The 55,466-nt window shown below is 41.8% G+C and overlaps 3 protein-coding genes across 8 annotated transcripts; 1 reads left to right on the top strand and 2 right to left on the bottom strand.

Moving 5' to 3' along the window:
* The first annotated feature begins 16,602 nt into the window (after nucleotides 1-16,602).
* On the top strand, nucleotides 16,603-24,712 carry LOC112263244 (AN1-type zinc finger protein 5). 2 transcript variants are annotated; one of them, XM_024439303.2, is made up of 6 exons: nucleotides 16,603-16,763; nucleotides 21,255-21,419; nucleotides 21,869-21,971; nucleotides 22,077-22,162; nucleotides 22,438-22,557; nucleotides 22,981-24,712. In XM_024439303.2, exons 2-6 carry the CDS (start codon nucleotides 21,257-21,259, stop codon nucleotides 23,127-23,129), a joined length of 621 nt encoding a protein of 206 aa, XP_024295071.1. In that variant the 5' UTR covers nucleotides 16,603-16,763; nucleotides 21,255-21,256; the 3' UTR covers nucleotides 23,130-24,712. The 2 variants fall into 2 exon arrangements, with proteins under 2 accessions (XP_024295071.1, XP_024295070.1); XM_024439302.2 differs by having other exon boundaries at nucleotides 16,603-16,865.
* A 2,705-nt stretch (nucleotides 24,713-27,417) lies between these two features.
* On the bottom strand, nucleotides 27,418-32,823 carry si:ch211-214j8.12 (uncharacterized protein LOC100000539 homolog). 4 transcript variants are annotated; one of them, XM_024439299.2, is made up of 6 exons: nucleotides 31,364-32,710; nucleotides 31,018-31,135; nucleotides 30,468-30,798; nucleotides 30,154-30,320; nucleotides 28,257-29,407; nucleotides 27,419-27,959 (listed from the first exon to the last, which is right to left on the bottom strand). In XM_024439299.2, the coding sequence occupies exons 3-6, from the start codon at nucleotides 30,700-30,702 to the stop codon at nucleotides 27,578-27,580; spliced, it is 1,935 nt and encodes a 644-aa protein (XP_024295067.1). In that variant the 5' UTR covers nucleotides 30,703-30,798; nucleotides 31,018-31,135; nucleotides 31,364-32,710; the 3' UTR covers nucleotides 27,419-27,577. The 4 variants fall into 4 exon arrangements, with proteins under 4 accessions (XP_042186554.1, XP_024295067.1, XP_024295068.1 ...); XM_024439300.2 differs by having other exon boundaries at nucleotides 31,018-31,129; XM_042330620.1 differs by lacking the exons at nucleotides 31,018-31,135; nucleotides 31,364-32,710 and adding an exon at nucleotides 32,717-32,823 and having other exon boundaries at nucleotides 27,418-27,959.
* A 3,697-nt stretch (nucleotides 32,824-36,520) lies between these two features.
* Nucleotides 36,521-53,980, bottom strand: LOC112263242 (guanine deaminase). Of its 2 annotated transcripts, XM_024439298.2 has the most exons (16): nucleotides 53,854-53,980; nucleotides 53,540-53,668; nucleotides 53,286-53,417; nucleotides 46,398-46,486; nucleotides 46,124-46,295; nucleotides 45,347-45,434; nucleotides 43,710-43,815; nucleotides 41,978-42,005; nucleotides 41,693-41,800; nucleotides 41,392-41,499; nucleotides 40,678-40,775; nucleotides 40,281-40,348; nucleotides 39,601-39,747; nucleotides 39,037-39,158; nucleotides 38,576-38,603; nucleotides 36,521-38,315 (listed from the first exon to the last, which is right to left on the bottom strand). In XM_024439298.2, the coding sequence occupies exons 3-16, from the start codon at nucleotides 53,349-53,351 to the stop codon at nucleotides 38,245-38,247; spliced, it is 1,299 nt and encodes a 432-aa protein (XP_024295066.1). In that variant the 5' UTR covers nucleotides 53,352-53,417; nucleotides 53,540-53,668; nucleotides 53,854-53,980; the 3' UTR covers nucleotides 36,521-38,244. The 2 variants fall into 2 exon arrangements, with proteins under 2 accessions (XP_024295066.1, XP_024295065.1); XM_024439297.2 differs by lacking the exons at nucleotides 53,286-53,417; nucleotides 53,540-53,668; nucleotides 53,854-53,980 and adding an exon at nucleotides 50,253-50,500.
* Between the last annotated feature and the right edge of the window lie 1,486 nt (nucleotides 53,981-55,466).

Below are 55,466 nucleotides of genomic sequence, written 5' to 3'. Positions count from 1 at the left end.
CCAGGCTAAACGCAGAAATCCCAAATCATAGAAAAAAGAACATAGACTGCCCACCCCAACTCACGCCCTGACCATACTAAAACTAAGACAAAACAAAGGAACTAAGGTCAGAACATGACACATAAGCAAACAAGAAAACACTCACCCAGAGGCGGCGCTCCTAGTAGCCGGGGATCAAATTTACCAAATCAGCATGTTAAATGTACAACCTTTACTCCACACAGAGACGCATACATAGCTCTCCCTCGCCCTCCATTTGGCAAATCTGACGATAATTATATCCTCCTGAATCCTGCTTACAAGCAAAAATGAAAGCAGGAAGCACTAGTGACCTGATCAATAAAAAAAGTGGTCAGATAAAGCAGATGCTAAGCTATAAGACTGTTTTGCTAGTACATACTGGAATATGTTCCGGGATTCCTCCGATGGCATTGAGAAGTACACCACATCAGTCATTAGCTTCATCAATAAGTGAATTGATGACATCGTCCCCACAGTGACCGTATGTACATACCCCAACCAAAAGCCATGGATTACAGGCAACATCCGCACTGAGCTAGAGCTTTCAAGGAGCGGGACTCTCACCCGGAAGCTTATAAGAAATCCCGCTATTCCCTCCGACGAACCATCAAACAGGCAAAGCGTCAATACAGGACTGAGATCAAATCGTACTACACCGGGTCTGATGCTCGTCGGATGTGGTATGGCTTGCAAACCATTACAGACTACAGAGGGAAGCACAGCCGAGAGCTGCCCAGTGACATGAGCCTACCAGATGAGCTAAATCACTTCTATGCTCGCTTCAAGGCAAATAGCACTGAAACATGCATTAGAGCACCAGCTGTTCCGGAAGACTGTGTGATCACGCTCTCCGCAGCCGAAGTGAGTAAGACCTTTAAACAGGTCAACATTCACAAGGCCGCAGGGCCAGACGGATTACCAGGATTTGTACTGTGAGCATGAGCTGACCAACTGGCAAGGGTCTTCACTGACATTTTCAACATCTCCCTGTTCGAATCTGCAATACCAACATGTTTTAAGCAGACCATCATAGTGCCTGTGCCCAAGAACACTAAGGTCACCTGCATAAATGACTACCGACCCGTAGCACTCACGTCTGTAGCCATGAAGTGCTTTGAAAGGCTGGTCATGGCTCACATCAACACCATTATCCCAGAAACCCTAGACCCACTCCAATTTGCATAGAGCCCCAGCAGATCCACAGATGATGCAATCTCTATTGCACTCCACACTGCCCGTTCCCACCTGGACAAAATGAACACCTATGTGAGAATGCTATTCATTGACTACAGCTCAGTGTTCAACACCATAGTTACCTCAGCTAACCAGTGCCCCCGTACATTGACTCTGTACCGGTACCCGCCTGTATATAGTCTCGCTATTGTTATTTTACTGCTGCTTTTTAATTACTTGTTTCTTTTATTTCTTATTCTTATCCGTCATTTTTTAAACTGCATTGTTGGTTAGGGGCTCGTAAGTAAGCATTTCACTGTAAGGTACAAGATACAATTTGATTTGATATGATACTACTAGAGAATTTGGGGCAGCAGGGAGGTCTAGTGGTTAGAGCGTTGGACTAGTAACCGGAAGGTTGCAAGTTCAAATCCCCGAGCTGACAAGGTACAAATCTATCATTCTTCCCCTGAACAGGCAGTTAACCCACTGTTCCTAGGCCATCATTGAAAATAAGAATTTGTTCTTAACTGACTTGCCTAGTAAGATAAAAGAACATGGGGTACATGGGTGCCTTTCCATCATTCCTTTAAATTCCTCATGTCTAACTCATTGTTAGAAAACAGTTTGGTCCAAATTGGTCGTTAGGTACTATATTTATTTAATATTATATGAATCCCATACATTAAAATGGCAAATTTTGATGCAATCAATTAGCTTAATTTATCAGATCAAATTATATTTCACCAAAATAGTGTTACATGAATATTAATCTTATGTTTCTAACAACATAAACGATTTCAAAACAATCTGAGATGTTGGGAGTTAAAATCCTCTTTCTTGTGCTTTTTGAGGTGGACGAACCTGTAGTTATGATTGACTGGAGAGAGCGAGAGAGAGAATGGGTGCAAATTATTCAAAGCTTTCTTTTCTAGGTAGACATGTGCATAATAGAAGTTTGCAGTCTGGAAGAGCAGGGGGGAACTTAGTGGGAGCAGAGACTACTATGTTTCACTAGAGAACTAAGAAACATCACGACAGGTCCCCTAAGACAGAGAGCTGTGTTTACAGAGAGCTAGAGAAGGGGGAAGGGAAGGCCTGCAGAAGAGAGAGAGGCTTTGTGTGAGCATGTGATTGTAAGTCCAACTGGTCAGTGTGTGTGTGTGTGTGTGTGTGTGTGTGTGTGTGTGTGGAAGAGAGGTAACAAGATAGTAAGAGGGTGAGATTAGGGGTGGAGATTGAGCACTCTGATTGACAGCTCACACACCGATGGAGGCGGAGCAACACTCAGCAGACACAGATGCACGTGGCCAGCCCCGTCTGCATGAGGGAGCAGCAACAAAGACCAGCCAGTCTGGAGAACAGAGGACATCTGCTGCCTTCACAGATGCACACGTGTACACACACACACACACACACACACACACACACACACATACATACACACACATACATACACACTCATATTGTGCACAATACCAGGCACCAAAAAATTACACTATAATACTAACACTTAATTTCATTACTTCTATGATATTGCACTGAAATATACCTCATGATACAAACATTAAGTACACATCAATTGTAAATAAATTCTTCACCAACACTATCAACAGTGTTACTACACTGACTGTAGACAGACATGCTGTGTGTGTCTTCCTCTAGACGTGTCTCTCTCTCTCTCTCTCTCTCTCCCCCCCTTTGTGTGTGGAAATAGAATAGAACCCAAACGTGTTTTTGAACACCATACACATCAAAAACAGCAGGTCTAGCACACCGTATATATAAATAGAGGACGTTGACACGCTCACTCATAACTGACCACTGCCCTGTGTCTCTCCCTTTCTCTCCATCTGTGTGTGTGTGTGTGCCTATCTTAGCTCAGGGGCTGAACAGGCAGGCAGTTCCAGATATCCATACAGAAACACACACTGTATGTTGCTGTTGTCATGACAACGCTGTCACCTACTGTATACCCCACAGATTCTCACATATAGGGGATGCTACACATGACAGTGTTCGAGGATGGGGTAGGATATATTATATACCTTACCCATGAACCTTCTCAAACAAAGTCCCTTGTAAATCACTTCTGAGGCTGAGAATGTTCCTGCTTCTGCCCTCTCACACGTATGTCCCCGGCACACACATAAACAGGGCTTAACCCTTGTGTAGTCTTAACATTCTGTATATTGTCCTAAGGGTAAAAAATGACCCGCCTTCACTAAACTCCTGAAATAAAGCTGCTTAATTGAATTTTAAACCCCAGATCTATTTTGCATGAAAGAAACTTTGTGTCATTCATCACAAACTTTGTGAATATCTGTGTTTTCCCTCTTCACAATGTAGAAAGACTGCATTTAATCAGTGGATACCACTCGTTTTTATTACAACACACCTATCATAATTGTTTATTTACTAAAATAAAGCTTTATTATTATTATTATTGCTAAAGGTACTGCATAGGTGTAAACATAATTATTTTAGCAAGAGATAGCACTTGTATAGCCTAAGAAAGTAGCAGAAATGTGCAGAAAGTAGTTTTGAATGCATTTTATTGAAGGGAAACAATAACAGTCTTGAACTTTTTTGGCAACATAGTGATATATTCTTATATGTTGTACAATGAGAAAATAAACTACAAAATACTAGTCTTCTCCCATTTTTTAACCATTGCCCCCACCCACAAGGTGTATAAACAACAACAATAAATAAGAATAAAATAAGATAATAGATACAAAACAAAAATGTGAAGAACATAATTCAATCAACTCTTATTAGCATATGTAGGACAGTATGCAAGTGTGTGTGCATGGACTTTGCAGATGAAATTACTCAGATGTGCAGCACATATTATTTGTTTTACAGTACTTCTTTGGGGGGCTGAATTGGAATCTCCTCCTCTTGCCTACCCCAGCTGCAGCCTCAGGTGGATCAGGACAAGATTCAGCCCCATGAACGGCTTTCACAAGCGCTGCAGAGGCTGCTGTGCAGGGGAGTCGCTCTCTTCTTTGAATGTGTGGGGTTACAAGTGCCTTTCGCAGCTGCTCCAGGAACACCTTCCTCTTGTTCCGCTTATCAGGCATCCAGGTGGGGTTGATCTTGTTCCATATCATGAAGCCATTGTATGAGGAAACATCAATGATGTGATGGAAGACGAAGGCAGCCCCAACACTTCAAAGGCAGCCCCAACACTTCACACACATCCCCCCCCGCCCCCCCCGGACCTACACATAGAAGACCCACGCCGAGAGGACCTACATCCAGACCACAACACCACCAGCCACATCCACATCCACACCCCCACCCCCAACCCAACCAAGCAACATCCCCCCCCAAGTCAACCATGCCCACACCCCATTTAGGCCCCCTCAGATCAGACCTATGCCCCTCCTGCCCACCCCATGCCCCCACTCCCGCAAAGAGGGCCTCGACGTGAAAACCACACATATGTCCAGGCCATGAGCAGGCAAACAGGCCCAACCCCCACTCTTACACTAGCCCAAGACAATGGCATGTACCAGATGCTCAGAAGGCTCTGCTCACACTTACTTGTCTCAGGCCAAACCACACGACTAACAACATTGGACACTTTATGGAATACAAGACCTTCGTTCTCATCCTGGAATATCCAAAGCCTGAGGTCATCTGCCTTTGGCCTATAGAGCAGGGACCTGGACTTCATCAAAGAAAACAGACATTGTCATCCTACAAGAAACATGGTATAGAGTAGATGGTCCCACTGGTTGCCCTCTAGGTTACAGAGAGCTGGTAGTCTCATTCACCAAACTACCAGGTGTGAAACAGGCAAGTGACTCAGGGGTATGCTAATATGGTATAGAGCAGACTTAACTCCCTCTATTAACTTCTTGATGCTACCCATCCCTTTAGCGGGATAATTGTCATCAACAACCGCTGAATTGCATAGCGCCACATTCAAATAATATTACTAAAAATATTTATATTCATGCCACGTTTTTTATAATCAATCCTCAGGTTGTTTTTAAAATATATAATCGATAATATATCAACCGCATATTTCTCAGGACCAGTTGCTAATATATGCATATTATTATTAGTATTGGATAGAAAACACTCTAAAGTTTCCAAAACTGTCAAAATATTGTCTGTGAGTATAACAGAACTGATATTGCAGGCGAAACCCTGAGGAAAATCAAACCAGGAAGTGGCTTTTATTTTGAAAACTCCATGTTCCATAGCCTGCCTTTGCTCCATTTAAAGGGATATCAACCAGATTCCTTTTCCTTTCGCTTCCTCAAGGTGTCAACAGTCTTTAGACATAGTTTCAGGCTTTTATTTTGAAAAATGAGTAAGAACGATAACATCGCGTCATTGTATGGCCGGGTGCCAGCAGCGTTTTGTATGCGTAAAAGAGTTTGGGCTGTCATTGCCTTTCCCTCTCCTACTGATAAAGACAGTTGTGGTTGATATATTATAGATTATATATTTTAAAAACAACCTGAAGATTGATTATAAAAAACGTTTGACATGTTTCTGTGGACATTACGGATACTATTTGGAATTTGTCTACGTTGTCGTGACTGCTCTTTCCTGTGGATTTCTGAACATAATGCGCCAAACAAACAGAGGTATTTTGGATATAAAAATAATCTTTATGGAACAAAAGGAACATTTATTGTGTAACTGGGAGTCTCGTGAGTGCAAACATCCGAAGATCATCAAAGGTAAGCGATTTAATCTATTGTTTTTCTGACTTTCGTGACCAATCTACTTGGCTGCTAGGTGTTTGTAATATTTTGTCTACTAAGAGAGATGTTCTTACATAAACGCTTGTTATAATTTCGCCGAAAAGCTGTATTGAAATCTGACATGCCAGGTGGATTAACAACAAGCCAAGCTTTGTTTTGCTATATTGCACTTGTGATTTCATTAAAATTAAATATTTTTATTAATTTAATTTGAATTTGGCTCTCTACAATTCAGCGGGTGTTGATGAAAATGATCCCACTAACGGGATGGGTGCGTCAAGAAGTTAATAAACCTATCTCACACGCACATAATTTCCCCCTGCTGATATCCTTCTTGAAACTTTCTCTCTCTCTCTCTCTCTCTCTCTCTGTTCCTTTATCACTTTCTTCTTCTTTCTTTACACTTGCCTTCTTGCCTTCTTTTCCGGGCTTCAGACAGCCACACCCTGGCTGTATCTAACCCTCGACCTGCTGTTTCCCTTGATTATTATGCTTATTCTCACAATCCATGTGTGTGCTCTTACTGTTATTATACTTAAATCTCACAATCTATGTGTGTGCTCTTACTGTTATTATACTTAATCTCACTTACTGCCGTTAGTCCTAGACTAACGTAACTTACTTAGTTTATTTTGGTAATGGCCTCAACTACCCTGAGTCATTTCGAACCCAAACTTACTTACTTCGAAATTTCTTACTGAGATCTGTGACCCAGTGCCGCCAACTCTAACATAGATACTTTTGTCTTAAACTTTCTCTACATTAGATTGTGTGGACGGTATACCTGATACAAATCTTAATTGCTGTTAGTTTTACAGTTAAAATCCTCCCTCACATTTATCTTTACCAATGCTTTATAGGAATTTAATTCAGTCCATTCTAAGTCAGTTATTAGTAAGTTTAGAATTTAACTCCAAACGAATTAATAAAGATTACTGACCTTATCTTGCAGCTGAGAATTCAATATAGGTTGGATCTCGTCACCGCCTCTGTCGTGTACCAGTTCGCCACCGGCCTGAAATGGACTCTCAATTTCAGAGGTCAGGTCTTTATCTTACGGATCTCTGATCCGCCCGTGCACGGTTTTCAGCAGTTCCTTGGGACGACAGAAGCAGGTATTGAGATCCGGCTCGAAGGACCAAGTTGTCACGAGAATTTTTATCCCAATGTTTGAACTCAACTATCACTATAGTTTTGACCAATTCCCAGAAGTTTGTAAGACCCTGGTTAATGAAGAATTAGACAAAGCCCCCAGTCTGCAATTGATCAATCCTTTATTCAGAGAGTACTATGAAGTAAAAAATGAGAACACAGTCATTTTATAACTCCAATACCCCCCACACACACACACATGCACACACACACATACATACACACATACACATACACACCACACACACATACACACACACACACACACACACACACATCAGTAGAAACTCCACCTCCTTTTAGGTGGGCTGTATTTTTCCACAATACTGACACATAATTTATCATTATCTTCTACAAGCCTTTCCTAACAGTTACTCCCCCTACCTAAGTTGGGGAGTCCTCTTTCCTGTTATTTTGTTTCAGAGTTATCACAAGTCGACAGTTCAGTTGGCCTTGAATGTCTCAACTCTACCCAGCTTCATATTGCGAAATAGTAACACAATGGTCTAGTCACACACATTATGGAATTATTACTCTAACACATTTCATACAATTATGTGATTATATGATTTCAGGGTGGAATCCTTTAGTCATTACTTTAAACATATAAAATCCTTTATCAGCACTATAGTCAGTGAAAATCAGTCACATTTTATTTGTCACATGCTTTGTAAACAACAGGTGTAAACTAACAGTGAAATGCTTACAGGTCCTTTTCCAACAATGCAGTTACAGATAAAAAAATATATATAGACATATACTGAACAAGAATATAAACGCAACGTGTAAAGTGTTGGTCCAATGTTTCATGAGCTGAAATAAAAGATACATATGCACAAAAAGCTTATTTCTCTCAAATGTTGTGCACAAATGTCTTTACATTCCTGCTAGTGAGCATTTCTCCTTTGCCAAGATAATTCATCCACCTGACAGGTGTGGCATATTAAGAAGCTGATTAAAAAGCATGATCATTACATAGGTGCACCTTGTGCTGTGGACAATAAAAGGCCACTCTAAAATGTGCATTTTTTTCACACAACACAATGCCCCAGATGAGGGAGTTGAAGGAGCATTCAATTGGCAAGCTGACTGCAGGAATGACCATCAGCGCTGTTGCCAGACAACTGAATGTTCATTTCTATACCATAAGTGGCCTCCAACATAATTTTAGAGGCAGTACATCCAACCAGCCTCACAACCTCAGACCTCACATAACCACGCCAGCCCATGACCTCCACATCCATCTTCTTCATCTGAGGGATCACCTGAGACCAGCCAGGGAAGCTCATCTGCATGCTCATCATCCTCACCAGGGTCTTGACCTGACTGCAGTTTGGCATCATAACCGACTTCAGTGGGCAAATGGCCACTGTCATGCTGGAGAAGTGTGCTCTTCACAGATTAATCCCGGTTTCAACTGTACCGGGCAGATGGTGTCATGTGGGCGAGCAGTTTTCTGATGTTGTTGTTGTGAACACTGCCCCATGGTAGCGCTGGGGTTATGGTATAGGCAGACATAAGCTACAGACAATGAACACAATTGCATTTTATTTATGGCAATCTGAATGCACAGTGATACCGTGGCGAGATCCTGAGGCCCACTGTCGTGCCATTCATCCGCTGCCATCAATTCATGTTTCAGCATGATAATACATGGCCCCATGTCGCAAGGATCTGTAGACAATTCCTGGAAGCTGAAAATGTCCCAGTTCTTCCATGGCCTGCATATATCACCAGACATGTCCCCCATTGAGCATGTTTGGGATGCTCTGGACCGACGTGTACGACAGCGTGTTCCAGTTCCTGCAACTTCGCACAGCCATTGAAGAGGAGTGGGACAACATTCCACATGCCACAATCAACAGCCTGATCAACTCTATGTGAAGGACATGTGTCGCGCTGCATGAGGCAAATGGTGGTCACAACAGATACTGACTGGTTTTCTGATCCACGCCCCTACAGATACATATCTGTATTTCCAGTCATGTGAAATCCATAGATTAGGGCCTAATTAATTTATTTCAATTGACTGATTTCCTTACATGAACTGTAACTCAGTAAAATGTTTGAAATTGTTGCATGCTGTATTTATATTTGTGTTCAGTGTATGTGCATATAGGTAGGGCTTAGATAAATGAGTAGGTAAAAGGATAGATAAGACAGTAGCAGCAGCGTACAGTGCCTTCAGAATGTATTCACACCCTTGACTTTTTCCAGATTTTTCTTGTGTTACAATGTGGGATTAAATTGTATTTTTTTTGTCAATGACCTACACAAAATACTTTCATGTCAAAGTGGAAGTCAAATTTTAACATTTGTAAAAAATATATATATATAAAAAAAAAAATATTACAAATAAAACACTAATATATCTTGATTACATACACTACTGGTGAAAAGTTTTAGAACACCTACTCATTCAAGGTTTTTCTTTATTTTTACTATTTTCTGCATTGTAGAATAATAGTGAAGACACCAAAACTATTAAATAACACATATGGAATCATGTAGAAACCAAAAAAGTGTTAAACAAATCAAAATATATTTTATATAAGAGATTCTTCAAATGGCCACCTGTTCCCTTGATGACAGCTTTGAACACTCTTGAAATTCTCTCAACCAGCTTCATGAGGTAGTCCCCTGGAATGCATTTCAATTAACAGGTGTGCCTTTTTAAAAGTTAATTTATGGAATTTCTTTCCTATTTAATGCATTTGAGCCAATCAGTGTGTTGTGACAAGGTAGGGGTGGTATACAGAAGATAGCCCTATTTGGTAAACGACCAAGTCCATATTACAGTTCTAGTCAAGATTCTAGCAGCCGTGCTTAGCACTAACTCAAGTTTATTTAGTGCTTTATCTCGGTAGCAGGAAAGTAGAGCATTGCAGTAGTCTAATATAGAAGTGACAAAAGCATGGATACATTTTTCAGCATCATTTTTGGACAGAAAGTTTCTGATTTTTGCAATGTTACATAGATGAAAAAAAAACTGTCCTTGAAACAGTCTTGATAAGTTCATCAAAAGAGAGATCAGGGTCCAGAGTAACGCCGAGGTCCTTCACAGTTTTATTTGAGACAACTGTACAACCGTCAAGATTAATTGTCAGATTCAACAGAAGATCTTTGTTTCTTGGGACCTAGAACTAGCATCTCTATTTTGTCAGAGTTTAAAAGTAAAACATTTGCTGCCATCCAGTTCCTTATGTCTGAAACACAGGCTTCTAGCGAGGGCAATTTTCGGTCTTCACCATGTTTCATTGAAATGTACAGCTGTGTATCGTCCACATAGCAGTGAAAGTTAACATTATGTTTCCGTATGACAATACCAAGAGGTAAAATATATAGTAAAAACAATAGTTGTCCTAAAATGGAACCTTGAGGAACACCGAAATTTACAGTTGATTTGTCAGAGGACAAACCATCAACAGAGACAAACTGATATCTTTCCGACAGATAAGATCTAAACCAGGCCAGAACTTGTCCGAGTAGACCAATTTGGGTTTCCAATCTCTCCAAAAGAATGTGGTAATCAATGGTATCAAAAGCAGCACTATGGTCTAGGAGCATGAGGACAGATGCAGAGCCTTGGTCTGACGTCATTAAAAGGTAATTTACCACCTTCATAAGTGCAGTCTCAGTGCTATGATGGGGCCTAAAACCAGACTGAAGCGTTTTGTATCCATTGTTTGTCTTCAGGAAGGCAGTGAATTGCTGGGCAACGGCTTTTAAAATGTTTTTTTGAGAGGAATGGGAGATTCGATTTAAGCAGATAGTTTTTTATATTTTCTGGGTCAAGGTTTGGCTTCTTCCTCAGAGGCTTTATTACTGCCACTTTTAGTGAGTTTGGTACACATCTGGTGGATAGGGAGGCATTTATTATGTTCAACATAGGAGGGCCAAGCACAGGAAGCAGCTCTTTCAGTAGTATAGTTGGAATAGGTTCCAGTATGCAGCTTGAAGGTTTAGAGGCCATGACTATTTTCATCAATGTGTCAAGATATATAGTATTAAAAACTTGAGTGTCTCCCTTGATCCTAGGTCCTGGCAGTGTTGTGCAGACTCAGGACAACTGAGCTTTGGAAAAATATGCAGATTTAAAGAGGAGTCCGTAATTTGCTTTCTAATGATCATGATGTTTTCGTCAAAGAAGTTCATGAATTTATCACTGCTGAAGTGAAAGCCATCCTCTCTTGGGGAATGCTGCTTTTTAGTTAACTTTGCGACACTATCAAAAATACATTTTGGATTGTTCTCATTCTCTTCAATTAAGTTGGAAAAATAGGATGATCAAGCAGCAGTGAGGGCTCTTCGATACTGTGCTGTACTGTCTTTCCAAGCTAGTCGGAAGACTTCCAGTTTGGTGTAGCTCCATTTCCGTTCCAATTTTCTGGAAGCTTGCTTCAGGGCTTGGGTATTTTCTGTATACCAGGGAGCTAGTTTCTTATGACAAATGTTTTTTGTTTTTAGGGGTGCGACTGCATCTAGGGTATTACGCAAGGTTACATTTAGTTCCTCAGTTAGGTGGTTAACCAATTTTTGTACTCTGATGTCCTTGGGTATGTGGAGTGAGTCTGGAAGGGCATCTAGGAATATAGAATTTATAGCACGGCTTTTGATGCTCCTTGGTTGGGATCTGAGCAGATTTGTTGCGATTGCAAACGTAACTGGGTGTATTTATACACCATCTAAAATAGTGGTGCAACGAATCAAAAAACTCACAGTTTGGATCGGATCACGGTTTTGAGTCACGGATTGGATCATTTTTCGGGTCAGCAAAAAAAAAAGAGAGACAAAAATAACTTTGCTTTCCATTTATTACTTAAAGAACACTTAAAGCAGGGAACTTTTCAATTTTTAAATAAAATCTTAAAATAAAATATTCAATACTCAATTGTTAAATTAAAGTGCAATATGAACAATAGTGAATGAAAAAATTGCCTGTGTCAACATCATCAAAAAAAGTTAAGAAAGCAAAGCAGACCTGTGCTTTTCACTTCAAATTATTTTTCAAAAATATGAGGATGTCTACATTGTGTGGGGAGAGGGTAGACCTTTTTGCAATCTCTATGTCCCCTGCCGTGGAGAGCACCCTCTCGCTAGGAACTGAAGTGCCAGGCACAGCCAGGTAGCGTCTTGCCATCGTGGCAATGTGAGGGTATTTCCACTCATTGCTTTTCCACCATGTTAGTGGATCACCATCCACTGGAACGCCGCTTGCTGCATTGTAGGATGCCACCTCCTAGTTGATGGTGTTGGCAAACGTCTTGCCTGTGTCCTTGCTTGCAAATGTATCCCCGAAAAGCTCCTTCATGACCAAATTATTTTGTGGAGGAGATGCCTCTGAGTCTGCTCCTGTCGGCTGTGTCTTGACCCTGCAGAAAAAATGACTTGATCTATTAAGCAAATTATTTAGTTTCATATTTCATAGAATTATAATTGTGGCAACAACATTTAATAAAAGCCAAATAAAAAAATGGATGATTCTAATAGCAATAGCATAGACTAAGATTATACTGCAATATATTTATTATTTAAGTCATTCACTCTTATTTTTGGACCTCTTCAGTGGCCACAATCTCAGTGGTGAGATCACTGTATGTCCTCTGGTGTGGGGCAGGGTCTAGCTGAGACAGGGACTTGAACCTTGGATCCAGTGCAGTAGATCTATGAAGGTAGTCCTGTACATTAGGAGGGTATCCGGGGTTCAGGTTCTCTCTAATGGCAGCCTTGACATCTCTAGCGATGGTGCTGTCTTCCTCACTTGGGGCCATGGATTGTAGAATCTTTGTTTTCAGAGGTAGGATCATAGACACAGACGATGCAGTTTCAGTGCTCAATGCGCGAGGGGATTTCCTAGCGTGGCTCAAGCACTTTCATCATATTTTTAAACCCTTTGTTTTCCACAACAGAGTATGGCCTCATGTCTGCAGCGATAAACATCCCAATAGATTTGGTGATGGCTTCAGCCCGGTCTGATTCTGCAGCAAAGGGCTGCTTAAATGCCGCGTTGAGAAGTTGTTTCTTGGCTGAGTTTGCTCCCGTCACTGACACACCAAGGTGATGACGCTTTAAATGTGTGCTCTATGTTTTTTTTTCCATGATCATATGGCTTTCTTGTGTTCACAATGCCTACACACCATCATATTTGACAGGGAAGCCAAAATGCTCCCATACATGAGACTTAGATGAAGCAGGAGGCTTTTCCAGTTCTTCAGCTCCTCCGCCAGCCGTGGCTGTCACTACTCTTTTGTCTTCTTTGCTTTTTGCAACGCGAGCATCTAGGACTGATTCCTTGGGATTCAACATGCCCTTTCACATGAACAGTGCACACAACTGTTTTTTTTAAATAATCAAAATCAACCTTCAGGCTTCAGAGTAAAACACAACACGCAATCTGTCTTTGTCTTTATCTTTCCACTGCAACTCTGCATCGAGATTTAGGAAATTATTACTTTAAAAAGTAACAGCGGCAGTAAAACTGTATTTCACACTATGATGGTTAAAATGTACAATTAATCGGCGGTTCACATGCGTGCCGAATCATAGGAGGGGATCTGTACGGATCACGGCTCAACTACGGTCCGTTACACCACTAAACTATAGTGTAATTAATAACGTCAACATGCTAAAAGGGATATTCAAAGTCTGCTTTTTTTGGTTTGTACCCATCTACCAATAGGTGCCCTTCTTTGTGAGGCATTGGAAAACCTCCCTGGTCTTTGTGGTTGAATCTGTGTTTGAAATTCACAGCACGCTTGGAGTTTGCCAAAAGGCACCTAAAGAGAAAAGGCACCATGAGAAAAGGCACCATGAGACACCATGAGATTCTCTGTTCTGTTGAAACCAAGATTGAAGAGTTTGGCCTGAATGCCAAGCGTCACGTCTGGAGGAAACCTGGCAAAATCCCTGCGGTGAAGCATGGTGGTGGCAGCATCATGCTGTGAGGATGTTTTTCAGCAACGGGGACTGGGAGACTAGTCAGGATCTAGGGAAAGAAGAACAGAGCAAAATGTTCATCCTTCATGAAAACCTAATACAGAGCGCTCAGGACCTCAGACTTTGGCAAACATACACCTTCCAAAAGGACTACGACCCTAAGCAGACAGCCAAGACAACATAGGAGTGGCTTCAGGACAAGTCTCTGAATGTCCTTGAGTGGCCCAGCCAGAGCCCATACTTGAACCCAATCGAACATCTCTGGAGGGACCTGAAAATAGCAATGCAGCGACGTTCCCCATCCAACCTGACAGAGCTTGAGAGGATCTGCAGAGAAGAATGGGAGAAACTCCCCAAATACAGGTGTGCCAAGCTTGTAGCGTCATACTCAAGAAGACTCGAGGCTGTAATCGCTGCCAAAAGAGCTTCAACAAATCAGTGAGTAAAGGGTCTGAATACTTATGTAAATGTGATATTTCCCGTTTTTGATGTTTCATTATTGGGAATTGTGTGTAGATTGATGAGATAAAACAACAATTTAATCTATTTTAGAATAAGGCTGTAATTTAACAAAATTTGGAAAAAGTCAAGGAGTCTGAATACTTTCTTAATGTACCGTATATATAGACGTAGTTAGCGCCAAAAAAGGGGTTAAATATGGGTTAAAAAAAATACAATCATTTCCTGATCTTTCTTATATCGCTCAGATATAGGACAGATGCGTTTCTACGGGCTAATTGCAATTCAATGTTTCATCAAATAATGTTTAATATTTTGGGGGGATACCAAAAGGGGTCCTAAAATTCAAAATAAAATAGCTAAATGATGCTTGGTATGACCATCTTAAAACATTTCCATATGTTTGATTAGTAGAACCCCCCATCAGACCGTTTCCGCATTGAGCACTGGTACTTCCTGTTTGAGTTTTTGCTTGTAAGCAGGAAGCAGGAGGATAGAATTATGGTCAAGGGGAGTCCCAACATGAGAAAGGCAACCAGCCAGATAACAGTTCGGTACAGATCTGAACTAGAATAAACAGGTTGTCTATCCCACCCTACAATATGACCTCCCACTTCCTCCTTGTGATTCACGTCTTGGGGGAACACGCTCACCTTTCCACCAATAAATGCCACAATCTAGGGGTCCCAGCAAAGAGCACCTAACACACACACACAAAATATACCCCACCCCAATGTTTATCTTCAGCCCAGGATGTCCTGTATGGTGAAAGGAGTGACGTTATGGTTGAGGGGGGCGTGTAGGGACTTTTATGTATACCCACACGGCAAACACACTGAATGTTCAGTGTTTATTCCCCATGTTCAAATACACACCCACTGAAACCACAAACATGTTTTCAACATAGGGTGCAAAGTGGCACATTTAATGTGTGAAGATATTTGAGGGTGTTGTGCTGTTTTTGGTGTATAATGGTCTACAATTTCTTTTTAGAGTTTCCAGACAATGGGATCTCGACCTCCTTCGCAACATTATCTCACTCCACAAAGATGTTTCTGTTACAACAACACCTGCCGGTCAAGTTTCTCATGAAAGAGCAGAGCAGTCAGTACCTATTGACAAACAGTAGCTGTGTGTCTGATAGGTATGTCACCCAGTGCCGCCTCTAGCCCACGTGGGGCCCTAAGCGAGACTTGGTTTGGGTGCCCCACTCTGCGAATAGGCCCCCTCTGCATACAGGGGGCCTCCCTCTGCATAAAAGCAAAGCACTGCTGACATGGGCAAATTGAGTGACTGTCAATAACCACGCTTCCAACCCACATTTTTATGTGAGTAAAGTACATGTCAGATAAAAAAATGTCACCACAGGCCTGAAGGAAATAGCAAAGTTGTCGGTAAACCTTCCAATCAACAAAACAAAACCATAGAGAAGTTGAGACTGTTACTAGCCGGCTACCACCCGGTACTCTACCTTAGAGAATGCATCTTAGAGACTGCTGCCATATGTGCATAGTCATTGAACACTGGTCACTTGAATAATGTTTACATCATATTTTTGGTTTTGAAATCGTTTCTGTAGTTAGACACATAGCTCACTCTAATATAGCTATGCTGTACACATCATTCTCAGTATCTTGAGTAAATTCACCAAGTGTATACGTATAGACTACATTTGGATCACTGACTGCTATCTGGAACATTTTTGTGAGAAAAAAGACATCAGTCGAGTTGAAAATGCAATGGAAAACCATTTAACTTGAATATTTTGGATTCCTTACATGTTTTTATTTTATTTGATTATGTATTGATCTCGTATTGCAACACCCACACACCTGTCTGTGGACACAAATCTGATATTCACACAGAATAAACACACATATGTTACCACAAGCCGGTCGGTGTTATTTGAAAGACTCATTTAGACACATTGACTCATTAAGAATCATCATATGGCTCGATATTAAAACTGTAGGTGGAATGGATGACAAATGAATGTGCAATAAATACGGTATACTCACCACACCTCCCCCATGCTATTACACGCGCTCCGGGGCTTCTACCGTAGCGAATCACTGTACGGTATTTTCACCGTGACATCATCTGCCACTCCTCTTACTAAAGTAGGAAACAAACACCGCTCGACAGAGCAGAGGCGGGAGGGGGGGTGTAGAGAAAGAGAAGACATTTACACCTCTCACAGCCTCGGTCAAAGAAAAACAGCGAGAAAAGACATTTGGTGGACAGTACTCAACCAGACCATACATCGTGTGTACGTTTGATCAAATTGTGCAGGTGAGAATCGACATTTGAAACGGTTGGGTTGTCGTGGTGTATGGTTGAAGACCGAAAAAGGACACCGAAAATTGGATCAACATCAACTTAATATGGAATTTCGTAAGGAACCATTTTTATCAGAGCATCAATGAACTAGAAATATGTGTTGTCTTGTGGGGGGGAAGGTCGTATTTATCGTTGGTCGTTAGCCTCTGGTAAACAAGGTATAGCGAGCAAAAGCTGTCACCACCGCCTCGCTGAAAATATCACAAGCCTTCGAACGTGACCAGTCTGGCTGGGCCTGGGGAAAAAAGCAAGTCAGTCTGGGAGGGAGGGTCGCTAGCTAGCCATGTATGCTATAGTATCGGTTTTCGAGACTAAGGATAAAATAGCGACGTATAAGCTAGTTCTCTGTGGTTGTACTTTATCTGAAAAACGATACTAGTTAACAGCTAGTTGCAATTGCTAACCAGTTTTTGAGAATTGATAGCATGTTAGTTGATGCTGGTTGATTTCAATGAGTTTCATTTGAACGCGTAAGGAAATGTTAACATTGAATTCGGACATGCACAAATAAAGAATTAGGGTGCCAGCCTAGGTGCAAAGATTCATTTGAGTAATGGAGGCGCTAACGTTATCAAAACACGGCCAAACAACAGGAAGAGATGGTTAGCAGACAAAGAAAGCACAAAAGAACAAGGGTCAAAACATGGCCTGTATCTAATTCACTAATCTAGTTACAGAACATTGTTAGCTCAATTGTTGTGGTGTTAATTTGTTCTAGACGAGTGTGCGACAAAGCACTATTATTGCCTTTGCTCTCGACTATGTTGCTTGTCATGCGAATCTACGTTAGTTAGCTGGCTAACTCTTGTCTCGTACTTAGCACTTTTTAGCTGTAGCGTGACTCGGTGGTTTTGGGCCAAATCAATCTATTTCATTTTGTTCTTTGTCTGACCAAGACCATGTATAGTAGCTAGGACACCCCGCAGCAATGTTCCAACATCTAACGTTAGTGGAAAGCCTTCCCAGAAGAGTGGAGGCTGTTTAAAGGGGGGGGGGGACCTACTCTACATTAATGCCAATGATTTTAGAATGAGATGTTCGACGAGCAGGTGTCCACGTAATTTTGGCCATTTAGTCCATCTGTAGGCTAGTTTTAGAGTAATTTCTTTAAATTCATGGTATATCTAGGTAAATCTGTCGTGAATAACCACATTGTGCCAATTAATAAGCCACCCCCCAAGGGTGTGCTTAGGCTACAGTCAGACACATTAATGCGTGTTTTGTTTCGTGTTGATTGCATTAATTAGTTTAAACAAATTAGCCTAGCTAATAGTCACTACAGGCTCTGGAGTGGTGGATGCATGTGGAGCACATTGATTGACGTCGCCTCATAGACCCTGCTGCTCCCCGACAGATGTCAATGACAGTGAAGCAAAAATACTCACTATTTTGTGTTTCCAGGAAAATGGATGATTGCTTGCAAATGCTATTTATTTCTCTTTGAGAAAGCGATGATTGAGAGCATTTGTGTTCCATGCATATCCAGGTGGCAAACAGGTTGTCGTGCAGTACCGCCCGTGACAATCGAACATTTTGGCCCAGGCAACATGTTCTTCACCACAAAGTCATAAAAACACCACCTGTTTCTACAATTTCGCTTTTGGAGGAAAAAATAAATAAATATTTACCTTGTGGCTGTGGTAACTAGTGTAAACCAGGCAACGTCAACAATTGTGGCGCTTGCAGGGGGCTTTGCAGTCAGCAGGCAGACACGTGATACAGTCGAAGAGGCTTTTCCAAGGAAATCCTTACGTGACAGGCCACCTTGGTGGAGGTTGGGGCCTACACTATGGGGTTGGAGAGTGCAAAGGGCTGTCAGAATTTTATGTTTGTCCTTCGCATCCTCGCAGGGCCATGACACTGACATCTCTGAATGTTCTGAACAGGCTGCTGTGGCCCCTTCCTGGCAGAGCATTTTTTAAAAATGTTATCGTCATCTATAATATAAATCTGTTTATTTCTCTTGCAAAGTTACCCGTTCAGTACCTGGAACTTAAAGACAAGCTCCTGAACTTTGGCCCCTAAGTATTTTTTTTTACCTCCAACTTTGGGCTGGATGTGTCTGTGTAGTTCGTACATGCAGAATTACTGTTTTACCTTAATTAGCTATGTAATCCCAAATTTGAAAACATGGGCCAGCTCCCTAGCAATTCAAGTTCAACCAATGAGTTTCAGCTCCTCAGCATTTGAGTGACACCAAGCGAGAGGCACACATTGCAGAGCGAGAGAGATGGCAATGAGGTGGTGCACAAATCTGCACATGCAGTACCTTCGCAAAGTATTCAGACCCCTAGACTTTTCCCACATTTTGTTACTCTACTTATTCTAAAAAAAAATAGAAAATTCTCTCAACAATCTACACACAATAACCCGTAATGACAAATGTAGAAATTTTAGCAAATTTATATAAAAAAAAGAAATACCTTGTTTACATAAGTATTCTGACCCTTTGCTATGAGACTTGAAATTGAGCGCCGGTGCATCCTGTTTCCATTGATCATCCTTGAGATGTTTCTACAACTTGATTAGAGTTCACCTGTGGTAAATTAAATTGATTGGACATGATTTGGAAACACTTGTCCCATATAAGATTCCACAGTTGACAGCGCATGTCAGAGCAAAAACCAAGTCATAAGGTCGAAGGAATTGTCCGTAGCTCAGAGAGGATTGTGTCGAGGCACAGATATGAGGAAGGGTACCAAAACATTTCTGCAGCATTGAAGGTCACCAAGAACACCGTTGCCTCTATTCTTAAAAGGAGAAGTTTGGAACCACTAAGACTCTTCCTAGAGCTGGACCCCTGGCCAAACTGACCAAGAACCCGATGGTCACTCTGACAGAGCTCCAGAGTTCCTCTGTGGAGATGGGAGAACCTTCCAGAAGGACAACCATCTCTGCAGCACTCCACCAATCAGACTGTTATGGTAGAGTGGCCAGACGTAAGCCACTCCTCAGTAAAAAGCACATGACAGCCCGCTTGGAGTTTGCCAACAAGGCACCTAAAGGACTCTGACCATGAGAAACAAGATTCTCTGGTTTGATGAAACCAAGATTCAACTCTTTGGCCTGAATGCCAAGCATCACGTCTGGAGGAAACCTGTCCCCATCCCTATGCTGAAGCATGATGGTGGCAGCATCATGCTGTGGGGATGTTTTTCAGCAGCAGGGACTGGGAGACTAGTCCGTATCGGGGCAAAGATGAACAGAGCAAAGTATGGAGAGATCCTTGATGAAATCCTGCTCCAGAGCACTCAGGACCTTCGACTGGGGTGAAGGTTCAACTTCCAACAGGACAACAACCTTAAGCAGACAGCCAAGACAACACAATAATGGCTTTGGGACAAGTCTCAATGTCGTTGAGTGGCCCAACCAGAGCCTGGACTTGAACCCTATTGAACATTTCTGGAGAAACCTGAAAATAGCTGTGCAGTGACACTCCCCATCCAACCTGACAGAGCTTGAGAGGATCTGCAGAGAAGAATGGGCGAAACTCCCCAAATACAGGTGTGCCAAGCTTGTAGCGTCATACTCAAGGTTGTAATCGCTGCCACGGTGCTTCAACAAAGTACTGAGTAAGGGTCTGTATACTTATGTAAATGTGATATTTCAGTTTATTTATTTTAATACATTTGCTAACATTTATAAAAACCTGTTTTATAGCTTTGTCATTATGGGTTATTGTGTGTAGATTGATGAGGAAAAAATGTAATTCAATCAATTTTAGAATAAGGCTGTAACATATCAAAATTAGGAAAAAGCCAAGGGTTTGGAATACTTTCCAAATGCACTGTATGTGACATAGTAAACAGTGATCACTTTTGGCTTATGAGCACTACTTTGACAACTACTGGCTAAAAAGTACATCAAAGTTCCGGAGAATCTCTTGTCTTGCTACAGCACCTTCGAGGGTTAATGACAAAACTGATCAGCAAATGTGACTCCTCGGTCTATTCTCCCCCTATTGGCACTATTCTGTCCTTGTCACACACAGGCGGTGAACATTGTAAATAAATATCCATCAACATGTGCTTAATCGTGACAAGCTGGAGGAGGAACAGCTGACACTATTATAGGCCTAGTCATTTATGGTAATGACACATCCTGGTCCTGACTCCTGTTGATGTGAGCAGCTCCTGCCAAGGAGGGGAGCTGAAAGTCTTAGGCCTAATTCGTCTCGCCGTTCATTATGTTTTCTTGTGCACGAGGAATTTCAACCCTCTAACTTTGGTAGTAGAATTCTTGCTTCAATGGATGTATTTAAAAAAAAAAAATCTCCCGTTTCTTCATTAGTTTTACATTTCCTTCCTAGTATGTTATTTTCAAATGTATGAGCCTAACCACCACCTACATTTGGTCACCTAAGACACACTGTTACGCATGCAGACACACACACACACACATACTCCCACACTAACAAGGTACCTTGCTCCCATTTGTTGACAGCGATGGCCCAAGAGACGAACCCGAGCCTGACGCCTGTGCTTTGTGCCACTGGCTGTGGTTTCTATGGCAACCCCAGAAACAATGGCATGTGCTCGGTCTGCTACAAGGAGCATCTGAACCGACAGCAGAGTAGTGACTGCAGCTTGAGCCAACTTAGCCCAATGGGTAAGTTCCCCCTCCACCCTCTCTCTTACTGACCACACAAATTTACATCAAACAGTGCGTCCCCCTCCCCTCCACCCCCTAAAAATCACTATTTGCATTAGGATTGTCACGATACCAGTATTGCGATACTAAGATACTATTTGGTCCTTTAAAAAAAACTACTGTATGACACATTGTGTGCTATTGCTTGGAAAGAAAACATGTGATTCTGGGTGACAACATAAGGCTGCTTGTTTCCAACAATAGGACTGTTTTTCTCAGGAAATTTAGCCCACTTCATGTTTTGTTTCATTGCCAAGATACCTCGGAGTGTTGCGATTCTGGTATCGCGATAATGCTAATTTGCATACACGTTATGGACCAGCTGCACTCTTGAGTGGAAACCGTTGAAGCAAAATTGAGTTTCGTCTCCCATCTGAGGTTGATGTTTTGCTTTTGCTGTGTCACAGGAGCAGTCGGTAGTCCTACCTCTGAGGCCTCAGCCATCCAGAGGCTAGAGGCCAGTCTCACCAAAGTAGATCCTTCATCTGGCTCTGCTACAGACATGGCTAGGTAAGGTGTGCTTGTTTGTCCGCATGTGCTACAATGGATGTCTTATTGCTTTATGCGCTCTCATATCTGTAACTTATAATTTTCTTTCATTCGCCCCCTCTGCAGAACTATTCAAGGCTCTCTTCCAGTGACTCAACAAATGACCGAGATGAGCATCTCAAGAGAGGATAACCCAGATTCCCTAGAGCCTGGTAAAACACACACTTCTAGAGGGAAACATTGCTCTGTTCGACCCACTTTAGCATTGGCTATTTCGATGCACCCTGACTTGTATACTTTGCAACTAACTGTGGTTTTACATACAGCCTCAAACACGGAGGCTGCCTAAAATAAACCAGATTAAAAATACCCTTGTATGTGAGTGCTGAGACTGCCTCAGAAAAAAACACAGGAACAGTTCTATTTGAATCCGAAGACTGAAATAAGTATATATTTAAGTGTTTTTCTCCTCTGTTTCCTCCTTCAGTTGTGAGTCAGCCTACTGCGTCTAGCCCCGTCACGGCCAGCGGCGACGAGGCCAAGGAAGACACCCCCAAGCCCAAGAAGAATAAGTGCTTCATGTGCCGCAAGAGGGTGGGCCTCACAGGTGAGCGTGCCACAGCAGGACGTGGTGCTTCTCAAAGGAAGTGGGATGACAGGGTTGAGCAATGCATACGACGTCATGCCTTCTTGCGAAAGAGGTTGGCCATGTTCCAGGCCACCTACACTGCAGTTGCACAAATAGTCAAGTCATACTGATGGCATTTCTGCAATGTAAAACACTACTTCCGCATTTGTGATTGGCCTCAGATCTCTACTATGCATAAATGGTGTGTAACACGCAGGAACCCCATCAATATCACTTATTTATCTGGTCATCTGCGTAATGCGGCTGCATCGTAGGTGGTTTGGAATGTAACCCTAGTCTTTCTGTGTGTTTGGTCTTATCAAAGGTTAATTCTTATTGAGTTGGTGTTTGGTTCATACTGTGGTTCCCCACTAATCTCTGACCTTTTGAACTCTACTCCAGGGTTCGACTGTCGCTGTGGGAACCTGTTCTGTGGTGTCCATCGGTACTCCGACAAGCACAACTGTCCTTACGACTACAAGGCTGAGGCAGCTGCCAAGATCCGCAAGGAGAACCCTGTTGTGGTCGCTGACAAGATCCAGAGAATATAGGGTTAAGAACCATCCACACAGAGACTAGAGTATGATGTAGAACCCTTGACATGAACACTGGCACGAGTGGCAAAAGGATGTCATTTTTAAAGTCACAACCTTGAGAAAGGACAGAGATCCTGCCCGTTGGGGAGATGCATGAACGGTCACTTTTTTGTTACGTTTATTATTATTTTTTTCCCTTTTTGCTGATATTCTGTGTATATATATATAAAAAAAAAAAACATTTTAAAAGAGCAGCCCAGGGTAACTTTCCAGGAGAGACGTGTCTGTTCTGCAGAACCTATATCTATCTGGACGTTCTATCACAACTGAATATGGCCCCTGAGCTGTTTGGCCACTGTTGCCAAATAGCCGACAGCTATTCTTTTATAAAGTTGTGTGCACATGCAGTATCCTGACGAGTTCAGTTGAATCTCCATTTCTACGTTCCGTTCCCATTAGTGTCAGTCGGGTCAGTTGTCCGATAGGTATGACTATCTCCCAAAATGCAGGTGGGCTTTTATCCCCCAGACTGTGACCTGCCTACCTCACAGCAGCAGGTCATCTTTCTCTTCATCACAATGTCCACGTGAAACTTTTTCCTAATGGTCTCCCCTTACAATCACTTCATTATTTCCAGAGGAAGGGGTTACCTCTGACATTTTTAAAGCAGTCCTTAGGCACCATTTCTGTTTGATCACCTGAACGCCGTGGCCCGTCTTTATGGTCATTGTAAGAGGTGTGAGAAGGAGTACAAAAACATTTTTACCAACTATCATGTGGGACAGGACTTTTAGTCAAGGAGGTCCTAGACTAATCTAAGGTCAGAATCTCCCAACTGTGGTCTCGGCAGAGGCTTGCGTGCATTGACCCTGGTGCAGTTCTCTGGGTGAGACTTAGGCACTACCCATCTGTTTTATTGGCTATATGGGGGGGTGAATGGGAGAGCAACCCCATGCAGTAATATCTTAAATCATGTAAAATATCTGAATGAATTGCTAGGTCATTATTGTATCTGCTGAGAGACATGTTTAATCTCTGTTTTTTATATACATTAACATAGTACTGATATTAGCACATGTATTCAGTGCAGTTGTGAAGTTAGGGTATATGAGACAGCCTTGCTTTGTGTTGATTTTGGTGTGCGTGTTCAGTGAGTTTGAGTGAACACATGGGTGTCAGATTGTGTGCACCTCCACTTCATTTTGTGAAGCAATATATCCCGTAGCTCTGCACACGTTTCCAAGGCTACAGGAGCATGACAGAACTGAGGTTTTGATAACTAGATTCCAGAGTTGGATTCCAACGGATCTTTTCAGCTTTCTTTCCCTTATTGGTCTGTGTGACTGATCTAGAGCAGTGTGTGTGTGAGACTTTCCTTGGCTGTGTGAAATATTGATACAAGTGTGTCCTGTGTAGATTTTTCTTCTCCCATAGGGATGAGGTTTTTACCCTTTTAAAACAAAGGTATCCATTTCAGTTTTTTCCTTTTAGTTATGCAAATTTGTACAAAAAAAACTGATATTTATGAATGACATAATCTTGCTACCCAGCATTACAGCATAATTGTATCATGTAAATAAAGACTGTGTACAGAGACATTGCAAGGCCTGGTTGTTTACATTATAGGAGTAAATATGTGGGCCAGTCAGACTGTTTGGAAGCAGTTTTCAACCCCGGTGTTTTCTCACACACCTGTCACAGGCTTGGGGTGGGGGAGTGCGTCGGCAGAAGGAGTCATGCTGGCAGCTGCTCAGACAGTGCAGGCCCGGGGAGAGAGCACGAGAGGGAGACTGCAAAGATAACTACTCTGCTCTACTCCGGTACCTCAATGCCATCCCTCCCTACCTCTGTGCATGGAGGAAAAAAAGAGGACGGCTGATGTGGGACATGTGCCGGGGGATCATAGAACCAACGTGTTCTGTTCAACCTGACCCATGAACAGCTGGGGAGGTCCTGTAGCCTCCCTCTAGGGGTTGGGACAGACACACATTCCTACCCCCCTAGCGGACAGACCCTTAATTTCTTATGGGTGTCTGTATTTCACTTGCCATTTGTGTGTATTTCTGGAAAGCTGGTTCAGTGTTTGACATCACAGTGACAGATGTGGATATGACATGAATGCACCTCTGTCTACTGTGGGGAGTTGGGAAGGAACACTGAGCTAGGGGAACTAAGGTAAGGAAGGAGATTGTTTCTGAATTCCAAATTGACCTCTAGCCCCAACACCCGAGCCACTAATGTAGATCTGAGAGGATTGGATGAGTGTTACGGTAATAGCTTCTTTCCTTTAGATTGACAACATTTCCCCCCAGCCATACAGGAGGGGCTTGGGGTTGGTTTTGGATTCGGGGAACGAGAGCACGCTCACAAGTAGGGCCATAGGGGAAAGTGGGAGTGTTTTGAGAGAATTGGGCGAGTTCACGGTGAACATGGAAAATGGACAGGCTTGAGATTATGAAGGGGTGACCTGAGGTAGCGTCACTAAGCTCTCGGAGTGTAACCAGATTAGACCAGTCTGAGCCCGGTCCCAACGATCAGACGCACTCCCTTACCATACAGAACACTCTAAACACAGACACCTTTTCCATTCCTTTTGACCTGTTCTCTGCTTCTCCATCCTTATCAATCCTTCTGACATGTGTTCCTCTCTTTTGCCCAGACTAAATGGATAAAGAGAAAAAGTGTGGGGGAGAGGGAGACAGGTTCGCAGGCTTGCCCTTGTTCTAGGTTTAACATTAAGTGTCAGTAGCCATCAAGGAAGCTCCTTTGAATCACTGAGATTTGAGTCATTGAAAGGGAACCGGGGAGGAGTAGTGGGAGAAAAGGGTTAGTTGGTTAGTGATAGTGAGTGATCAGGGATGGGGGGAAAAAGTAACTTATTGTGAAAGTCAAGTGTTTCATTAACATGACTAAGGCCTTTAGATAGGTCAAGAGGTCACAACTTTTGAGTGATTGGGACAAAGCAAACATGCTATTTGTCTTGACCTAGTTTTACATTACTGTGTTTGAAACTGCTAACCACCTGCTGGGGACAAGCATTAGAGGATATTGTGACAAAGGACCTGCCCGGGGACACTTTAGGCATTCCAGAAATTCTTGGAGGCAACGCAGCAGCCAGAGTCAGGTAAACCACAAATTCAGCAACTTTGTAGGTGAATAATATATTGAAAAGATGGATCTGTTGAGTGCAGTATAATTTTATGTAATTTTATACAATACAAAAGTCATTAAAAAGCTATGACAAATTATTCTTGTTATAAGAATGTTTTTTGTCCTTTTTTGTCTATAGTGATAATATATATTATAAAGTGGGTGGTTCGAGCCCTGAATGCTGATTGACTGAAAGCCATGGTATATCAGAACGTATACCATGGGTATGACAAAGCATTTATTTTTACTGCTCTAATTATGTTGGTAACCAGTTTATAATAGCAATAAGGCACCTCGGGGGTTTGTGATATATGGCCAATATACCACGGCTAAGGCCTGTGTCCAGGCACTGCGTTGCATCGTGCATAAGAACAGCCCTTAGCCATGGTATTTGGCCGTATACCACACCCCCTCGGGCCTTATTGCTTAATTCTACAACAGGGGCAGGCAACTAGATTCAGCCGCAGGCCGATCCTTGTCGAAGTGGATGGTCAGGAGGCCGGAACATAATGATAATAATTTGTACACTGCAAATTGACCACAACTAAGCCCAAAAAGATTGTATTTGAAAATAAATAATTTCACACTTTGATTACATTGAGACACGATCACATGCAGTGCCTTTCAGAAAATATTCATACTCCTTGACTTATTCCACATTTTGTTGTTACAGTCTGAATTCAAAATGTTTTTAAAATATTTTTATCTCACCCTTCTACACACAATACCCTATAATGAAAAAGTAAATGTTTTTAGAAATGTTTGCAAATGTATTAAATACAGAACTCTCATTTACATAAGTCTTCACACCCGAGTCAATTCATGTTAGAATCATCTTTGGCAGCGATTACAGCGGTGAGTCTTTCTGGGTAGGTCTCTAGAAGCTTTGCACAATATTTGCACATTCTTCTTGAAAAAAAATCTTCAAGCTCTGTCAAGTTGGTTGTTGATCATTGCTAGACAGCCATTGTCAAGCTGACTTAAATCAAAACTCTAACTAGGCCACTCCAGTGTATATTTGGCCTTATGCTTTAGGTTATTGTCCTGCTTAAAAGTGATGTCGTCTCCCAGTGTCTGTTGGAAAGCAGACTAAACCAGGTTATCCTCTAGGATTTTGACTGTGCTTAGCTCTATTCTGTTTATAAAAAAAAAAAACGTCCTAGTTTTTGCAGATGACAAGCATACATATAACATGATGCAGCCACCACCATGTTTGAAAATATCAAGAGTGGTACTCAGTGATGTGTTGGATTTGCCCCAAACACACAGTATGTGTAAATGAGGGTGCCCCTGCCTGGCAGATGTAAAGCACATCATGTCCATGTGATAGTGATACAACGTTGCCTCCTGGTGGCTGTCCTCTGTAGCTGCCTCATGTTGTCCAGGCTCACTGCCCAGCAGCCTCTCAGGTCCAGGCTGCTCAGACGCCTGTTGATGGTCATCAGGCCCGACGCCGTCTCCATGGAAACGTCACTGCGGACAAGGCTGAGGTGGCATAGTTGTTGTAGTGGAGGGCTGTTGGGTCGGGCGGTGGGGCGCTTCAGAAGCTTCTGGAACACAGGCTCCAGTGGACAAGGCACTGCCACCAGGGAGACCCTCTCCAGGAGGGGAGAGCCGGATAGTACGCTCCACAGCGCCCCCCCCAGAGACCTCCAGGACATGACGGTCTTCATCTGGCGCTGGTCATAGGAGAAGCTGGAGGAGAGAGAGACAGATGAGCACTGAACAGGATATCACAACTTCAATGGGAAGAGATATACAGAAGCTTAAACAATGGTGCAGTCAACACCATAGCTTACATCCTGGGGAAGTCAACACTAAATACAGATATCCAGAGGTTTCAGGGGATCGCATGACCCACTCACCAACACAGGACCTGCGGAGAAAATGACTGGGGATTCCCAGCTGGCATGTGGCCCATTGAGTCGTACCTATGACGCCCTACAGAGAGAGCATAGCGAGTTAACTCTATTTGTACAGCAGTTGACCTACTTTAGGGAGAGAGAGCACAGTTGTGGTAGACAGGGTAGATCCCTGTCGTCGTCCTCCTCCTCCTCTTCCTCCTGGGGGGCTAAAGGAGGCTCAGCGTGGATGACGAGGCTCCTCAGCCTGGGACAGGCGTGGAGGAGCTCCAGCATGGCTGTCTGAGAGCTGGTTCTGACCCCTTCCAGGGTGAGAGAAACCAGGGAGCCCATCATAGCACGCAGGGCAGGCAGCAGCTCATCCAGGGGCCCTGTGAAGCGCACAGAGAGTCCCCTCAGCTGGCCTGCCCACCTGGCCAGGCCTGCAGCCAGACAAGACCCCTGGCTAGGCCCACCCTCCTCACAGTCCAGTGATATAGAGCGCAGCTCGGGGCAAAGCTGACTTACAGCCTCCAGAGTCCCACCAGACATGCCCTGCGCCTCCCTTAGACGTAAGGTAAAGCCCTCACCCCCTGCCCCCCCCACTCCCTCTTCTCTTCCTTTCTCAACACTGTCTTCTTCTATTTCCTTCCTTGTTCTCATCTGGGCATCACCTCTTCCACCTCCAACTCCCCTTGTCTCCTCACCTGTACCCTCATCCTCACTCTCACCCTCACTCGCCCACGAGAAACGGTTGTCATTTTCCTCCTCTTCAATTTCCTCCACATCCGCTCCTGATATCTCGCCTGTGTCTGTGGCCCTCCCACTCTGCCTCCTCTCCCTCCACACCTCCCAGAGACTGGGCAGCCCCTCATTGGTCGTGAGCTCCTCAGTCCCTCCGAACTCCCTGCTGTGTATGAGGCCACAGGCTTCCCCCAGGCCCTCCATTGCCACTCTCTCCAGCCACGGCAGGGAGAGCAGGAGGAAGGCCATGGCAGCCACCCCGTCTCCATCCCCCTCCCCAAAGCCCACATCCAGAGCCAGCAGGCTGCTGAGGGGGGGTGGGGAGGTGCAGGAGGAACCCCTCAGGCAGAGCAGGCCTGCGGGGGGCAGGAAGTGGCAGCGGGACACGTCGAGGTGGCGCAGCGCGGGGCAGTGGTGGGCAACCACCTCCACAACCTGTCTGTCACAAGGGGTGCCAGCCAGAGAGAGAGAGCGCAGGGAAGGCAGACAACCCAGCAGGTCACACTGGACATGGGCAGACACCTGCTGGGCTCCAGAGAGGTCCATGGAATGCAGGCTCTGAGGGAGATAGTGAGAACCCATACATACAGTGAGCTCCAAAAGTATTGGGACAGTGACACATTTATTGTTGTTTTGGTTCTGTACTCCAGCACTGAGTGACGATGAGTGAGAAAATTAGAGGGATACATTTCATACTCTCCCAGAAACGCTAACCTCCCCTGTTATTGTCATGGTGAGAGGTTAGCAGCATGTCTTAGGGTTATGATATTTGTGCGTCTAACTTTCTCACTCATCATTATTTACGATTCATTCAGGATTATCCGTAAGCATCCAAATGAATGTAGAAGTGTTGCTACATATTCTATTCTTATTTACAATATAAGTGACTCCAAAATGACACAATAGATTATTTACAATTCATTTCTATTGGGCACAAAATAATCTTAAGCACAACCTAAACAAACAGCAAATGCATCCAACAAGTTTGTAGAGTCACAAGCTTGACGTAATCATTGCGTGCTAGGAATATGGGACCAAATACTACATTTTTGTCCCAATACTTTTGGTCCATAAAATTGGGGGACTATATACAAAGTGCTGTCGTTTCTAAACGGTTTACCCGATATTGATGAAAATACCCCCAAATTAAAGTTGACAGTCTGTACTTTAACCTCCGTCATTATATCATTTCAAATCCAAAGTGCTGGAGTACATTGCCAAAACCAAACAAAAAATGTGTCACTGTCCCAATACTTTAGGAGCTTACTGTAACACATACTATAAATTATAAGGGGGACCAAAACCTGGCAGCGAATCCCGATGAGGGTGCAGAGGCTGGGGGTGACCAGAGCAGAGTGGCCCCCAAGAGATAGGGTTCTGAGCTGAGGGATCAACAGGAGGTGTAGCGCCGCACGGGACAACTCACACCTGGAGGACAGGACAGACAGGAGCTCCTCTACCAGCTCAGCCGCTAGAGAAAGAGACAGACAGAGAGGGGACACAGACACACACACACTTTTACCAGTAACTAGTGGACTAATCATGTGCACATTTACAAATGACCAGCAATGGCATCATATACATACACAATCCCTTCCAGTTCCTATGACAGACTCACGCAGCAGGGTGAAGGGGCCCATGACGTATCTGAAGAAGTACTGATCCATGTAGTTATCAGCGTAGTCTTTGACCCACACTTCCTTCATGTTCTCCGCCAAGTTCCACAGACAAAGCTGGGTCAGTCGGGGAGGGTGATCATCATCCTTCTCCCATCTTCCTCGTCCTCTAATCTTCCTCTTTCTCACTACCTGTTTCGCAGCCCTGGGCTCCATCATTGCACGGAATAGAGGCATCTCCAACTCTCAGCTGGCGTCTCGCTGGTTCAAGGATCAATGTAGTCTACAGTACTGGCACCATTGTGTCCTTGCAGGTATGGAAAATATATGCAGCTGAAGGGCAGAGAATAATAACATTGTAATAAAGATAGTAATAACATTGTAATAAAGAGAGTTATAACATTGTAATAAAGAGAGTAATAACATTGCAATAAAGAGAGCAATAACATTGTAATAAAGCTACAGTCTACAGTTCACACACAGTAAGAATAATAAAAGTACATTTTTCACATATTTGAAATATAATAAAACTTAGGAGTTCGGCTGACATACATTTTTCTCAGCAACCCTTGAGCCAGGGGGAGGCAAAGGGGGACATCCGTATTGTTGAAAGTACCAAGTAGGGTCGGACCTACTGTTGAATTTACCGTAAAAGGTTTATCAGCTGTACCTTAAAATAACAACCTTTGATTTAGGGGTATCGTTGCCAACAAACTGCACATGAACACAACATAGACCAAACGTACTATCACCAATAACAGTTTATTTGTGGGTGCGAAATTGGATGCAACACTGTCAGATCAACGTTATTGTTTACTTAGACAACAGCTTAACTCGCAATAAAAAAAATTGCTGAAAACAGCCAATACAATATTTTACAATATTCTTTCCAATTTACCGTTTATTTCTTGGTGTTAGAATCCGACTGTAGGTGTTCGGGTCCGGGGCGTTGACATCGGGTGAGGAATTATGGGGAACGTTCAAGAACCCCAACCGTTAGTGTTTAAAACGGATGTTGATGCGTCTAGCTCAGTCTATAATCTATCACACATATACATACATTTGTATGTTGCATAAGAAGAACATTTATTTATAGTGACGTCCTATGTTTATTTGTTATTGTACACACAAATAGGTATAGAGGCTACATTTATCCTAGTTCTAAGTACGCTTCATACCTCTTTATCTTGAGGAATTGGTATAAAATAATTTAAATATAAATGGTATAACATCCAATGTTGACAGGTATTAGGATGTTAAAAACTCAAAGTGTATTTCAAAATACTGTATGTAGGCCTATAGGAGATTATATTTACATTGAAATAATCAAACTAGTCCCAGCAGTTGTAATCAAAATGTTATGTGCTTGATTTCCTCTCTGGATCAATGAGCTCAGTCCCTCGATCAGCAGAACGGAGCGGTATCGTGTGTAAAGGGGGTTAAGTTCAAATCTCATTTTATTTGTCACATGCGCCGAATACCGAATTTACAGTGAAATGTTTACAAAAACACAATAGCACAATTGGTTACGGGATCGTAAACCGGCTGCCATCTCCTTCGTCGCCATTCTTCTTCAAGTTAACCTCTACTGTACGACTGCCCCATACTGGTCTCAACCAGTGATCCTCTGCTTCGCACTGATAACATGTACAGCATATGTGCCAACATGTACAAAAATGAAATAAAAATGCCATGTGTAACGGACTTATGAACATATCGTGACAGCCCTCTTTGACAACTTTCCAACGGGTTGAGCCACCCAAACGGTACCAATTGGACTGCTCCATCCGTGACATTTCAAGCTTGTTGTGGAGTGAGTTTACGATATGTTCTTAACTCCGTTAAACGTTTTATTTTGGAACATATGCTGTAAATGTTATCATTCACATAAAGCCTACCTACAGGTAAAGTACATACACTGACAATCAGTGCTTAAATGTGCACATCGGGAGGCGACGGAACAAAAAGTGAGTGCGAAAGGGGTGTGACCAGGGGAGCTGAAGTACTCGTAGGCAAGGCATACATTATTATATATATGTTTTAACATTGCATGCATATCATCGCATTACCGTAGTGGCATAGAGCAGTAGAGGAACTTACAAAACTTGCGTACATGGGTAACATTTTTTAGTAGCCTAGGGGTCCGAGAAAAACGTGGCCTTTTATAAACGCATTTCATGCAATTATACATAATTTTACAACCGAGGTAAAACCAGTTTCAGGTTGGATATTCGCCTGTAGTTTTACTTACGTCCAACAACAGCAGTTAGGTACCATCAACATAGTGACAAATCAAATTTTTCTAATTTCAATAGCTCTTTAACCATTACTCCTAAAACTTTCAAAACTGGTTCTAGATAACCCGATGGCATAGACACATTTTGCACACACGTTTCAATAGCCCTTTGGTCATATGACCTACTGACTTCAACAAGGTTCAGAATGTACACTCAGTGGGCCTACACATTGCAAACCCTTTAGTTTGTCCATTTTCATCTTACACGTTTTTACATTAATTTTTCAAACAAACATTCTAATTTCAATAGCTCCTTGGTCATGTGACCTACTGACTTCAAACAAGGTTCAGAATGTCCACTGACTACCCTTGTATAGTCAGTGGACTATAGTTATTCCATTGTACTGGATCTAATACATAAACATTTTACAACCATTCATACATGTATATTTTTTAATGAAATACTATGAAAAACTCTCTTGGCTGCTGGCTCAGTCACTTTCAGACATGTGCAGAGCAGACTGAAAGGGGAAGGAAGGGTAGCTCTTGACTTGAACCACAGGGGTTCTCTGTTTGCAAGAGAGTAATCCAAAAGGCACAGACACACCCCTTGACTTTCAATTGGCACCCTTGACCTGTATGTATTCTCTCCTGATTGGTCTCCATGGTGCTTAGTCAATGGAACTCTGTTGCCGGCCCCATCTTAAAGTTTTTACACAGTCTGACTAAGTGCCAGAGGTATGAGGAGAGACATCCTCCTTTGTATGTATGGGAACAAATATTTCCTAACACGTAGGATCCTATTCTTGGACAGATGGAAGACACAATGCAAAAAAAACATTTATTTTTTTACTAATTACTGTCCATGAGTAACCTCAACCTTGTGGGTCTGTGGGTGTTTGAGCCAATAAAGTGCCAACTCAATTCTACCACTGACTAGTCTCTCATGCCCCTATGAACGAGGACACAGGGAAATAGTTTTTAATCTAAACCAGCCCTTTTTTACTGGAGTACACTAACCCCTAATTGGGGCTCTTTTCTTGACACACAACAGCAGTTTACCAGATACCAAGTCAAGAAGATCAAAAATTAGATGGTCGTAAGGGTGTATTACGTCCTGTGCTGGCCCCATTGTCATATCCTTTCTGGATTCTGAGTGGTAAAATCATAGCTGAAAAATGCCTCTGTGGGAATGTATTATGTCTGTCCTACATGTAGTGTTGGTACATGGAATAATCTTCAACTGCATATATCATAAATTGCTATTGCAAATACAAGTATTATGTTCCAACAACTGAAATTCTCAGATATTATTTTGACGAACACACTTTGGTGCTTACAATTCATTCTCTATCGTCATAGACTTGATGGGCACTGTCATCTGTGATCTTTGCGATATGACTTTCTTTAAGCACGTACTGATGAAACTGTCACTTAATATTTTTTTCTTTAAGTCTACAAACGCTCTACATGTATTCACTCTGTCATAGGGTTGGATCCTATATGCTACTTTCATTATTGTCCTGTAAATGGTTCAGTGCCTATAATTTAGGCTGTGTGTAGAATGGGGCATAAAATAAATGACCTCTACTAGATTATAGTGATAAGGAAATCAGCATACAGTTTTGGCCTGTGTATTCATTTGCCTATAACTAATCAGAATCCCATTACGTTTACATAAAAAGAGAACACTTCAATATGAGAAGATCCTGCCATGGAAAAGAAGAGTGGGCAGACATAAAGTGGAAAGGAGGGGAAATAACTCCCACCATGCAGCAGGACAGCTTCAGCTGCGGGGTCTTTGTATTGCAGGTTTGATAGTTATGTTTTCAATAATGAATGGTTAACTGTTATGTGACAATTAGGTCAAAAACTATATTTAATTTTTTGGTGTAGATGGCCAAGGAAGATGCACAGAACTTCCCCTCCCAAATTGATATAGAACCTTCACAAAACCACATGGAGCAAGTGCGAAAAGAAATGGCTGAGGATATACTAAAAATGTCTGGTATGTAATGACATTTAATTAAAAGTAAATGTAAATTCTTTATTTTTATGTAGTTGTGTGGGACAGCCATATGTTCAGTTCATGTCTATGATTTCAGAGTTCAACAAAGCCAACAACTGCTTCATGTGTGCCACTGATAAAGAACCTTCACTGTATATAGACTTTTTCTATTGTGTTATTGAATGTACATTTGTTTATCCCATGTGTAACTGCATTGTTGTTTTTGTCACACTGCTTTGCTTTATCTTGGCCAGATCACAGTTTTAAATGAGAACTTGTTCTCAACTGGCCTGCCTGGTTAAATAAAGGTGAAACAAAAAATTCATTAAAAAAAAAACCTGGATGTGGCTCAGACTGACTGGGTTAGTAACGTTATTTAACATGTTTCTGACAACAGTGATGGCATGTAAGACAATGTATGATATAACACAATGGATGGCTAATTCGTCGTACTGCGTTGATATTTGATATTATTTATAACGTGTTACGCTTTGTTTTGTTTTAGATTGAATGTTTTGCCTGCCAACGGTGGTTCCACGTGCTGTAACTAGGAATGAAGACAATAGAGTTCAATGGAGTAAACAACACAAACTGGAAGTGCAGTCTTTGTTGTTGAAAATGTATGCTATACCCCATCCACACTGAAGAGGCTCTGAAATATACATCAACCAGGGATAGAGAGACAGTTAACACTGTGAAATGTTTTGTACTTATGTGAAGTAAAGTGTCTCTTGACATGTTGGAGAAGATTAAAGATCTACACTTTGTTTAATTTGTCAATATAACATTTTTATTCATTGATTTTCTGGCCATCATTACTGTGGTTACATGTTCAGTATATATATGTATTGCCCAGCAAACCCACTGCAGCCTACCGCAATAGCTCACTCTCCATTCCTGCTTTGGACAATGACTCTCGTACTTTGCCATTTTCCTTTATGGTTGATATTAACGATGAAAGGAGATATTATCTGTCTCTCTCCTATTGTGTACCGTTGTTAAATACTGTGGCAAAATAAAAAAACAGGGAAAATAAGTACTTAGAACTACCAATTATTATAGATAGATATTAAAGAAAAGGGTAAACACAACACTGGACTGAACCCCCTAATTGTCAAACTAATATTAATTTACAATATAGAAGATACATGACTAGAGGTTATGCGATATGGGTGTAAACTCACTGCACAATTCTTAGGTGTGTAATTGACATGACCAAGGAGCTATTGAAATGTAAAACTATGAAAAATGTACGTTACACTGCGTGATTTTACAGTACACAAACAAGAGTGTGCAATATACAAGGCTAGTCCGTGGACATTCTGAAGTTCGTTAGTCCAGTAGGTTACATGACCAAGGAGCTATTGAAGTTTTAAATTCTGAAAAATTTATGTAAAATCAAGTGAGATGAAAATGGACAAACTAAAGGGTGTGCAATGCTGCTCATCATGAATTTTAACATTTAACATTTCAATAGCTCCTTGATCATGTGACCTACTGACTTCAAACAAGGTTCAGAATGTACACTCAGTGGGCCTACACATTGCACACCCTTTAGTTTGTCCATTTTCATCTCACTCGATTTTACATGAATTTTTCAGAATTTAAAACTTCAATAGCTCCTTGGTCATGTGACCTACTGGACTCAAACGAACTTCAGAATGTCCACGTGTGAGATGAAAATGAACCAACCAAAGGGTGTGCAATATAGATAGGTAGTCAGTGGACAATCTGAAACTTGTTTGAGTCAAGTAGGTCACATGACCAAGGAGCTATTGAAATTCAAATGTAAACTGTTTACACTCCCTAACTAATTCAACTAGGAATACCAAATCCTGCTCACATTTCCACGTTTTTTTTTTAGCTTTGGAAAACGAATTAAAATATCCAAATCGTGAAAATAAGACCTGCGCAATGTGTGCAATTTTTCCAACATCATGACACTTATTTGGAATCTGTGGCTCAAGTGGTTTGAAAGCTATTGAGGTTTGAAAGAGCGAATATCTGTCGAATATCCAACTTGAAACTTTACCTCAGTCATTTTACACAACTGGAGACTTCTCTTTAATCTGTTTTAATACCGCATAAATGATCGTAATGACAGGCTACTTTGACATTTTGTATTTTAATTATTGCGATCCAGCCAAATAGGTGTCCAGAACAAAACAGTCCCAAAACGGTGTTGTGTGTTGCTCTAGGTTCATTGGCGACCTCTTGAAGAGGAAGGAAACACTCCTGTTCCAGCAGTATCCGGCTCAAATTAAACACCGCTGACAATTATGATAAATAATGGGATGTGTTTGCTGTGGACCAGAAACTCGAATCTCTGTAGTCTTTATAGTGGACCTGTCTATGACAGACATCCCACATTGTGCTATGGTAGGCTGTCAAATGGACATGGTCACTTCTAGCTTGTCATCTGTCACACACAGATGGGTCTACAGTGCAGTAGATCTGTGTGTGAGTGAGACGGGGAAAATATCTGGCTTGGAGGAATGTTTGCTTTAACAAAATAATTTTAAAGCTATGCTGTTTGCAGTGTTCAGCCTCTATATTTTCATATAACCCTACACTTTATCCTGGAACCACTATCAATAATGTGTTAAAACCTTTGCCTCCAGGTGTGAAAACTCTTGAAAAATGTTACAAACAAAAGAGACACATTTTCACTTAAAATCATGCAGATACTCTGTAGCTTTTTCTGCTAAACTCAGCACTATAGCATGGAACAGCAGTTGCATAATAATGACCGTTAAGCGATAATGCCAGAGAAACCGGTGTTTGGAGGATATATTGGCACTTGTGTTGTTAGGCCCGAGACGAAGTCAAGGATGCTGTAAAATCTGGACAAATGCAAAGCTACAGATACAATAGGGGGAACAAATAGCTTTGGACCTTACACACGGAGATAAGTCTTGGACCAGTACAACTCCCTTTCCCTCCTGGCGCAGAGATACAGATCTCTGGCATACAAAGTCTAAAAGAGCAGCTTCTAGTTTTGTGCCATCATCCATCAAACTCTTCAACCCTTGACATTTTTATTTGTGTTTGTATATGGCCTATGATTGCATCTAATCTATTATACTGCACATGTTTTCGTGTTCTATGTTGCTGTGTTGTTATATATCTTGTTAATATCAAGCCGCCACCATAGATGAAGTTCCCTCTCAGGAAATAAAAGTTACTTGTATTGAATAAACCTACATTCATAAACACACACATTTCCCTCGACTTTGAAATAACAAAAACAACAGACAATGATGTTCTTTGGGTCACGACATAAGTATGACAACATAGGATTCACTCTGAACTTCACGATGAGCAGCAATATCATCCATTGAATTTAACTGTATGTAATTACACTAGATGATTGAAAACACACACACACACACACTGTATATAGAGTAATAATCCCTCTCGTTGAATACATTTTCCTCATCACCTCCTGTCCTGTTACAACAGCAGTCAGGTAAACTGGTAGAGGGTTCAGACAGATGGTAACAAGATGACAACAATCCAGCAACCAAACCCAAATCTATGTTGTTTCCACGAATGGGACCACTCTCTTCCCTGCCACGTACACCTCCGCAATGTTCCGATCATCCCCTGAAAGGAGGAAGGGAAAGGGGGAACAAAGAAGGAGAAAAAAAAGAACCTGAACATACTTGAGAGATTTTACAACACCTAGTGATGACCTCAAGACTTTTGGACCTCTTGGCTGACAGCTGCAAGGAACCAGGTTTGAGTCCCTGTGGTGGCTATCAGTGAATTCGCCACAATACTTTCATGGCACGTAAAGGGCCCATCCACCAAAGTCTGAAAACATGTAACCTATTGTGTGAGAGAGACAGAAACAAAACTCTTACCCAAATTCAAGAACTTCTCCAGGAGCACCTGAAATCAAATGGAACCAAGATGAATGTTATGTATTGGGAGACAGAATGACTCAACAGGTAACAGGGTTTCCCATTTTATTTGGCCCCCCAATTTTTTTTAAAGCAAAAAAATAATATATTTTTTTATATATTTCTTTGGGACATAAGACAGTAAGAACACAGGCAAATCAGCTCAAAGTGATTTTAATTTTGGAAATCTGTTCCAATGTATTCCCACGCATAACAGAGATATACAGGTATGTGATCGTATACAAATGAAAGCAAGGTGTGAAATTATTATATCCGTTTGGGCTTCTTGCAATCAATTTGCAATCTACAAATTATTTGTTATTATGTTCCGGCCCCCTGACCATCCGCTCAAGAAATTAATTGTCCCATAGCTGAATCTAGTTGATGATCCCTGCTCTATGTATTGGGAGACTGGTTCCTACCTTAGGCCCCTCTCCGTGGTTGATGAGATCAATGGGTCCTCCTGCTATGGCCGTGTTCACCCGCAGAGCATCAAAGTCTTTCCCTGCTTGAAAGCTTCCTGTATGCTCATCCAGGGACAGGGCTACAAACCAAACAATCAACCCAGAGCTCAGAATATCAATCAGTTATTCATCAATCAAGGACTCAATAAACAAATACATAGATGTACAGTTGGGTTCATTAAAAGTTTTTTTTGACTGTAGTGCAGGTCAAAAACATGTGCTGCAAAGTGGATATACCTGTACAGTCAGTGGATTATATTTCAGAAATGTCACCTATGTATTTCCTTACCGTTTAGGTGATTACAAATAAACTTGTTGGCTTGGCATCACTCTATGAGAACGTTTGTGCTTTGAGCAATGTATCGATGCTGCAGCACAGGCGTTTTGAAAAGTAACATCTGAGCGCATGAATCTGTATCAATTCATAAATCATCATGTATCAAATCATTCATACTGATTGATGTATTGATTTAATAATAGTGGTGACGATGACCCTCCCACCCCTCCGGCCAGGTCTCCCACCTTGGCTGCCTCCCAGTGTGGCCAGTCTGAAGACCTCCTCGAAGGTGAGCGTTTGGTACTGGGGGTCCTGGATGGTCAAGGCTTTAGAGGTATCCAACGTTCTCCGCACAGCATCCAGCATAGAGGGAGAGTAGCCTCCTGCCACATCTGCAAGGCCGGAAACACAGACACACACATACAAATGTATTAATCCGTTAAACACAGAGCCAATTGCAACAAAAAAAGCACTGGTTTTCTAAAAACTATACTAACGGGACATAACATGCACCTGTGTGATAAAATAAACCAGCAGATCAGCTTATCTCATGTTGTTATGGTATCAAGCCAGTTTGATACCGGACAGGGAACCTAGAAGAAAGTTGCCTCTATTGCCGGCCTCAATGAAAAAACAGGATCATCCCAAATCGTAATGAATGTAAAATAACTATTCTAAGAAATAATATTATCAGTGCAATTTGAAATAACTTCATTAGACTTTAATTTGATCAAAAATATATAGATTATTATATAACTCAATCACGATTGCCTTGATTTAGTTATACATTTAAAATATGGACAACTCAGGGATAGTACATTTGTTTTTTTTCATACAGCACACATGGGCTAAAAATGATACAGAACACAGTGCGCTCTGGTAAAAGGAAGATGATCTGCTTTGTAGTGTGTTGTCATGGACTCACCTGTGCCCAGCCCCAGCTTTACTTTGTGGTTCAGAACCCTGCGGGCATCTAGCATACCACTGCACAACCTGAAGAGAGAGAGGGGAAAATGAGAGAGAGGGAAATGAGAGAGAGAGAAATAAGGAGAGGAGAGAGAGAGAGAGAGAGAGAGAGAGAGGAGAGAAATAGAGAGAGGAGAGAGAGAGAGAACATGGGCAGGTTCTATCTTGAGTGCTGATATGATATCTAGTATCACCGCTGTGTTTTAAAAGAATAGGGTATGATATAAAAATAAGAATCGTGATTTATTTCTAAATCCTAAGACATGGTCTTTCCTTTCACATCTTCCATCAATGACCCTTGGGAAAAACACGCGTAGTCAGGGAACGTGAACTGTAGGGTAATGAGAAACACTTACGAGATGTTGGAATTGGGACAGTGAGCGACGGACGCCCCTTTCTCTCTGAACAGCTTCAGCTCTTCATCGGTTAGGTGACAACCGTGAGCCATCACAGTCTGTGAACCATCACCATCATCATACTTACTACCATTACCACCGCTATCATTATAATCATCATCATACTTACTACCATTACCACCACTGTCATTATAATCATCATACTTACTACCATTACCACCACTATCATTATAATCATCATCATACTTACTACCATTACCACCGCTATCATTATAAGCATCATCATACTTACTACCATTACCACCACTGTCATTATAATCATCATACTTACTACCATTACCACCACTATCATTATAATCATCATCATACTTACTACCATTACCACCGCTATCATTATAATCATCATCATACTTACTACCATTACCACCACTGTCATTATAATCATCATACTTACTACCATTACCACCACTATCATTATAATCATCATCATACTTACTACCATTACCACCGCTATCATTATAATCATCATCATACTTACTACCATTACCATCACTATCATTATAATCATCATCATACTTACTACCATTACCACCGCTATCATGATAATCATCAGCATACTTACTACCATTACCACCACTATCATTATAAATCAGCAATATGATTTTCATTATCCATAGAATGTCCTTGTACTGTGTGTGTGTGTGTTGGGCTAACCTTGTCAGTGAGAAGGTTGTGTTTGTGGTAGACGTCTGTGTAGGAGTCATAGTCTGGGAACAGTTCCTTCACCAGCTTCACCTCCTCCTTTGTCTCACTGATGTGACTCTGGGGATCACAGAGACGATCAATGTATTTTTTAAATCTTCAGGTGATTAACAATGTGTATGAATTCAAGAGAGAGAGAGAGAGAGAGAATGGAAGGGAGATAAATACAGATAAATAAATGATTATCCTCAAAGCACATTCCCACAGGATCCCCTTGACTTGGTTACTGTGGCTACAGGCTGGCAAAGCTCACCTGGATGTGCAGGTGGTTATTCTTGGCGATCTCTCCCAGGTGACCCAGCAGGGCAGCAGAGCAAGACAGGGCGAAGCGCGGGGTCACCACTGGCATTACAAGGGGGTACTGCCCCAAACAAGACAGAAAGACACCCAGTGAGCAAAATCCTAAAAAGCTCCTTTCACAGATTCTGATCACAAATGTTTTTTTTTTTTTTTTGGGGGGGGTACAATCCCTACATTGCCACTGACTTGTACATGTACCCTTAGAACCCCCTGTGCTAGCAGGGCTAAGGAGTCTTACCTTCTTCTTCAACATCTCACTAATGAACCTAGAGCAACACAAGACAATAATCACATTTGTATTTTTTCCTTCAAAAGAATTTTGAAAACAAATTTCTATCAGGTAGGTCCCTCTCCGATTCATTCCATTTCCTTCTGTTTGGTTCCTAATTAATACTCCTCAGATGTGTGTTGGGCAAGATGTGAGTGTAAGGAAGGACTGAATCCTGTTTTTCAGACTGCAGCAACTGGCTCAGAGACAATGATTTCCTCACTAATTTCTCCTTTCAGTTTTGCTGAGGATGCATTTGATGAGTTTTGTTTTCTGAGGGCCATACTTGTTATGTATGTTGAAATATGACAAATGTTGTGAGATATATTGTGAGGCTAGAGCAGAAGTTCTCAAACTTGGGATTGGATATGAAAGTAGGGTGGCGCGAGAATATCCAAAATCCTGAGGGGGAAAAAAATACAGAAAAAAATATATGCCTTTGTGTCTCAAAATCATCGTAATGTGGTTAACCTTAAAAATAAAAATGATTCAAATCTAAATGATAAACTTCAACCACAAAGCACCATTAGATCATGGGAAAAGGCTGCACTTGACCGTTGCATTTGAAATCATTCCCATGGTGAACGGCTAGGCCCGCTATGAAACCACACACTAATGCAGATACTTTGATATTATGGTGAAAACTATGTGTGGGGAGGCAGAGACACAGAAACTCACATCAATACCCTTGTCAGATAACACTTTTAAACTAAGAATGTAAACTATTTCTAGCAATAAGAGGAAACTGACTAAATGACTCAGAAATGCCCCAACTTATATTCTCCAAGTGGACGTTAGCTGTGAGGGCCGAGATGCCCATGTTCGCTATACATGTTGGGGGATTCTATTCACGAGGACATATTTTTCTTAATGCCGCATTCAAAAGAACTGGGAACTCTAAAATCTATGACTTCTGTCTTCAGTGCATCTAAGACAGCTGGGAACTCTAAAAAAAACTATCACCGACTGCGTTCTCCAACTCGGGAACTCGGGCCTCTTTCTAAAGCTACGACTTACTGACCTAGTATTTTCAGAGTTCCCGGTCTTGAAAGCACCATAAAACTCATGGTACCCTTCGCCAGCTGATGTCTGTGTGAAGCTGGATTCATTGCGCTCATCTGCATTAAAACCCCTGACTTTGAGAAGCTCTGACGTGACATGCATCAACCACACCCATCCAACTAGTGGTGATGAGACAAGATACATTATGTCAGACTCATTTGCAATCGACTGTCATAGCCCCACATTAAAAGCATGCGATGTGGAGCTGAGAAGACAATCAGAAATACTGTTAGAATGTCTTTCAATTGACTGCCATAGCCCCAAATAAAAATGAAACAGTCACTGTTAGTTAATGCCATAATTTTTCCCACATGGTTGGGGTCCAGATATCAAAATGGGGCAGGACAAAAAGATATGGGAACCCCTGTGCTGGAAAGTCCCATTAAGTCATGTAAAGTCTAGAATGACATGTCTGTTCCCATTGGTTCTTGCTGCACAAGCCAGTCATGACTCAATATGCTTTTCTTAGTCATTACTCTATCCTCCTCCAAGGAAATTCTTTTCCATGTGACCTTACGGTCTAGAGGCATGAAAAGCCATTGTGAGAGCCCATAAATCCCTCCTGTGCAAAGCACCTGCTCTAATCATTTAAATCTTTATTATGTATACAGCCTTGACCCCTCTTCTGTCTATTACCTACCTGTTGGTTTCGTCATGGGACTCGTCTGGCGTCTCTCTGTAATGTGGGACAAAGTTGTTTGTATCCATACACACCTTGCCCACAAGGGCACGCTGTCCAAAATCATCTGGAATGACAAGAAACATTGGAAAAGGTCACCAAACTGGTGAAATCACCCATCAGGGGAGCTGCATTTGGTGTGATTAGAGTAGCACTCTGTGGAGACCGTATCAGACTGGAGTCAAAAGGGACATTTGTAATGTTGCTCATCAGCATCCTGGAATAACCTAAATAATAAACTAAAGCTAACATTAAATCTCATAAACCAAAAGGTGGGAGCGCTGTTGGTTGTGGTGAAACAATTCTGGTGTCCTACAAACTCTGGACGGTTTAGGAGGAGTAATGCAACCACCAAAGGACAAACATTCCATGCATGCAGTAAGTAGATGTGAAAGTGACAGATTCCTCTACATACAAAACCCTATGTTCATGTCTTGTTCTGAGCTGGTGTTCGTGAAAATCATTTTCATTACAGTGGGTAACCACAAGGATGGAATGGAGCAAATTAAGATGTTCATGCACAGCCAATCCCTGTACCTGAAACTCAATACTTTCATTACCTGCTATCCCTGCCCTCATTTAACCTCACACTGAAGTGTTTTATCATTTTATTTTCAGGACAACAAGTAGAACACAAAACATAAAACAGTTACATTCATAAGTTTTATTGACAAATGTCAATACATAAAAAGGTCTGGCAAGCAATAACCTCATGTTTTTATTGCAGAAATGGTTTCCTTAGCGGGAAATTATTATACAACTAGTCAGTGACAACTGTGTGGAGTTTGGACTTTGTGACAGTGACTATGCGATCTTATTACAGTATTATAGACACAAAGTCCGGGGCAGAAATTGAACTTGGCGAAATAAACTTGAACATCCACAGGATAATTCTGAAGTGGATCTGAGAGATATAGCAAAGCTTAGGAAAACATCAGGGACGATCCCAATGCAATAATTGTGTATGATTTTCTATGTAGAAGAACCCTTACCTTCTAATGACTCTTGTGCGACGTGAGTGTCAGAGCAAAAGTCTCAGCTTTTCATAGTGAAATAACAAATGTAACATGGTCAACATAACCCGACTGCATAGCGAGAGACTGGGTGCCGGAGGCTGGCCTAGCAGTCAACACAGCTGTCTCCAGACCACTTGTATCGTGTCCCCCGGCAGCGAGGTTATAATCCCCACACCACCACTTTTAATACAGTCCCCTGGTGTCCGTCTCCCTACTTTCCTGTCTAAATAAATATAACACATTTGAAAGAGTGGAGTCCCAATCCCCCTTTAAAAAAAAAAAGAGACTGATTGATAAGTTGTTGCATAACAACTTACGCAGTGGAGGCGTGTGTGTGTGTGTGTATTCCAGATAGTTGTACATTGTGACTGAGGTTAATGTTTATAGCCAGTCAAATAATGTCCCGTGCTCTTTTATCACAGAGCATGTTCTTCCCTTCCTCCGTCATTAATACTTATGTAATAAACAAGAGTTACACAGGCGAGAAGAACACTGGGAACAGGTCAAAGTACAATGTTTCAATGTTAAGCCATTGTGCAAGTGAGCGGTAGAGTGTGTGCAGGTTTGTGTCTGTTTTCTCACTTGCGATTTGGCCCAGCAGGAGAGAAGCGTCTGTGTGTATGGTGGCAAAGTAACAAGCCGTAGTGGTACCATTTCTCAGGGTTCTTTTCTGAAATAGACAAGAGATTGTTTTAGTATTCAGGCCCTATTGTTCATAAACATCCACTCCATCAGTGCAAATATCACCTGCCCTAGCCTGCTATGTGTTACAATGTATCCAGATTTCATCAGATTTTCTATGCTACTGTCACTCTGTGAGCTTTCCTTACAGTAGCCAAGGAAGCAACCTAAATACTTCACATATGTATTGTTTTTGCTACACTGCAGGTCATTTAAAATAAGCTAAAGCTTCACATACGTAACCTCTCTCTTTAACCTTTATTAAAATGGCCATAGCAGCCTGCTATTGGCCCTCCTTTGGCATCCCTATCCCTGCCCAGCAGTGAATTCCGAAAAACGAGAGAAAATAGACACAAGGGAAATTAAAGACGGCAACCAAAGTTTCTGCTCCCGAGTGTCCATTATCATTGCAATATTAACCTCTGCAACACAAGGCTTTAAATAAGTATAACAGACGATTTAGAATAGAAAATAAGGATAAGAATGGTCTATAATCCTCTATGCAAGTGGGACTGATTGATTCAGGTGCGCAACAGCATATATTTTAAAATATTGTGTGTTTCTTATTAGACAAGTCCAGGTCTGTTTCAGTCCGTTTTCTTCCATTTGGTGCCTGATGAACACGACCCTGATGACTTCTATAGGCTGAGGTTTGTTAGTTTGGCCCAGACCGCTCACCACGACATGGGTGTAGACGTTGCGGGCGAACTCCAAGTCTTTGTAGCAGGCCTCCACTGGGAAGGTGTACGTGTTGAGCCACTGTAGCAGGGGCAGGTCCAGGGCTGTGCCTGCATAGCTGTACTGAGACGCGTGGATGTGGGTGTCCACCATCCCTGGCATGAAGAACTCACTACAGACAACAAAATGGACTTTAGGATAATAACTTGGTTGTGTTCAGTCACAAATAGATTAGAAATCAGTGTTACTCTCATAGGATGGACTCTTCACTCACTACTGTCCAAGCTGTGTAACGGCCAAGGCCTCAAACCCCCACTTCTGTGACAGACTGTCGACTTCCTGCCCACTCCCAATGAAGGCAATCTGTCAACATGAGAAGCAACCAAAAACAAGGTGCTGATTAGCGCAAGAGAGAAACAATCAGAGCCTAACTCAACAAGGTGTTCATTCATTTAAATATAATTTATCCATGCATTGATAATTGATCTACTATAACACATTAAGGCATAGTCAGATGACACAGACACCCTCAACAAACAGTACATTCGGGAAGTAATTCAGACCTATCCACATTGTTACATTACAGCCTTATTCTAAAATGGATTAAATAAAAACATTTCCTCATCAATCTACACACAATGACAAAGCGAAAACAGGTTTGTGAAAAATAAATAAAAATGAAACAACTTATTGTACAGAAGTATTCAGACTCTTTGCTATGATCAAATTGATTTATAAAGCCCTTTTCACATCAGCCGATGTCACAAAGTGCTATACAGAAACCCAGCCTGAAACCCCAAACAGCAAGCAATGCAAAACCACGGTGGTGTGGAAAACCTCCATAGAAAGGACAGAACCTAGGAAGAAACCTAGAGAGGAACCAGGCTCTGAGGGGTGGCCAGTCCTCTTCTGGCTGTGCCGGGTTGAGATTCTAACAGCACATGGCCAAGATGTTCAAACGTTCATAGATGACCAGCAGGGTCAAAATATAATAATCAGTGTTTGAGAGGGTGCAACAGGTCTGGAGGTCTTTCATTCAGAAACAGCAGGTGCGGTAGAGAAAGAGAGTCGAAAACAGCAGGTCCGGGATAAGGTAGCATGTCTGGGGAACAGGTCAGGTTTCCTTAGCCGTAGGCAGAACAGTTGAAATGGGAGCAGCAGCATGACCAGGTGTACTGGGGACAGCAACTAGTCATCAGGCCAGGTAGTCCTGAGGCATGGTCCTAGGGCTCAGGTCCTCCGAGAAAAAAATTAAAATTCACACAGGACAAGGCAGGAGAAATACTCCAGATATAACATACTGACCCTAGCCATAAATTATTGCAGCATAATTACTGGAGGCTGAGACAGGAGGGGTCGGGACACACTGTGGCCCCGTCCGACGATACCACCAGACATGGCCAACCAGGCAGGATATAACCCCACCCATTTTGCCAAAGCACAGTCTCCACACCACTAGAGGGTTATCTTCAAACCACCAACTTACTGCTCTGAGACAGGGCCATGTATAGCCCACGAAGATCTCCCCCACGGCACGAACCCCGACAGGAAGATCACGTCAGTGACTCAACCCACTCAAGTGACGCACCCCTCCTAGAGACGGCATGGAAGAGCACCAGTAAGCCAGTGACTCATCCCCCATAATAAGGTTTGAGACAGATAATCCCAGTGGAGAGAGGGGAACCGCCAGGCAGAGACAGGAAGGGCGGTTTGTCGCTCCAGTGCCTTTCCATTCACCTTCACACTCCTGGGCCACACTACACTCAATCATAGGACCTACTGAAGAGATGAGTCTTCAGTAAAGACTTAAAGGTTGAGACCGAGCCTGTGTCCCTCACATGGATAGGCTGACCATTCCATACAACTGGAGTCTTGTGACCGTAGCGTACGTGTAGGTACGTACGGCAGGACCAAATCGGAACGATAGGTAGGAGCAAGCCTATGTAATGCTTTGTAGGTTAGCAGTAAAACCTTGAAATCAGCCCTCGCCTTAACAGGAAGCCAGTGTAGAGAGGCTAGCACTGGAGTAATATGATCATTTTTTATTTTTTTTATTTTAAATGTTTGGTTCTAGTCAAGATTCTAGCAGCCGTATTTAGCACAAACTGAAGTTATTTAGTGCTTTATTTTGGTATGTGTCATGTAGATGGAAAAAAGCTGTCCTTGAAACAGTCTTGATATGTCCATCAAAAGAGAGATCAGGGTCCAGAGTAAGGTCTAGGTCCTTCGCAGTTTTATTTGCAACGACTGTACAACCATCAAGAATAATTATCAGATCCAACAGAAGATCTCTGTATTTCTTGGGACCTAGAACTAGCATCTCTGTTTTGTCTGAGTTTAAACATAAAACATTTGCCGCCATCCACTTCCAGGGAAGGGAACTGCGACTCGAAATTTGAAAAAAAGAAACCATGACCAAGACTCTTCCTAGAGCTGGCTGGCCGGACAAACTGAGCAGTCAGAAAAGAAGGGCCTTGGTCAGGGAGGTGACTAAGAACCCGATGGTCACACTGACAGAGCTCCTCTGTGAAGATGAGAGAACCTTCCAGAAGGACAACCATCTCTGCAGCCTTCCACCAAATCAGGCCTTTATGGTAGGGTGGCCAGACAAAAGCCACTCCTCAGCCAAAAGGCACCTAAAGGACTCTGACCATGAGAAACAAGATTCTCTAGTCTGATGAAACCAAGATTGAACTTTTTGGCAAGAATGCCAAGCATCACATCTGGAGGAAACTTGACACCATCCCTACGGTAAAGCATGGTGGTGGCAGCAACATGCCGTGGGGATGTTTTTCAGCAGCAGGGACTGGGAGACTAGTCAGGATCAAGGGAAAGATGAACGAAGCAAAGTACAGCGAGATCCTTGATGAAAACCTGTTCCAGAGCACTCAAGACTCAGACCGGCGTGAAGGATCACTTTCCAAGAGGACAACAACCCTAAGCACACAGCCAAGACAGCACAGGAGTGGCTTTGGGACAAGTCTTTGAATGTCCTTGAGTGGCCCAGCCAGAGCCCGGACTTGAACCCGATCGAACATCTCTGGAGAGACCTTGTAATAGCTGTGCAGCGACGCTCCCCATCCAACCTAACAGAGCTTGAGAGGCTCTGCAGAGAAGAATGGGAGAAACTTGTGCCAAGCCTGTAGTGTCATACCCAAGATGACTGAAGGCTGTAATTGCTGCCAAAGTTGCTTCAACAAAGTACTGAGTAAAGGGTCTGAATACTTATGTAAACGTGATATTTCAGATGTTTTATTTTATACATTTGCAAAAATTTATAAAAACCTGTTTTTGCTTTGTCATTATGGGGTATTGTGTATAAATTGATCAGGGAAAAAAAGCTATTTAATTAATTTTAGAATAAAGCTGTAATGTAACAAAATGTGGAAAAAGTCAAGGGGTCTGAATACTTTCCTAATGCACTGTATACACACACACACACACACTACACAAACATGCAACCAATTACCAAATGAAATCTCATAATTGATCTGGGTGGCATGAGTCAGTTTGGGAAACCTTTGAAATAAAATACATGTGATAAAAAACATCACATGCATGACAAAGCAATGTAAAATTGCAAGAAACGATTTCCATGAAACTATTATTACAAAGTCCAGACCACATTTCACAACTTTTGTGACAGCTGTCACAGGTCCTTTGTAGCCTCTACTGGAGTTACACACTGTACAATTATAATGATTGCAGGAAACAGGTTTATCTTCTTTTGAAGAAAATGTGTGTAGGTCAATGGTATCCATACAAAAATGCTGAATCCAATTCTGGCTTGGGGCATTTTTGTGTGTGCCAAAGTTAGCTAACTATTATAGTGTTTTGAAAAGATTTACCTAGCCTATGCAGGTTTGTAAAATGTATTGAAATTGGGGCAGCAAATAAATAAAATACAACCATTTAAAAAAATATATAAAAGAGATGGAAAACATAGGCCTATAAAACAATGCGAGTTCCACTTAGGCCTACGCATATGACACTTTGGCAATGTAAAATAGCCTAATCATAAGTTAAAGTCTTTACATACATTTTGCTAGGATTATTTCTAAATTAATTAACATAATGTATGCTGTTCATAGATATTGAAACACACTTTCAAAGTTTAATTCTGACAGACCTTCCCCTCTGTGTCCACTCCCAGAAGCCTGTCCTCCAGAATTTCCACGGCTGTGTGATCGGTGGAGTGCATAAACGTCCCCCTGTAGACGTGCGCAATGTCCACAGCGGTTTTGTTGGAGCTAGTCATATCTAGAATGTTACAACAGCAGGGTTTGATGCTGAAAATGAATCTTGTCACATTTTTATCCTCGGCAAGGATAGTGGGCGGTTAATCAGTGCGCACCAAGAAGGGACTCCACCTGCCGACAGTGCGATTAGCCACAAGCGAAGCGTGCGCCCGCATGGGACAGCCATAGCAGGAATTTTATAAGCCTAGTGTTGTAAAAATAGGTTTTGAAGCATTGCTCAGCAATGACGCATTGTTCACTTTTATACCGTATGATAGCTTTCACTACTTAGACACAGGCAGAACTAGAGTTTTATACATGGGGTGGCAAAGGCTACTTCAGGGGGTCCAGAGACCATGACAGAAAATTAATGTAACCTAAAAAAACTAACCTGGCATCTAAGCAGCATGAATGAATCCTATGATTGCTGATTAGATGTAGAAGTGATGATTCACTTAACCCGGAGTTCTTCAATGTGGCAGATAGTGTGGTCCAAAAGGGTTACTTTACTAGAATACTTCAACATACTATGAATAGTCAGTGTCTCTACCTCGGAACTGCAGCTCAATTTCTTTCTCACTCACACACACACACAGTTTTCATGAATATATCATCTGGGTCTATAAGTGTTTAATAATATCCAAAATATTATTTTCAGAAAATAAAGCTCAAGCACCAAGGAGGTAAGATTTGACATACCAGGTATCAAGCAGAAATGGACTTGAACAATAAAAAATCATTACAAACTTACAGTATCATATTTATGCTTATATATATATATATATATATATATATATATATATAATGTTAACTAATAGCAAAGAAAAGTTTGGGAATTGGCCTAATCAAGACCAAATTAAATCTGTGTGTCATGATACCCTTTGGATGTATCATTTTAGAATGTCAGTGTACTAGCTAGTACAAAGTGCAGGTAGGTGTTAATCATGACCAGAGGGACCACCTAAGTGCCAAATTATCCTAGGTAGATTTACAACAGCATAATTCTGCAGTTCTGGTGAGAACTGGCAAAATGTTTCACAAACTCATCCATGTTGAGAGAGCGTGCCCTCTTTGACATAACGCTGAGAATTCCCAGGTGACTTAACCTGTCATCAACCATTGTTGTCCTAAGGTGGGTTTTAATCCGTTTTAAAGCTGAGAAGCTTCTCTCGGAAGAAGCACTGCTGACTGGTGTAACAGAAATCTTACAAAGTCGAAATAGCTCATTGAAGACCTCTTTATAAGGTTCTAGAAACACAACAAAGTCAAAGACTAGAAGAGTAAATGGTCTGTTCCTTCCACTTTTCTCTCTCCTATCAAGAATCCGCTTGGTTTGATGAACCTCATGTCTGAGGTCCTCTAAATCGGACTCAAAAGGTCTGAGCAAAGGCAAACAGAAGCTCCTCATTCAAGGATGTTGTACTCTTTGGGTTGAGAGACTGGACTCCTTGCATTATCTCACAATTCTTCTTTGAAAAACACCTCTGCAGCTCAGCTGTGAGACTGTCAAGCACCTGATAAAAGAGAGCTATTTGGAAGCTCTCACCATCACTTTGGTCACTATTTCTGTGTCCTGCAGTGCTCATCATCAATGAGTCATGAAATCTTAAGCTTGTTTTAGGCTGTCTTTTCAAAACTGTACACTTATTTTGCAGCGCTCTGTAATCTCTTTCCATAGTTCTCCAAAGTAACCCTCACTTCTGTAGTCCTGTAATGTGTCTGTAAGGGCACCTACTAGATCCACAGCCCTTGCAAGGTCAAGAGAGCTTGTCAGAAATCATTTAGCATCAACTAACACTTTGCATAAGGTAGCCAAAAGCCGTATAAAATTTAAATATGAGAAAGATCAATGGAGGCAAGGGGCCTTCTATCATAAATATTTTAAAGTGTGATATCCTGTAGCACTCTTAGAACTGCTGGAAGCCTGTCCCTCAGATTACGGCAAGCCATGTATCTGCATGCCCACCTTCCATCCGTACGTCTCTGTAGTGCTCTGGACTGCTGCTGTGGATACAGCTCTTTCTGAACTGCAAGCCACTTGAGATGGATGTACGAGCCAGATACAAAGTTATAAAGCTTCTGCAGGAGAGCAAAAAAAGTTAAATGCCTCAGGTACTGATTTTACGGCATCAACAAGAACCAAATTCAAACAATGTGCATTAGAGTGCACATGAAATGCAAATCTGACACTGTTTTTAATCCGTGCACACACACAACAGAATGCTTTCCGCTCATAAGATTATTTCTGTAGTCCAGACCATGTTTTCAAGGCAATCAATTATCATTTTTGTGAGACCTGCTTTATCTAAGCTTTCGTGGACCGCCCCGTAGTAATAGTACCTCACAAATAAAGACATTTGTTATTGTTTCGTTAAAATCTGCAATTACACTAAAAACTTCTCTTTTACTTCTCTTATTATTTCACTTTGTACCATCTCAGCTAAGCCCTCAGGAACTTTGTTCTGGATTTGGTGGCTTGTGTATTTAGCATTGCCACATGCATTCATCTTTTTCTCTATGAGAGGGTCATGCTTTGCTATTTCTTCTAAGATTGTCAAAAAAATGGCCCTTGTTGTGAGAGTCAGCACTCTCGATGACCTCTCTGCGGTATACTGAGTGACAGTTAATAGAAGCACATCTGAAATTGTTTTAATGTAAGTACAGTTTTCCTCTACTTTCTTTTTCCGGTCCTCATTTATGACATCTAACATTGATGAGTTGCTGTCAATAGCCATTTTATGCTGATTCCAAGCATACATAGCATTGATATGATGCTCTGCCTGTGAATGGAGCTTAAACCCAGAATCTTTAAACAGCGCCTTTGTCCTGTTACAAAAACCTGAATGTGATGTGAAAGCAGATTCAGGTGCATTGGGCAGAGAAAAATGCATACAGGCGAAACAATAAATTGAATCTTGACTTACAGAATATTCAAGCCATGAATTGTCCTTTATACCAGGAGCTGTTGAAAGCCCTTTTCCTAGTACCATGCCGAGTTCTGGGAAATGATTTCAAATACGGCTGTACAGAACCCTCTTCTCTGGATCTTGAAATGTCTGAAAAACACATGAAATAATGTGTCATATCTCTATGGAAATGTATAATTAAGGGATCCACAAGATTAGATACTAACAGCTGCTAACTAAAATGTGTAGTTTAAGGTATAGGACTGGCCTACCATTGGGTCCTTTTGGAACAGCATATCTGGTGCTTGATGCACTTGGGAGGGACTCCATGACATCTCCTGGCAGCTCTGGCTCACTGTCTTGCTCAGAGCCAGAGGTCTCTGTGTCATCCCTTGATACATCTATTACATTAAAATAACAAGAACCATGAGTGTATAATCACAATAAAAAATGCCACAGCCACCAAAACAAGAACACACATGAATCAACAACCAACATTTTAAAGTGAGGCTTAAATCTGACAAAAATCACCTATTACACACAAGCTGAAGCTAAACTTAAATTTTGAACTGGGCCTGTGACTTACTGCCTGGTAGATGCTCTGACCTGCTGGTGGTTGACTGGGTCCTTGTGAAGTCTGACCACACGGACTCTGACGAGCCTCAGGTAGGGGTGATGCAAGGGCTGGGGCCTGTTTGCACCTGATCTGCCTGTTTGTGCTTCTGTAAAAATGAAGTCTGATATCTCTCCCTTTCTTTTCATGTTTAATTGGTCCTATGCAAAAATAAGACCGTCTATGGTTACATTTAAGCATCCTATTACCCACATTTTAGTCCAACCTCAATCTTAATTACAAATCCCCATTATCATAACTGTATCTTAAACTCAACTACATGGCTAGCCCTACTCTGCAGTAAGGAATTTAGCAAGCTATACTTTTTTACACCTTTACGATAGCAAACAGCTATATGCAAATTGTGGTAATCTTTTGAGTAACGTTAACAGATTGATAATAATAATTGTTCGTTTTGAGTTCAAGTACGAAAATCTAACAGTTAATGGATTTCAAATTTGCTGAATGTTAACTTGCTGAACACTGACAACTGTAGCCTACTAGTTACCCCACATTAGCTAAACATTCGCATACTGTAATTTACGACACTGCACTGTATATGCGTGTATTACTAGCACAGGTGTAAACATAATGTTAGGCTACACTGGGAACCGATCTCTCTAATCGGATTAGCTGTCTGTTAACGGAGCCAAAGGTCTAACGTTGAGTCGCTGTGTAAATTAACTTTTATAAAAGTTGTTCAGGAAACCTAAACCCGATGCTAAACCTTAAAACTTACTTTAAATATGATGCTTTCGAAAAGAGCTCGTGGAGCTGTGGAAATATTATCTTCTTCTTCTTCTGTATATCGCAACCAACGTTAATTTTCTATTTTACTCATCCTCGATTTGAATTATGTTCCGCCAAATGTCAAAATAAATGCTTCTTTCAACAAGAGGTGAAATGAGATGTCAATCAGCATCAAACTGCCAATAGCGAATTACATTTTTGGGTGGCCAATCAGATGCCAGGGGTGTCCAGTGCCACCTCGGACAGCCCTCTGGCTCCGCCTCTGGACACAGGCAGTAGTGCTGACAACATTGCAAGTACAGTACAGCATCTCAATAGTTTCTGTACCAAGCAGTGACTGGTGAGACATTGTCCTTTTTTTTAACAAGCTCATGTTTAAAACAAATACAATATGCGGAAAAACCACTGGCGATACAACTCACCACTATGACCGAGTCTCTGTTCTAGCTATTTTGTTTGCCTCCCTGTTGTGCTGCGTTTACACAGGCAGCACAATTCTGATCTTTTCCCCCCTCTAATTGGATTTTTGACCAATCACATCAGATCTTTTCACATCTCTTTTTCAGAGCTACTCTAATTGCTTTTTTTCCCACCAATTGGCCTTTTGACCAATTTGAATTGGCTGCCTGTGTAGAAGCAGCAATAGCTGTATCATCTTCACTGCCAATACTGTGTACTTCTTGTTCTCTGTTTGTGTCTGCTTTATACTTTATAAAACCCAAACTAAGGATTTAGAAGTTATATTGCAAATTAGTGCCCATCAAATGCATTATGCTGAATCAATACCTACCATAAGTGCTCATTGCTATTCCAGGGCTCCAGACTAACATTTTCCC

This window comes from Oncorhynchus tshawytscha, linkage group LG12 (genome assembly GCF_018296145.1).
Source record: "Oncorhynchus tshawytscha isolate Ot180627B linkage group LG12, Otsh_v2.0, whole genome shotgun sequence".
NCBI classification, from domain to species: Eukaryota; Metazoa; Chordata; class Actinopteri; order Salmoniformes; family Salmonidae; genus Oncorhynchus; species Oncorhynchus tshawytscha.
Note: the sequence above shows the minus strand (reverse complement) of the source record. Positions and strands in the feature narration are given on the sequence as shown.

Bases quoted from the DNA above. Each gene is read 5' to 3' on its own strand.
- LOC112263242 (XM_024439297.2), bottom strand. From the start codon at position 50,381: ATGACTAGCTCCAACAAAACCGCTGTGGACATTGCGCACGTCTACAGG. The intron at 46,487-50,252 runs GTCTGTCAGAAT...TCATGTTGACAG, and splicing joins GAGTGGACACAGAGGGGAAG to ATTGCCTTCATTGGGAGTGG. The intron at 42,006-43,709 runs GTAGGTAATAGA...GTGTTGCTCTAG, and splicing joins TCCCATGACGAAACCAACAG to GTTCATTAGTGAGATGTTGA.
- LOC112263244 (XM_024439302.2), top strand. The intron at 21,420-21,868 runs GTAAGTTCCCCC...GCTGTGTCACAG, and splicing joins GAGCCAACTTAGCCCAATGG to GAGCAGTCGGTAGTCCTACC. The intron at 22,163-22,437 runs GTAAAACACACA...TTCCTCCTTCAG, and splicing joins CCCAGATTCCCTAGAGCCTG to TTGTGAGTCAGCCTACTGCG.
- si:ch211-214j8.12 (XM_042330620.1), bottom strand. From the start codon at position 30,702: ATGCCTCTATTCCGTGCAATGATGGAGCCCAGGGCTGCGAAACAGGTA. The intron at 29,408-30,153 runs GTTTTGGTCCCC...TATCTCCCTCAG, and splicing joins TCATCGGGATTCGCTGCCAG to AGCCTGCATTCCATGGACCT. The intron at 27,960-28,256 runs GTAGGTCAACTG...TCTCTCCTCCAG, and splicing joins CTGTGCTCTCTCTCCCTAAA to CTTCTCCTATGACCAGCGCC.